This window comes from Antechinus flavipes, chromosome 3, assembly GCF_016432865.1.
Source record: "Antechinus flavipes isolate AdamAnt ecotype Samford, QLD, Australia chromosome 3, AdamAnt_v2, whole genome shotgun sequence".
Lineage (NCBI taxonomy): Eukaryota > Metazoa > Chordata > Mammalia > Dasyuromorphia > Dasyuridae > Antechinus > Antechinus flavipes.
In genome coordinates, this window is record NC_067400.1 from 611,079,075 (window position 1) to 611,149,479 (window position 70,405).

The following is a 70,405-nucleotide window of genomic DNA, read 5'->3' on the forward strand; positions in this document are numbered from 1 at the left end:
ACGTTCCGGCGAAGAGACCTGCCATCATCTGAGGTCAGGACCTTGAAAGCTGAAAGGGCAGGACGGAGCAAGGACCCAATGGGATCCGAATAAACGAAAGCTCTTTCCCTCCCTCCTTGAAGGACTTAATCAAATGGCATGAAACCCAGTGGGGATCAAGGTGGAATCTTTCCCTTGGGTATCAAAGCCCAACTTCACAGCGTAAGATGGGAGAGAAGTGGATAGACGGCCGATAATCCTGAAAAGGATCAGGGGAGTCTAGTCAGCTCCTCGGTGAGGGGCAGCCACAGAGTCCATTCAGTTTTGTTCTCCTCTAAGAGAGATGTCACTTCTGGCAGTGGGGAGGAGAGAGTTCCTCAGCATTCTGGCTTCCTCAGCCCTGGAGTATCCAAGGTTCAGCTCTGAGCACTGTGGGGTTTTTTGTTTGTTTCTTTTTTTTTTTATTAAAGCTTTTTATTTTTTCAAAACATATGCATTGGCAATTCTTCAACATTAACCCTTGCAAAACCTTATGTTCCAATTTTTCTCCCCTTCTCCCATCCCTCTCCCCTAGATGGCAAGTAGTCCAATGTATGTTAACATGGTAGAAATAGGTTGCATCCAATATATGCAGACATATTTATATAATTATTATGCTGCGCAAGAAAAATCAAATCAAACCGGGGCGGGGGGAGGGAGGGGGGGGAAGGAGAGAGACACAAAATAAAATGCAAGCAAATAACAAAAAGAGTAAAAGTGCTATGTTGTGAGCCACACTGAGCCCTGGGGTTTGAGAAAGATGTTGATCCACTGGAGAGTGTCCAGTGAAGGAAGCCTGTCCGAGCTAGCTTGGAGAAAACTCAGGGGTCACATGATTGCCGTCATCAGGAATTTAAAGGAATAGCATATGAAGGAAGGACATTTATGACCTTGTCCCAATTGACCACAAAAGGCAGAATTTGAATCCAAGGGGGTGGGGGAAGCACAAAGAGGCGAATTTAGTTGGTTGAGATCAGAAAGAACTTGCTAACAACTAGAGCTCTCCATAGGTGGGATGGGCTGCCCTGAAGGGGGCTGGGTTCTCCCTCCTTGGAGGGGTCTTTTGGCCAAGGCGGGATGACATACATGCAGACAAATTCTATGTATGTGTTAATTCAGTTCTTCAATTCAGCTCAACCCCACTTATTATGAACAGTTTTTGACGGCGGCCTCGTCTAGCCTTCCATTTTTGTGGCTCACCACTCTGCTTCTTCCTCAAGTCCGGGTGGCAATTGTTGCTGTGAGCCCCCATGCTTCTTTCCTGGTCAAAGGACTCTCCAAAGGCATCTGACATAAGTAAGAGCACTCCTCCTTGAAAGGGTCCCTCAACTGGCAATTCTTTTGAACTTGAGTCTGTCAAATTAAGAGTTTGTTTGTCCTTCTGTTCAAGACCTAGCATGAGACCTCTGATCCGCATAAGGAGGGTGGATGATAGATGGATAATACATGGAGGAATAGATGATAGATAGATAGGTGATAGATAGATAGATATATGGATGGATGGATAGATAGATGGTAGACGGGTAGGGAGAGAGAGAGAAATGAATGAATGGATGGATGGATAGATAGATACACAGGCGGATAGACGGACAGATGGACGGCTGGATGGATGGATGAATAAGTAGATAGATAGATGGTGGATGGATGGATGGGTAGGGAGAGAGAAATGAATGGGGGGATGGATAGATAGATAGATAGACAGAAAGACAGAGGGATGGCTGGTTGGCTGAATAGGTAGATAGATAGATACTTAGATGAATAGGTAGATAGATGATGGATGGATGAATCGACAGAGAAATGAATGGATGGATAGATAGATAATGGACAGGGAGAGAAACGAAGGATGGATGATGATGATGATGATGGATAGATGGATGGATGGATAGCTAGATGATAGATGGATGAATGAATAGATAAATAGATGATAGGTAGATAGGTGGATAAAGATAGATCGATGAATAGATAAATGGATAAATGATAGACAGGTAGAAAGATGATTGATTGTTGTCCTGCATTTTTTATTAATATATTTTATTTTATTTATAATAACTTTATATTGACAGAACCCACGCCAGGATAATTTTTTACAGCATTATCCCTTGCACTCACTTCTGTTCCAATTTTTCCCCTCCCTCCCTCCACCCCCTCCCCCAGATGGCAAGCAGTCCTTTACATGTTAAATAGGTTACAGTATATCCTAGATACAATATATGTGTGCAGAACCGAACAGTTCTCTTGCTGCACAGGGAGAATTGGATTTAGAAGGTAAAAATAACCGGGAAGAAAAACAAAAATGCAAATAGTTCACATTCATTTCCCAGTGTTCTTTCTTTGGGTGTAGCTGCTTCTGTCCATCATTTATCAATTGAAACTCAGTTAGATCTTTTCTTTATCGAAGAGATCCACTTCCATCAGAATACATCCTCAAACAGTATCGTTGTTCAGGTATATAATGATCTCCTGGTTCTGCTCATTTCACTCAGCATCAGTTCATGCAAGTCTCGCCAGTCCTCTCTGTATTCATCCTGCTGGTCATTCCTTACAGAACAATAATATTCCATAACATTCATATGCCACAATTTACCCAACCATTCTCCAATTGATGGGCATCCATTCATTTTCCAGTTTCTAGCCACTACAAGCAGGGCTGCCACAAACATTTTGGCACATACAGGTCCCTTTCCCTTCTTTAGTATCTCTTTGGGGTATAAGCCCAGTAGTGACACTGCTGGATCAAAGGGTATGCACAGTTTGATAACTTTTTGAGCCTAGTTCCAAATTGCTCTCCAGAATGGCTGGATTTCTTCACACTTCCACCAACAATGTATCAGTGTCCCAGCTTTCCCACATCCCCTCCAACATTCATCATTATCCTTTCCTGTCATCTTAGCCAATCTGACAGGTGTGTAGTGGTATCTCAGAGTTGTCTTAATTTGCATTTCTCTGATCAATAATGATTTGGAACACTTTCATATGAGTGGTAATAGTTTCAATTTCATCACCTGAAAATTGTCTGTTCCTATCCTTTGGTTGTCCTGCATTCTTAACAAGGACCAAAATGACATCACTGTTAGATCTGAGTTACAGTGTGTCTAACTGTGACTGATCAGACTAATACAAGCTCAGAATGCTTTACTATTAATCAGACACAAAATATTTCATGTGACTGGGCTACATTCTCTAAATCTGCATACCTCTCATTCTCTCTCTCTCTCTCTCTCTCTCTCTCTCTCTCCTTTCTTTTTTTTTTTTTTTTTTTTTTGGCTGAGGCAATTAGGGTTAAGTGACTTTCCCAGGGTCACACAGTTAGGAAGTGTTAAGGGTCTGAAATCAGATTTGAACTCAGGTCTTCCTGACTTCAGGGCTGGTGCTCTATCTACTGCACCACCCAGCTGCCCCCTCTCATTTCTCTTGAACTACAGTTCTGCTTTACTCCTAGGGCACAGCGCCTTCTCTGATGTGGGCACCCCAGGCTGGGCAGTCCTGTGCCAGTGTCTCCCATGTCTCACAATCAGTTCCAAAGTTATTCAGAGAGACATGGAGAGTGTCCTTGTATCACTTCTTCTGATTTTCATATCCGTGCTTGTCTTGTGTGAGCTTTCCATAAAATAGTCTTTTAGGCAAATGTACATTTGGCATTCAAACAACGTGGCCAGCCCGATGGAGTCGCACCCTCTGCAATATTGTTTAAATGCTTGGCAGTTTTGTTCAAGAAAGGACTTCAGTGTCGGTACCTAATCCTGCCAGGGGATCTTCAGAATCTTCCTATTAGTAGTGTGACCCTGGGGAAGTCACTTAACTCTGCCTCAGTTTCTTCATCTGTAAAATGAACTGAGAAGTAAAAGGTAAAGCATTTAGTATCTCTGCCAAATAAGGTCACAGAGGATCAGACACAAATGGAAGGACTCTAAATAACAAATTTGGAAACCAGGACAGATAACAGAAGATAAATATCACAAATGCCAAAGGCTCACACATGCCAGAAGAATGATGACACTTGTACCAAGACTCGATATAAAAATGATGAGAGGAGATAGCATTGTCAAGTGACTGGCACATCTTCAGGTGCTCTGCAAAGACTCGCTCTCCGTGTTATTACCGTCATCGCCGCCACCATTAAAATAAGCAGAAGGTGGCCATTCAATTCACTTTGGTGAGCATTTCTTCCATCCCAGATGGGGTCACAGAGACCCTGTCAGAACTAAAAAAAGTACCAACAATAATATCTGTCCCTAGAACGTGTCAGGTGCTGGGGAGCCAAAGATAAAATAATCTCTGCCTTCAAGGAACTTACAAAATGAATGATAAAGACAACTCAAAAGAGCATGGAATCGGTGATGAAATAGAGTGGACAAGGACAACAAAGGTGAGAGAGAGGAAAAATTGCTCAAATCTTAATTTGTTTCTTTTTTTTTTCCTACCAAGAAGAATTATCTTTGACCTGATAAACATAGATTATGAAGCTTAAGAGGGATTTGAAATGCAAGATAAATTTTGTTTAGTCATTTTTCAGTCATGTCCTATTCTTCAATCCCATTTGGGACCTTCTTGGCAAAGGTATTGGAGTAGTTTCCCTTTCCAGCTCATTTTACAAATGAGAAAAGTGAGGCAAACAAAGTGAAGTGACTTGCTCAGGGTCACACAACTAGTAAGCGTCTGAGGCCAGATTTGAACTCAGGGACATGAGTTTTCCTAATTGCAGTCCAGGTAGTCCATCCACTGCACCATCTAGCTGCCCCTTCTAAATGAAGAAATGGAAAGAGAACACTTCATTTTCTTCAGTTCAAGCTGGATCTGGAAGGAAGACATCCAAGGACACCAGAAGAACTGGCAAATGTGATTGTTCAAAATCATCAGTGATTTTGTGTACAATTTTACAAAAATCGTAAAGAATGGAAGACACGTGGCTTGACTGAAGTTCAACAAACATCCAAATTTTTTTTTCTTTTCGAGGCAAGTGAGGTTAAGTGACTTGTCCAAGGTCACACAGCTTAGGAAATCTTAAGTGTCTGAGGCCGGATTTGAACTCAGTCCTCCTGACTCCACGACCCTATCCACTGTGCCATTTAGCTATCCCTAAATGTTCTTTTTTTTTTTTTCCAATGGAAGAGAATGAGGTTTCCATATTGTGACAGTGTGACATCATCTTTGATTCTTCATGAAATTCTGGAAGATACGTAGAATTAAGGAGATGCTTTTTTTTTTCTTTTTTATTAAGGAGATCCTTTTTGAGCTTTTGCAAGGGAAGCAGTGACTCCTCAGAGGTAGCATACTCTCCCTGAGAACCAATGTCAGATGAACCTCACTTCCTTTTTTGACAGGGTTATTGGGTTAGAAGTCGAGAAGAACGCTATATTTATAGTGTATCCGCATTTAAACAAAGCATCTGACAGAAGCCCTCATGCTATTCTTCTGGACAAGATGGGGAGGTGTGGGCTAGATTTTAACACAATAAAGTTGATTTGGAACTGTCTGAACGATCGGATTATAAAAAGTAGTTGCCATTATTTTTTTCCAAGGAGTTTTCTAGTGGAGCGTCTCAGGGATCTGTCCTTGGTTCTGTATAATTTAACATTTGTTCAATGAGTCAGATGAAGTTATTGAAGATGACTGTGTCATCCCCGCAGAACTGGGAAGGATAGCGCCCATGTTGGGATGGCAGTCAGAATTCATAAAGATCTCAGCAGGTTCTCACAATGGGCTGAATCTAATGAGATAAATATAATAGGAATAAAGGGAAAATCACAGAACCGTAGAACGGGAAAGGACCTCAGAAATCATCTAATAGAAACTGAGCCTGATAGGAAAAAAAAAAAAAACCCTCTACATCAAGTGATCATTCTGCCTTCCTTCAGTTAAAAACCTCAAGTCAGAGAAAACGCACTATCTGACTCCTAAAGTCCATTTTTGGAGTGCTCTGTCTGAAAGAATTTCCTTACATCGAACCGAAATCTGCCTCTCTGCAATTTCCCCCCACTGTTCCGAGACCAAACAGAACCAACCGAATCTTCTTCCACAAGACAGCCCTTCAAATACTTAGAGACAGCTCTGCTGCTTCATCCCACCCTCCAGAACTTCTGAAGATCAGACATCGCCCCTTCCCTCACTGCACACAAAGCCCAAAGCTTCGGTTCTGGATCACAGATTACATTTTGTGGGCTGTTCCATAAGCAGATTCTCTTTGCTTTTTGCTCCTACCCAAGTCTCCCCTGAGAATTTTAGGATTTTATTGTTCCAGAGATTAATCTGGAGGAAACTCAGATTTGGGCTGTCATTTAGATGCACACAACAAAAAGGCCATCACTTCCTATGAAAGTGCTCTGGCTAACATAACATAAAACATATGACAGACTTTATTTAACCCAACCAAAAATGCCCAGGATTTGCACCTGTACACAGAACCAATGCCTTACTTTCTCAAGTGAGCCTCACCTCCCCAGAATAAGGAAGTTTTCTGATCTTACAGAGATGTCCCTCATTCTCCTGAGGGAAAATCTTCTCCTTTTGGACCCGTATGATGCTTATTTTTCACAGTATCAAAGAACAGTAAGGTTTGTTTTTCGTTTTTTCCCATATTATGTTTTAGTCCTTTGCTGTTTTTAGCTCCAGATCCAGAGAGGCCCAGAAATTTGGAGCATTCTAGACATCCATCCATTCCCCAATCATTTTTTAAGTACCACTAAGTTCTAGGCATTGGGCTAAGAGATAGGTATACTTAAAGCAGAGAAAAGATGGCAGGGTAAAGGCAGAGACTCAACAGAGCTCTCCCCCAAACTCTTCCAAATAGCCTTACATAATGACCTTAAACAAATTCTAGAATGTCAGAACCCAAAACAGACTAAGTGAGGCAATTTTCCAGCTGAAGATAACTTAGAAGGCCACAGGAAAGGTCTATTGCATCGAGATAGGAGTGCAGGCCCCACCAGCACCCACTGGGTCCCAGGAAACCAGAATAAGTCCATGGGGCCTCTGTATCCCAACCCTCTCAGCTCACAAACACCAAAGACAACTTGGAAGGTCGGCAAGAAAGGTTTGTTGCGATAGGATGAGAGGAGAACATAGCCGCAGTCCCAGTAAATCAGGAGCAGGCTGTTGGAGCTACTGAATCGGCAGTGGTGGTGGCAGGAACAGCAACGGCAGCTGCCCAGAAACTAAGGAGCTGGTCAGAAGGAGATCTCTTTACTAGCACTGATGCAGGACTCTGTTGCTCTGCCCATACTCACTTCCAGGACAGTCCTGGCTCATGGTTCCAAAGTGAGGAAGAGTACTAGCACACTAAAACTTATAACCTCTTCACAATTCCAGGGCATAAAGAGGGCCTGTGGTCACTCATAGACCAGAGCACAAACCTAAACACCTCTCTTTAGAACATACCGCCTTGGAAGAACTGAAAACTTACAGGTCCCTAAGAAGATCTCTAAAAACATTTCTAGCTTGCACCTTCTAGAAAGAGAGCACTACTTTAACAAAGAATTAAAAGCCAAGTAATAGGCTGGGGAAATGAGCAAACAACAGAAAAAGATTCTGACCATAGAAAGTTACTATGATGACAAGGAAGATCAAAACATAGAAGATGATAAAGTCAAATCTCCCTACATCCAAAGCCTGTTCAAGAAAAATAAGAATTGGTCTCAGACCATGGAAGAGCTCAAAAGGGATCTGAAAGTCAAGTAAAAGAGGTAGAGAAATGAATGATGCAAAAGGAAGTACAAAAAGCCAGTGAGAAGAATGCCTTAAAAGGCAAAATTAGACAAATGGAAAAGAAGGTACAAAATCTCACTAAGGAAAATAATTCCTTGAAAATTATAATTGAGCAAATGGAAACTAATGCCTTTATGAGGAAGTCAAGAAACAATAAAATAAAACAAAAGAATGAAAAATGAAAAACAATATTAAATATCTCATTGGAAAAACAATTGACCTAGAAAATACATCCAGGAGAGATCATGTAAAAGTTATTGGATTACCTAACAGCCATGATCAAAAAAAAAAAAAAAAAAAAAAAAAAAAAGCCTACACATCATCTTTCAAGAAATTTTCAGGGAAAACTGTCTTGATATTCTAGAGGCGGAAATTGAGATAGAATATTGAGTAGAATTGAGAAAAAAATTGAAAGAATCCACCAAATCACCTCCTAAAAGAGATCCCAAAATGAAAACTCCCAGCAATATTACAGCCAAATTCCAGAACTTCCAGATCAAGAGAAAATATTGCAAACATCCAGAAAGAAGCAATTCAAGTATGATGGAACTACAGTCAAGATAACATAAGATTTAGCAGCTTCTACATTAAAGGATCAGAGGGCTGGGAATATGACATTCTGAAGAGCAAAGGAGCTATAATTATATCAAGAATCATCTTCACAGAAAAAGTGAGTATAATCCTTCTAGAGGGAAAAATAGATATTCAGTGAAATAGATGACTTTCAAGTATTCATGATGAAAAAAACAGAGTTGAATAGAAAATCTGATTTTCAAATACAAGACTCGAGAGAAGCATAAGGAAGTAATCAGGAAAGGGAAATCATAAGGGACTTAATAACGTTAATCTGTTTATTCCTACCTTATGAAGAACTCATAAGAAATTTTTTCATTATAGGGTAATTAGAAGTGTATAAAGACAGAAGGCACAGGTGTGAGTTGAATATGAAGGGATAATATCTTTTAAAAAATAAAATTAAGGGGTGAAAGAATATAAGAGGAGAAAAAGGAAGGGAGAGGTAGAATGGCATAAATTATCTGGCATAAAAAAGGCAAGAAAAAGCTTTACAGTGGAGGGGAAGAAAGAGCATGAAAGGGGAATAAAGGAAATTTACTGTCATCAATATTAGCTTAACGAAGGAATAATATACACACTCAATTGGGCGTAGAACTCTATCTTACCCTGAAGGAAAGTAGGGAAGGGAAGGAGATAGTAGTAGAGGGAGAGTAATGGAAGGGAGGGCATATTGGTGGAGGAGGTTCAGAAGCAAAACACTTTTGAGGAGGGATAGGGAGGGAAAGAATAGAATAAACAGGGAAATAGTTAACAATAGTAATCGTGAAAATAATTTTGAAGCAAGTTTCTCTTTAAAAGGCCTCATTTGTCAAACATATAGGGAACTGAGTCAAATTTATTTTTTATAAAAAGTGCCATTTCCCAAATGATATGTGATCAAAAGATATGAACACTTTTCAGATGAAGTAATAAAAACTATTTATAGCCATATAAAAAATTCTCTAACTCACTGTTGATTGGAGAAATGCAAATCAAAACAATTCTGAGGTACTTCCTCATACTTGTTAGATTAGATAATAGTCCCAAAAAAGAAAATGACAAACATTGGAGAAAATGTAAGAAAAAAAAAAAAATGAGACACGAATGCACTGTTGGTGGAGGTGTAAACTGATTCAACTATGTTGTAGAGCAGTTTGGAACTCTGCCCAAAGGCAGACCTTTTGACCTAGCAATACCATTACATTTCTGTATCCTGAAAGAGAGTTAAAAAAAAAAAAAAAAAGGAAGGAAGAAAGCTTATACATACAAAAATATTTATAGCAGCTCTTTTCTGAGAGAAAAAAAAATTGGAAACTGAGGGGATACCTCAATCAACTGGGGAATGGCTGAATCAATTGTGATATGTGATTGGGACACTATTGTACTATATATAACAAATAAGCAGGATGCTCTCAGAAAAACCCGAGAAGACTTCTATGAATTGATGCAAAGTGAAATGTACTGTGTACAAAGTAACAAGATTATTGTGAGATGATCAGCTGTGAATGACTTAGCTGTTCTCAGCAAGACAATGATCCAAGACAACTGTGAAGGACTTGGGACGAAAAATGTTCCCCATACCCAGAGAAAAAAACTGATGGTGTCTGAATATGGATCAAATATGGATATGTTTTTTCCCTTATTTTATTTTTCTTGAATTTTTTGGGAGGGAAGGTGGAATCTATGTTTTCTTTCCTAACGACTTTTATGGAAATGTTTTGCATGACTTCATGTGCGCCTTCTCAACGAGGAGATAATGGGAACTGAGAGAATCTAGAACTCAAAGTTTTAAAAACAAATGTTAAAATTTGTTTTACATATAACTGGGGGGGAATTTTAAAAACTGTTAAATAAGGGGCAGCTAGGTGGAGCTGATAGAGCATCAGCCCTGAAGTCTGGAGGACCTGAGTTTAAATCTGGTCTCAGACACTGTGTGACCTTTGGCAAGTCACTTAACCCCAATTGCCTCAGCCAAAAATATAAATAAATGAATGAATGAATAAATGAATAAATAAATAAGAAAAGAAATGGAAAAGTAATGGGTATTTTTGTGTCAGTCGGTCATTTCAGTTGTGGCTGATTCTTCGTGACTGCCTTGAGAGTTTTCTTGGCAGAGATGCTACAATGGTTTTCTATTTCCTTTTCCAGTTCATTTTACAGATGGGGAAACTGAGATAAACAGGGCCAAGTGACTTGCCCAGTTTACATAGCTAGGACGTGTGTGAGGTCACATTTGAACTCAGATCCTGCTGACTCCAGTTCTAGTGCACCGTGCACTATGGAACCGCCTAGCTGCCTGCCATGCTGGACTAGAGACAAAGAATTTGAAGTTCTGATTGTCTCTCTTAGTTATGAATACAAAGTGCTGAGGGAGGGAGGGAGTAGACTAAGAAATAAGAAGACCAAGAAAGGTTTGAACCTACAATTATTCATGCTCACAAAGCACTAAACCGTATTGTTTCCACTCGGCTAGAGTGCCATCTGTGCCTTTTAAATGTGGTACCCCGGACAAAACTCCCATTGCCCAGCCCTAGTTAGGGCTCTGTTTGAGGAAGTTAGATTATCCATTATGCTGTTGATCAGCCAAGCCTGGCGGTCAGAATGAATGCTTTCCTCTTTGGACTAAATGCAAAAAGCCTGTTTAAACATTGCCTGGGACTAAGTGCCCCAGAGCCTGGTGCGACCTGCTCCTAAGCTGATATGACAGTCTTTAAGTGGCTCTCCAATCCTATTATCTGGGGGAGGAAAAGGAGAAGGCTTTTAAAATAGAGAGAAGAGGCTCTTCTTTCTTTGGTCATCACTTAGATTGCTGGGGGCCCTGGGTACTTTCACAGCTTTCTCCTGAGAGCCCAGACATCTGGGGGAGCCCAGACAAATGGAAGGTTGTTGCCTTTAGAGGCAGGCCAGTATTTCTGCTGCCTGTTTGTCCAGATAAGACAAACAATGGGAAGGCTGGTGCTGGCCGTAGGAAGGGGAGAGGGGAAGTGGCCTGGGTAGTGTGGGCAGTGGACAAAGGTCTGCCTGTGTGTGTATGTGTGTGTGTGTGTGTGTGTGTGTGTGTGTGTGCAGCTATGCTCCCTGGATGAGCCCCGCTTCTACTGAGAACCCTTCCCCCGACTGGCCCCCTTTTCCAGTCTGATTTTACATCATTCCCCTTTGGCACTGCCCCATTCCGGGCACAGTAGCTTTGCTATTATTCCCGCTCTCTCTCATCCCATCTCCTGTCTCGGTGCCTTTGGACAGGCTGAACCTCTTTCCTGGGGCACATCTTCATTTCATTCTTTCTTTCTTGACAAGGTGACCAGGGTTAAGGGTCACCCAGCTAGTGTCAAGGGGATGAGACTGGATTTGAACTCGGATCCTCTGACTTCAGGACCTGTGCTCTAACTACTGGGCCATCTAGCTACCTGATTTTCATTTCTTTCCTTTAGTCACCACCTCCTCCTTGAGACCTTTCTTGATCCCTCCAACTTGTTAGTGCTTCCTCACCTCCCAAAATTATATGTAATCTTAGTTAGGTAAAGAACCATAATGACTGTTATAGGTACAATAAAGGGAGTCGCTCAAATTTCTATGATGGAAACAATGACCATAGAGAGACCATGTTCTCTGGAGGTAACCATTCCAGAAGAGGAGGGAAGGGAGAAGGAGGTTCCCTCACCAGCCTATTACTGGGACGGAGGACCAGGGCACCCCTGCCTCTAACTTGGAAATTCTTCTGGTCTTTAGTAAGCCCTGTTTAGCAAGGCAGAGGTCCCACAGGAGCATGTTGGTTTTTTGTTTTTTTGTTTTTTAATAATTTTTTATTGATAGAACACATGCCAGGATAATTTTTTTACAGCATTATCCCTTGCATTCATTTCTGTTCCGATTTTTCCCCTCCCTCCCTCCACCCCTTCCCCCAAATGGCAAGAGTCCTTTACATGTTGAATGGGTTGCAGTATATCCTAGATACAATATATGTGTGCAGAACCAAACAGTTCTCTTGTTGCACAGGGAGAATTGAATTCAGAAGGTATAAATAACCCGGGAAGAAAAACAAAAATGCAAGCAGTTTATATTCATTTCCAGTGTTCTTTCTCTGGGCGTAGCTGCTTCTGTCCATCTTTGATCAATTAAGGCTCTCTTTATCAAAGAGCTCCACTTCCATCAGAATACATCCTCAAACAGTATCATTGTTGAGGTATATAATGATCTCCTGGTTCTGCTCATTTCCCTCAGCATCAGTTCATGTAAGTCTCGCCAGTCCTCTCTGTGTTCATCCTGCTGGTCATTCCTTACAGAACAATAATATTCCATAATGTTCATATACCACAATTTATCCAACCATTCTCCAATTGATGGGCATCCATTCATTTTCCAGCTTCTGGCCACTACAAACAGGGCTGCCACAAACATTTTGGCACATACAGGTCCCTTTCCCTTCTTTAGTATCTCTTTGGGATATAAGCCCAGTAGTGACACTGCTGGATCAAAGGCTATGCACAGTTTGACAACTTTTGGGGCATAGTTCCAAATTGCTCTCCAGAATGGTTGGATTCGTTCACAACTCCACCAACAATGTATCCCACTCACATTGTTGTAGTCGTTGTTTATATTGTTCTTTTGGTTCTGCTGACTTCATGCATCAGTTTGTGTTGATCTTTCCATGCTCCTCCATATGCACCCTATTGCTTCTAGGATAGAAATGTTCTATTACATTCAGGTATGGCAATTTGTTTAGTCTTTTCCTAATCGACGAAAATCTATTTTATTTCCATTTCTTTACTATCAGAAAAAATACAGTCAGAAATAAGTTGGTATGTATGGAAACTGTCTTCTTACCCACGGCTTTCTTGGGGTATAAATCCAGTAATGAAGTCTTTAGTTCAAAGACTTGAGTTCAAAGTTCAAAATTCCAAATTGCTTTCCAAAAAATGGTAACATTTCACAGCTCCACCAACAATGTATCAGTGTGCCTAAGATTCCACAACTTCTCTAATACTGTCACCATTTTGTGTCATCTCTGTCGATCTGCAGGGCTTGGAGTAAAACAACAGGATTGCTTTGGTTTTCAGTCCTCTGAAAACCTCTTGTTATTAGTGATCCAGAGCAGAATTTCACGTGGCTACGAATATTTTACAATTCATTTGAGAACTTATTTCTTCATATCCTTTGATTTATTCTACACAGTACAAAGTTTAATATGGATAATAACCCCTTATCACTTTTTCAAGTCTAGACAATCAACCAAACACTAACCAAGCCCTTGCTGATTTCTGAGTGAAAATATAACAATCCACTCCTCAGTCTAACCATTACGAGCTGCCTACGATAGATTCCTGTGTCATTGCCCTACCTCTCCCCCAGTTCTTCCAGCACTCCCTGCCCCTCTCATTCTACCTCTGTGCCCCACCCCAGTTGCTACCTTCTTACTCTTACTTACTTCCAACAGAAATTGATTCATGTTTTTTTTTCCCCTTTTGTTTTGATTCTTCTTTTACAACATGACTAATGTGGAAACGTTTAATACGGTTGTACATCTATCACCTATATCACATAACCTATAACTTTGCCGTCTTGGAGAGCTGAGTGGGAAGGAGGGAGGGAGAAAAAGTGGAAACCAAACTCTTCGAAAAGTAAATACTGATAACTATCTTTACGTGTAATTGGAAAAACGAAGTGAAATACTTAACAGGGTGGGGATGGGGGGTGAAGTTGAGAGCTCTACAAGTCTTATCTCTTCTTAGGAGCCAAGACAAGTCATTAGGGAGTTGGTACTCTACTGAAAAGTCAACAAGAAAGGTTAAGTTCCTTCTCTAAGTTGTCCCTGGTGGAGGAGGAAGTAAGTCAGAATGAGAACAATCCGAACTCTGGCAATCCCACTTCAGGAAACCTACTATGCTGTCCCAGAGCCCATTGCCCCAGCCCCGTCCAGAGGTAGATCCAGAGCCAGATCTGACGGTTTTCCCAGTCGAGTCCTTCCAGTCCACCTAGAATGGGAACAGGAATTTTCTGTATGTGTTCTGTGACGGTCATCTGGCTCTTCGTGAATTCCTCCACTGCGTTCTGATTCTGGCTCTGGCACCTAACTGTGTGACCTTGGACTGACTCTCACTTTTCTCACAAATAAGATGAGGAAATGGGTTCCTATTAGTTCTAAGGCTAGGGTTTCTAAGCGAGAATCCATGCTGGGCAGCTAGGGGGACACCATAGTGTACTGAGCAGGAATCAAGAAGATCTAGATCAAATCCAGACTCAGTCACTGGGTGAGCCTGGGCAAGTCATTTCACAACTACCTGCCTCAGTCTCTTCCACTGTAAAATGGGGATAATAACAGCCCCTAACTCCCAGGATTTGTTGTGAGCATCAGATGGCATAATAGTTGTAAAGCCCTTAGCCCAGGGCCTGACATATAGTAGATAAATGCTTGTTTTCTTTCTTGTTTCATTACTCCCTCCCTACACTTTCCAATTTAGGGAAACTGATCCACTTGCTATTATTCTGCCTGCTGGATGCTGCATCTCCTCCCTCTGTGACTTTGCCCAGGCTGGGATGGCTCCTTTCACGAAATGTTCTCCCTCCTCACGTCCTCTTTCTGGCTTTCTACAGATCAGAGTCGCATGTGCCTTTCCAGCTCCCACACAAGTGACTTTGATTCTCTCATGTGCGTTCCGGCCAAGCGTTTCCTCTCAGTACAGTGGAAACTCCTCCTCGTTCTGGGTTTGTCCTTGCATGCCCAGCATCAAGCTGAGAACTCGGCCCCCAGAAGACCTCAAAAAAAAAAAAAAACTGTTAAAAAGTCTTTCCATCTAGCTCTATGAATCATTAAACTGAAACGAATCGATTTGTACTGGACAGTTTTGTTCTGGTTTCCCTCTGTAACCCTTCTGCCGGCCCCGCTCCATTCAGACAGGAACAAGAGGCCACGACCAAGCGGGCTGGGATGAGCTCACTGAGATTTCCCAAGGAACAAGCAGTTACTCTGTGGGCTGAGGATTCTGGCTCTTTCTGGTGTCTAGAGTTCCAGCTCGGTGGGAGCAAGTCTCTCCGACTGTTCTTAGAACTTTGCCCTCCCTGGGCAGCTGGGAAGTGGGAGAGGTTAGGTGGGTGGCAGGGGAGGAAGAAGGGGAAGTTCCAGGCTGAAAGGACTCTGTACTTTGCTACAATCCTGGATTTCTGCTTATTTCATCCTCCTCTGCCTCCCTGGGCTTCCCGCCTGATCAGATACCCAGACCTGACAGGCCCTGAGCTCAGAAATCACACTCACCTTTCCTATCCCTCCTTCAGGAAGTAATGGTGGAAAGAGGTCAGGAGTGGTACTGGGCAATGGTTCTCCCCAAAGTCAAATGGGGTGGGGAGGGGGGGGCCTACTCACAGAGGTCTCATTGTCTATCTGTGATTCAGAGCGGGTTGGGCTTCCTTCCCAGCCCTGCCCTACCCCTCCTACTAGGGGATGACTTCCAGTCCTTCTGGCACAAAGGTGCCCTGGGCTACGTGGGAGGGGCTGAAATAATGAGAAGACCCCCAGATTGTCAAATGACATTTATTAAGCACCTGCTAAATGCCAGACACTGTGTTAAGCGCCAGGGGTACCATCCCCCAAAAAGGGGAAAAACAATCCCCGCTTTCAAGGAGCTCAGCATCCATGGATAAGACAAGAAGTAACTGTGCAAATGAGCAAGAGGAGATAAGGGGTGGGAGATAGACACGTATTTAACTCTAAAATCAGGGAGGGATAACTCAGAAAAAGATGAAGAAGATGGATTTGAATACAATGGAGCTGCTGAGGCCCCACAGCCTAGCCAAGGAGGCAGAGGGATGCCTCTGTCCAAGCCTCTTTCACTCAGCAGACTTGCTCTTCCTCTCTCTGGCCCCACAGATTCTGCCTCTCCCAGCCCCCAGCCTACATCCCATTCTTTTCCCCACAGGTTTTCCCCGTTAACTTTCCTGAAAGCTTTTCCCACTTCCTTTCTCTCCAGGAGCTAATGGAGATAACTGGCTCTGCTGGGGATAACTGAACCTTTGGAACTTCCCAGGCAGCACCTTCCAGAAAGCATTTCTTCTGGGAATTCCCACTTCTCTCCAGAGGTCAAAGGATCCAGGCTGTGAGCTGGAAGGGACCTGAAACACTTTCTAAACCATTCCCCCCCCCTTTAATTTCTTGTTCTCCTCGTTCCTTCTTTGTTCTCCAAAAGAACCAATGACATCGCTCATATTTTTATAAATGGGGAAACTGAGGCAAACAGGGTTAACTGATTTGCCCAAGGTCACTCAGCTAGGAAGTATTTGAGACTGTATTTAAATTCAGGTCTTCCCTGACTCCTGACTCAACCTTCTCTCTATTGTCTCCTACAAATGTATCTCTTAGAACCTACCTTTAAAATGAATTAGTTCCTCTTCATCATGACATCCCTCCTGTTTTCTCCATTCCCAGAGTGGACTCTCCCACAGCTTCTTGCAGTCCTCATCCTCTTGTCTACTTCATCTGTAAAATGGAGATGATAATAGCACTTACTTCCCAGGGTTGTTCTGAGGCTCAAATGAGATATTTATAGAGCTCTTAGCCCAATGCCCGCTGGCAGAGAAGAAGGGATCTAAATGTGCACTATTATTATTATTATCATCATCCTCATTATCTTGCCCAAGCCCCCACCCAGTGCCCGCTTTAGCCTGCGGCCCCATCCGCACTTCAGCTGAGTGGCTAACGGACACATCTGTTGACCATCTGTATAGACTGAAGCCACTTACCGGCTCTCGGGTTCCTCCTCCAAAAAATGAGAGGGTAGGGCGAGGGCCCTCCCTGGTCCCTTTCAGACTGAAGTCTATGACACAAGTTTTGTTCCGGGAGCCAAGCGTCCCCTCCCCCCCTTCGCCCCAGTTCTCAGGGCCTTTCCTCTCTCCCTTTGGCCCCACTCTCCGTGCCAGTGTTGACCCCAGCTGCACCCACCACCCCCGGGGGCAAGGGCAGCCCCAGCAGCCTGCTTGTGTGTGTTCAGATAAGTATCAGAGCCAGGCCCAGGTTCTTGGCTCTGCCTCCTGACCCAGTGCTGTTCCTAGAGCAGACCAGAAGCTGGCGGCTGAGACCAGCCCGCCCGCCCTGGGCACAGCCCGGCTGCTCCTTCTTCCTGACTGCAGGGTCGCTAACTCAGGAGAGCAGGGGCTGCCCTGAGACCAGGGCCACTGCGGGTCCTGGGCTGGGTGAAAGCCGGCTGTGGAAAGCGGGGAGCACGCAAATTGACTAGACTCGGCCCCAAGCCCTCAGCAGAAGCTGCTGGTGGGTTTCAAGCGGACTATTTAACTCCAAAATTAGAAATCAATTGAATTTCATGGCTCATCTTCAAGCCCTCCTCCCTTCTTCCTCCTCCGTCTCCCGGAGGTGATATCCCTGGATCAAAGAAGATGTTTTATCTCTATATATCTTCTTTTCATCTCTTTCTTTTGATTCTCCTTTTCTTTCCTGGTAGCTGTGACTTCTAAAGATATGCAGTGTTTGAATTGTGTTAGGTTTGATGTAATCCCATTGGGTAAACATTTATGAAGTCCCTTCTTCCTTCAGCAGCGAGGCTCACTGCTGAGATTGGAGGGAGACAATGGTAAAAAAAAAAAAAAAAAAAAAGAAAGAAAGAAAGAAAGAAAGAGCCCACGCCCACCCCTCCCCTGCTACAGCCTTCATTAGGTTGAGTTGGGGCTGGGGCCAACATCAACACAAAGCTGTACACAATAAATACCGGGGATGCGGGGCACAGGGTGTGCAGGGCTGCCCACCGGAGCAAGGACAGAGACAATGTTCAAAGCCATGACTGGCACCGAACACGCGCCGTCCCCAAACGCTCATTCAGCTCTTGCTTTCTCTCCAGGTTCAAAGGCGGTCTAGTGTGTATGCTCTGTAGGATACTCAGGAGCTTCTCAAAAAAGCAAAATGTTCTCCATCTAATTGATTTAAGCCCTCCTCCTTTCCCCCACGAGCTCCCTTCGATCTCAACCACTTTAAGTCCCAAGATTTGATCATTCATCTTTAAAAATCATGTAATTTATTAGCAGGATCAAGTAACATCATGGAACAGACATTAAAAAATCAGGGCTCCTAATTGGAGCCTCAGAGGGTTCGAACGTCGCTTCCCTCCCTTCTCTTCCTTCCAGCGGCTCTGAGAGAATGAAGGAAAGGGGATTTAGAACCTGGCTGGAAATTTACCCAACGCTGGGTTCTGGGAGAAGGTGGAGAAGACAGAGAAGGCTAGATTTCACTCACTCTCACCAAGCACGGGCGGCCATAGTTTGTCTCGCTCTGATCTCTTCCCCCTAGCTCCGGTCCCTTCCCCTCAAGCTTCCACCTTTGGCTCTTGTGATATTCCTGGATTAAATACTTCATAAAGAGACGTTCATTCATTCCTTCATGTTTTATGTTCCACGGAGACCAAGTCAGCTTCCCCTTCTCTGTCTCTCCTCCTCTTCCTTGTCCACTCCTCCTCAAGACTCGGAAGAAATTTCTTCAGAAAACCAGAAAGCTGGGGGCTCTCTAGCCATGACGTCTCTCTCCATGGCTTTCAGCTCTTCTGTATCTTTGCAATATTTCTGGTGGATGGTGTGGGGGTTTTCTCTGAAATTATCCGAGAAGTAACAATTGAAGAGATCACGGAAGGCTTAGTGGAAGAGGCGGCAGCCACGCTGATCCATGAAACAGGAAACTTCTGAGGGGCAGTGGTAAAGAAGGCACCTTCCCTCCATTCCGGTCACGGCCAACAGCCCGGGCAAATGCCCGGAGATAGGAAATGGAATATCAAGCTCCGTGTCATTGCCCAGTCTAGCTGAGTAAGAGTGACAAAAATGTGACGTCGGTTTGGAAAGTTAGCATGGGGACAGATTATGAGAAGCCTTGACCATCCTGCCGAGTTGTATTTTATCCTAGAGGCAATCGTGAGCCACCCAAAGTTTGGGGGTGTATGTAGAAAATCCACTGAAAAATCATTTCTGGAAAGTGTGCACTAGCCATTGGAGTATGGGAAAGGACATTAAGTAGGTTTTCTGCAGGGGATGGGATCTGAACTGAGCCTTGAAGGAAACTTGGGATTCTCCGAAGCTGCCATGATAAGAAGGGCCATTTCAGGCATTTCAGACTTGATTCTTCGGATGTCATGAGTTTGTTGTTTATCATTTGAGATCGTTTAGCATCCACAAGAAAATGCTTCTGGAGAATGCCGTGACCTTTCCTCAGTTAATTTCTGGCTTCTCGGCTCCTAAACCTACTCATTACCCATCCCAGATGTTTCTTTACTAAGTGAAATCCAATGCCTGCCAATCCAAAGGAAAGACACCAGATAAGAGTAGAATCAATAACAGGGAATTAAGTCAGGCATTAAATTTTCTCCCCCTTCATCCTGAGCCCTCTGCACACATCTCTTAGAGAAGCACTAGTCTCTCGCTTAATTTTTCACAGCCAGTGCATTGGAAGGGTTGAATCAGTGACTCTTCAGGCGACACTCCCTGAAGCTCTGGATGCTTATTTATTTGTCCACTTCCTGGACCAGAGCCACCCCCTCCGTCCGACCTCCAGTCTCCTCCACCATTGTCTCTTTGATCCTGTTGCTCCTATAACACAATCTCAGGTCACTTTGCCCCAAGGTTATCAAATACTTGCTCCCAGGCTGATAACTGGACACTTGATTCTCCTTTTGTTCCTCCCGTTCCCTCCCCTTCAGTGAAACAGATATCATCCTTCAAAGAAAGTCAATAACAACTATAAAACTTGGACTACTAAAACCTGCTCAGCCAGTTCACAGGCTTCTGGAGAATGTCATTCCCCAAATACAATATGGGCCCTTGGTCTTTTTCATTCGCCTCTTGTGTAGAGGACCTCAGATATTGGGGAACCTGAGAAAAGTATACTTAAAGCAAGGATACTTACAACAGGGGGTTAACTCAGTGTGAATGATGAGCTCATGCTTCTCTGGTTCACATGGATACTTAGTGTGGTGATATAATGGGCTCAGTGTGCTGTAGTGACATAATTGTACAAAGGTATATAAGGGCTAGGAGGACTTGAAATGAGCAGACTCAAGGGAGAGTGGGCTCGAGCTCGATCTCAGACTCCAGAGAGATCCTCAAGAAAGTTACTCAATGTTTAATTCAGCCTGTCCATTTTCTCTCAGTCTCTAAAACCTCTGTCCCTTTTCTCCCACAGATACTTTTTGGGGAATCTATCCAATGGGCTAGGGGCTTTTCCTAAGGTATTCTGGCAGCTCCGGGGGTTGCCTTTCTCTCAATCCTCACTATTGATATGGAAGCAGCCCACCTACTTTTCAACTCACAAATTTTCCAAATTTGTAGGGAACACTCTAATAAATTTGGAAGAAAAAAAATAGATTCGAACTCTAAGCCTAATATTTTACAGCTATATGGACAAGCTTATTTAATCTGTCAGGTTCAATCTGCTCATCTATAAATGCGGGGTGTTTAAAAATATCTGTGATTCCTACTTTGCGGTTGTTATAAGGCTTGAATGAATGAATGAAAGTATTATGGGTTCACTATATGCAAAGCTAAAGACACGAATCGAAAAGTAAGACGGGTCCTGCCCTCAAGGAGCTTATATTCTGAAGGAAAAGATGACATTTGTGAGTCTTTGGCTACAAGTCAGATGGAAAGGTGCCCTGGTCCTTAGTGAGCAGCCTCAAATCGGATGATAATACCTCCTCTCTCTTGTCATTGTTAACAATAAACCACTGAGGCCTAACCATCTTTCAGGATCAAAGGTTTTAGCAGCAAGAACTTTCTTTTCAAGTTGCCCAGTAGCTGTGACTGCAGTGTCTGCAGGAAAAGTGGCCAGGGTACATCTGACTCTTCTTGGGGTGCTTCCTGGGATGATGGCTGAAGGTCCTGGGCTGGATGTCTTGCTGTTCCAAAGCTCTTGGAGTTTAGGGACCTGGGATTTCTCCCACATGATCTGAGGGGAGGGAGGTCAAAGTGATGCTGAGGGTTTGGAGAGTTCTGCCTTTCTGATTGGGCTTCTGATTGGAGGAGAGGGTATGGGCTCCAGGGCCTACACCTTGAGAGTTCCTAAGTATGGAACATCTCACTGGTGATCAGACTCACATGATGTTATTTCTTGGTGAGTTTTGTTGAATTGCTTTTGCTCCTTATTCTTTGTTAGAAAAGATAGCTCAATGGGTAGGGGGAAAGAGTGGGTAGCAGCCCCTCTGAGGTACTCCCTCCAACCCACATTTATGCTCAATATTTAAGTATTCCTTAGAACCTAGGTTCCAGGATATCCTGTGGATTTGCCCTCCTAAAATTCACTCCCACCATAGGGTGCTTCCTATTAACAGTCAGTCAATAGATACAATTATCTCAAAGCAAAGGCATTTATTAAGAAATATACCCCATGTTTCTTGCCTGGGATATCCTCTCCACAAATATATATAGCATCCATGGGAAAAATGATTACAACTTAGAATATCTATCTATCCATCCATCCATCTATTATTTATGTCTGCATATTTATCCATCCATCCAACTATTTATTCACCTATTTTCTATCCAGCTATCTATCCGTTCATCTATCGATCCAACAATTGATTTACCCAGCTATTTATTCATCTATTAGTCTACCAATTTATCCATCTACCTATTTATTCACCTATCTATCTGTCTAACTATCCATCCATCTATCTATATCTATTTATCATTATCTATCTATCCATCTATCCACCAATCCATCCAGCCAGACATCTATTCATCTATCTGTCTATCACCTGCTCCCTATTTTCTATGATTATATTCTGGGCTTCAATTTCTTTTTTTGTTTGTTTTTATATTTTTTTATTTACAAAGCATATGCACGCGTAATTTTTCAGCATTGACCCTTGCAAAACCTTCTGTTCCAACTTTTCACCTCCTTCCCCCCACCCCCTCTCCCAGATGGCAGGTAGTCCCATACATGTTAAATATGTTAAATGCAACATATGTATATGTATTTATACAGTTATCTTGCTGCACAAGAAAAACTGGATTTACAAAGAAGGTTAAAATAACCCTAGGAAAACAAAAATGCAAGCGGACAAAAGCAGGAGTAGAAATGCTATGTTGTGGTCCACACTCATTTCCCAGAATTCTTTCACTGGGTGTAGCTGGTTCTCTTCATTATTAAACAAATGGGATTGATTTGACTCCTCTCATTTTGAAGAGAGCCACGTTCATCAGAATTGATTCTCATACAATATTGCTATTGAAGTATATAATGATCTGGTTCTGCTCATTTCACTCAGCATCAGTTCATGTAAGTCTCTCCAGGTCTTTCTGTATTCATCCTGCTGGTTGTTTCTTACAGAACAATAATATTCCATAACATTCATATTCTATAACTTATTCAGCCATTCCCCAGCTGATGGGCATCCACTCAGCTTCCAGTTTCTGGCCATTACAAAGAGGGCCGCCACAAACATTTTGCACAAAAAGTTATCAAACTGTGCATACCCCTTGATCCAGCAGTGTTTCTACTGGCTTATATCCCCAAAGAGACACTAAAGAAGGGAAAGGGACCTGTATGTGCCAAAATGTTTGTGGCAGCCCTGTTTGTAGTGGCTAGAAGCTGGAAAATGAATGGATGCCCATCAATCGGAGAATGGCTGGGTAAATTGTGGTCTATGAATGTTATGGAATATTATTGTTCTGTAAGGAACGACCAGCAGGATGAATACAGAGAGGACTGGCGAGACTTACATGAACTGATGCTAAGTGAAATGAGCAGAACCAGGAGATTATTATATACTTCAACAACGATATTGTATGAGGATGTATTCTGATGGAAGTGGATTTCTTTGACAAAGAGACCTAACTCAGTTTCAATTGATCAAGGATGGACAGAAGCAGCTACACCCAAAGAAAGAACACTGGGAAACGAATGTGAACTATTTGCATTTTTGTTTTTCTTTCCAAGTTGTTTTTACCTTCTGAATCCAATTCTCCCTGTGCAACAAGAGAACTGTTCGGTTCTGCAAACATATATTGTATCTAAGATATACTGCAACATATCTAACATATATAGGACTGATTGCCATCTAGGGGAGGGGGTAGAGGGAGGGAGGGGAAAAATCGGAACAGAAGCGAATGCAAGGGATAATGTTATAAAAAAAATTACCCTGGCATGGGTTCTGTCAATATAAAGTTATTATAAAATAAAATAAAATATATAATTAAAAAAAACATTTTGGCACATACGGGTCTCTTTCTCTTCTTTAAGATCTCTTTGGGATATGTGGGCTTCATTTTCTATGATTATATCCTGGGTTTAGAGACTAATTCTAATTGTCTTAGAAATGAAGGTGACATTTAAAAAAAGTATTAATAATTTTTTACAAATACGTGCCAGTGAAATAGAATGGACCATGGAAGCAGGAACATCTTGGGTTCCACATCAAGAGGGAAGCCATCTTCCATTGGGATTCCTCCTGGACTTACCCCTGCCATGACACTGTGGCCCCCTTGCCGAGTGGCTGCCTCCCTCTCTTATGCTTCAGTGGACAGTGGTTCTGAGACACCGCTCCCAGGCCGACTGAGAAGGAGGACTGGGGGACTGAAGATCACCTTGTCCAAATCTTCCTCCAGGAGTCCCGCCCAAGATGCCTGAATCCCAAGGTTTTCTTGCAGACTACATCAGATCATGGCTCTCCTTCCCCCTGAAGGCTGCTGACTTCCCCTTCCGATAAGACTGAGGGACAGGGAAGGTCAGTCTGGGATGTGGAGAACACATCCATGTGTGTCTATGCAGGAGCTTTATCAGTGGTTGTGGGCTTCTGGCTAGCTCTCTTTACCTCCCTCATCCATGATTCTTCAATTCTAGTCCTTAAATTAGAATGGGAGGAGGACGCTATCAGGTCTTGGAGATCCCACCTCCACAACATCTCCTATAACTACCTTTCTCTCCATTTCCATGTTACATGGAAGAAGGATCAGGCTTGACTCTTTCTGGCTAGAAATGGAAGAAATAGAGAATCAGTATAAATTTAACAATAGGGCCAACTGTCCTGCCCATTAGAGCTGCCTTGAGAAGTAATGAGTTCCCCATCCTTGGAGTCTCCAAGAAAAGGCCGGATGATCTTGTTGAGTATTTTTATCCATCCATCCAACTATCTATTCACCTATTTTCTATCCAGCTATCTATCTGTTCATCTATCCATCCAACAATTGATTTATCCAGCTATCTATTCATCTATTAGTCTACCAATTTATCCATCTATTTATTTATCTATCTATCTAACTATCCATCCATCTATCTATATCTATTTATCATTATCTATCTATCCATCGATCTACCAATCCATCTAGCCAGACATCTATTCATCTATCTGTCTATCACCTGCTCCCTATTTTCTATGATTATATTCTGGGCTTCAATTTCTTTTTTTGCTTGTTTTTATATTTTTTTATTTTAGTTTTTTATTTACAAAGCTTACAAAGTGTTAGCATGAGACTTCCTTTCCAATATCAGTTGGACTAAGTGGTCAGAGATCCCTTACAACTCTGTGATCTTGAGATATTATTAGTTCACTCTAGTTCCACTGCAGAAACAAAACAAAACAAACAAACAAAAAAACCCAATCAGGGTTAAGTGACTTGTCTAGAGTCACACAACTAACAAGTGTCTGAGGCAGGATTTGAACTTGGTGCTTTATTCACTGTGCCACCTAACTGTTCATCCCTTCCCAATAAGACCAATCACTTTCTATCCTGCAGAGAAAAGCCATATTGTCATTCCTAAAAGCATAGATCTGATTCTGTTAACACCCCCTGGGCCCTTACTTCAAAACCTCCTGTGGCTCCCTATTACTTCTAAGTACTAGAACACAAAATCCTTAGGTTGACATCAAAAGCCCTCCACAATCCGGCTCCCACTGATCTTCCGGAGCCTTTTTATTTCTTTCACATAATTTCCTCTTCTAGACAAATTGGCCAGCAAGCTGTCTGCTCCCCATAGTGACACGCCACTTCCCACTTTTATACATTTGTCCAAGGGCTCTCTCACGGCTGGACAGCTCTCCCTCTCTGCCCCCATCTCCTTATCTTTCTTGTTTTGTTTGAAAAAAATTATTGGGTATTTTCTACATTATGTCCTTTTTGATACCTGCCCCCTACCCTTATTCCCCATCCTACCCCCCATTTCAGTTCTCTTTTCCTCTTGAAATTGTTTTGTATTTGGTGCTTAATAAGTATTAGATGGATTCAGCTGAATTGAATTCAAGGGAAATCCCTGCCCACCACAGTGAGGTCTTAGTGCCCCTTAGCCAATCACCATAGCCCTTGGGCCAACCCAACCACACTGGCCTCAGCTCCCAAGGCTTACATCAATAAGTAAATATTTATTAAGCACCTTTTGGATGCTAGACACACAGTCCTGTGGGCGCTGGGGATCCAAAGACAAAACCAGAACAGATACTGCCCTTAAGGAGCAAAGCGGGTATGTGTACCCAGCACATGTACCAGCTTTCCTGCTACTCCCATCCCCAACCATCAACAAGATGATTTCCCATTATACACTTCAACAATGATACTGTATGAGGATGTATTCTGATGGAAGTGGATTTCTGTCACAAAGAGACCTAACTCAGTTTCAACTGATCAAGGATGGACAGAAGCAGCTACACCCAAAGAACACTGGGAAATGAATGTAAACTGTTTGCATTTTTGTTTTTCTTCCCGGGTTATTTTTACCTTCTGAATCCAATTCTCCCTGTGCAACAAGAGAACTGTTTGGTTCTGTACATATATATTGTATCTAGGATATACTGTGACATATTTAACATATATAGGACTGCTTGCCATCTGGGGGAGGGGGTGGAGGGAGGGAAGGGAAAAATTGGAACAGAAGTGAGTGCAAGGGATAATGCTGTAAACAATTACCCTGGCATGAGTTCTGTCAATAAAAAGTTATTATAATCAAAAAAATAAATAAATAAATAAATGAAAAATAAAAATAAATAAATAAACAAGATGGTTTCCTTGTCAGCTTTGGACATAAGTAGGCCCAAAAGTATGATGAGGGGAACATGGCTAATCCACCATCTCTGAAAGTGCCAGACCTACCCCTATGTACAAACGTAACCTCAAGTGAATTGTTTATTTACCCCTACCTATGAGATAGGGGGAAAGGCATTTTCTTCCCCTGGTTCTCAGTTTCTTTATCTGGAAAATGATGAGCTACATCAGTTGGAGAATGGCTGAGTAAGTATATGAATGTTGTGGAATATTATTGTTCCATAAGAAATGATCAGCAGGATGATTTCTGAGAGGCTTGAAGAGACTTACATGAACTGATGCTGAGTGAAATGAGCAGGACCAGGAGATTATTGTTCACAGCAACAGCAAGATTATTAGATGATCAATTCGGATGGGTGTGGCCATCTTCAACAATGAGGTGATTCAGGCCAGTACCAATGATCGTGTGATGGAGAGAGCCGTCTACACCCAGAGAGAGGCCTGTGGGAACAGAGCATTCTCACTCTTTTTGTTGTTGTTCGCTTGCATTTTGTTTTCTTTCTCATTTTTTTCCTTTTTGATCTGATTTTTCTTGTGCAGCAAGAGAATTATATGAATATGTATACATATATTGGATTTAACATATATTTTAACTTGTTTAACATTAAAAAAAGAAAAGAAAATGATGGGCTAGACTAGATGACCCTTGAGGTCCCTTTCAGTTCTAGATCTATAGCTTCTACCCTCTGCTGGCACAACACTGGAAAAGATTGAGTTTGTATTTTATCAGGTCTTAGAGTGGGCCCTTGGGTGGGCTTCTTACCTAGTCTGTGCAAATTATTCCACACTCACTCCCCGACTCAAGGCTACCCTGTGCCTGATGATGCTGAGGGAATGGTCACCAGTAGACTCCCTGAGAGATAACACTCAGGCCTCTTGCTTTCCAACTCAGACACTCTTCTTGCCTTTTCACCCACAGAGAACACCAATTTGGCCCCAACTTCCCTGTCCCTGAAGAAATCAGGGTGCCCTCCCCATTTCCAATGGCCATTTTTGCCTCCTGCTCATGACACATCCCTGGTCTCACACCCAGTTCCTATCCAGTGCCTTGAATATTCTCCACGGAGCAGAACCAAAGCTGGCTGCCCAGGGAATACCGGACATGGAGATAGAGACAGCGCACAGAGTCATGGAAGGGACAGAATCTCAAGGGAACAGAACCATGGATGATTAGGTCAGAGGTGTGGGGCGCGGCAGGGTCACTGGTTGACAGAATAATGGGGGAGAAGCTAGGAAAGGACAGAGCTATGAGAAGATGGGAGTTATGAAGGGACAAAGCCATTGGGAAACAATAGAAAGACAAATACACAAGGAAGGGACAAATGCGTGAAGAGAGAGTTGTAGAGAAACAGGATCCGAGGATTAGGTCTTTTCCTTTCACCCTTTGATCTCAGCTATTACGCCCTTCCTCTACTTACAGGTGTTGGTTCATGCTTCAATCTGGGGCCAAGATTGGTGAGACCCCTTAGAGCCAGAAGATACTTTCAGATGAGGAGATGGGGCATCCCTGACAGTTGTCAAGAGACACTGGTCCACGTGGCACTTCTCCCCTAGAAAAGAATGAGTCGAAATTTAAGTGGAGCTAAGGCTAGAGCCCAAGATTGCCAAGGAGAAAAAGGAGATCAGTTCATTAGTTAACTACTGAACCCCATGGCTAGGGCAGCTAGGTGGCACAGGGGGTCAGGAGAACTCAAATCCAGTCTCGGGCATTGACTAACTGGGAGATCCTGGGCAAGTCACTTAATCCTGCGTGCCTTAATTTCCTCCTCTGTAAAGTGAGTTGGAGAAGGAAAGGGTTAATCACTAGCTGTGAGCCCCCAAACAAGTCACTTAATTCTGTTTGCCTTAGTTTCCTCATCTGTAAAATGAGCTGGAGAAGGAAACAGCCAAATCACTCCAATGTCTTTGCCGAGAAAACCCAAAATGGGGTCACCAAGAGTTGGATACCACTGAAATGACTGAACAACAATGAACAAAAAATGAGCTTCAAAACCTATATTTACAGGTAATTGAAAAAATAAAATACTATTAAAGAAAAAAAGTCAAAGGGTGAGAGACTCCTTAGAATAGAATAGCAGAATCAAGACAGATCTCAGGACAGAGAAGAACTTTCTCTGACTAAGAGAGCCCTTAGCAATAACCTAGTTTAAACTTTTCATCCCACAATCAAGAAAATTGAAACCGAGAGAGAAAAAAAAATTATTAGGGTCCCACAGATCAGAGCCCTTTAGTGAGACTGTAAATGTTTAATCTTGATTGGATTGTTTGTTGTCTTGGGAAGAGGGGAGGTAAAGGAAGGAGGGAGAAAAAACTGGGAACACAAAAATCTTACAAAAATGAATGTTGAAAGTTGAAACCAACTTGCTCATATCCCAAGACTCCTTCTGTCGGAGTGGACGAGAGAGCCAGTGACTACTTCCTCCTGGGAACGGACCCAGATTATACATCCTCAGAGAAGGAAGGGCTGAGCAGGTGAGTTGCCCCCCATCCATCATTCTCTAACCTGAAGCCAGGGAACCAGGCTAACTTCCATTAAGGGAGAGAACATGAGAAGTGACAGCTCGGAGCTCTTCCCTTCTTTTTCGCTTCCCTGGGTACCCCCTTCACCTGAGCTGCCTCTGTCTCCGACCTCTCCGGAGTTGTTTTCTCAAGATCACAGAATCCTGGCTTTTCTCTCTGGAAAGGACTTCAGAGATCTCTACGCGGTGTCCTCAAAAGCTCCCATGGGCTTAATTACCGTCTCAATGTAGCCGACTCCAGATCGATTTACCCAGCCCCAGTGTCTCTCTAAAGTTGCAGTCTCACATCACTAAATGTTTATTGGACATTTCAAGCTGTGGGTCCATGGGCCTCTCACGCTCCACAAGTCTAAAGCTAAACTCATTATCTTTTTCCCAGTCCTCCCTTCTTCCAAACTTGCCGATTTCTATTCAAGGTATCTCCACCCTTCCAATTACCCTCAATGCCTTATTCTCTATCACTTTTCATAAATCCCATGAGTTGCCAAATCTTGCCATTCACAACCTCATCACCTGAACTACTGCACTCGCCTCCTACCCCACTTCCCTGCCTCCCCTACTTACTCCTTTGACTCTCTACAATCTCTAGGATCAAATAAAAACTCCCCAATTTGCTTATGAAAGCTTCTGCAACCTGGTTCCAACGTTTCTTTCCCATCCTCTAGAACCTATCTTCTTTTCTTTCTCCTCAATAATATTTTATTTTCCCCAATACAAGTAAAGATAGTTTTCAACATTCATTTTTGTAAGATTTGGCGTTCCAAATTTTTTTCTCCCTCCTTCCTTTACCTCCTCTCTCCCCAAAATAGCAAGCAATCCAATATAGATTATTAGATTTAAAAATCTTTTAAAACGTTTCCATATTTTGTCATGTTGCTCGAGAAAAATCGGAACAAAAGGGGGAAAACAAAAGAAAGAAAAAGCAAACAAAGAGGTGAAAATACTATGCTTTTATCCACATTTGGTCTTCATGGTTCTCTTTCTGACATCCATGCAGATATCATTTTCCATCACCAGTCTACTGGAATTATTTTGGCCTAAGTCTTATCACAGTTGATTATCACACAACGTTGCTGGGAGTAATTTAAACTTATCTCCACATAATTATACTATGCAAGATGATTCAAGGAAAATCAGATCAAAAGGGGAAAAATGAGAAAGGAAAAAAAAACTATGCAAAGCAACAACAAAAGAAAGTGATTGCTGTGATTCACATTCAGTCTCCACAGTCCCTGGTCTGCACGCCTCTGGCTGTTTCCATTACAATGTTGCTGTTTTGGCTACAATGTTCTCCTGGTTCTGCTCATTTCACTCAGCATCACTTCATGGAAGTCTTTCTAGGCTTTTCTGAAATCAGCCTGCCGATCAGTTGTTAAAGAACAGTAATTATGGGGCAGCTAGGTAGTGCAAAGGAGAACCTGAGTGTCTTCAGACACTTAACACTTCCTGGCTGTGTGATCCAAGGCAAATCACTTAATCCCAATTGCCTCAGCAAAAGGAAAAAGAAAAGAAAAGAAAAGAGAAAAGAAAAAAAAAAAAAGAGAGAGAGAGAAAAGAAAAGAAAAGGAAAGGAAAGGAAAAAAAAAAAAGAATGAACAGTAATATTCCATTACCTCATGTACAACTTATTCAGCCCTTTCCTACTTGATAGGCATCCAATCATTTTCCAGTTCCCTCCCACCACAAAAGGAACTACTGCAAACATGTTTGCATTTTGCAGAATCTGGGTCCTTTTCCTTCTTTTAGGATTAGAGTACAGCTTCTTAAACTGTGGTTTTCAACTCCATATGGAATCCTATCACTGAATTCGGGGTGGCAAAATTAGGATTTATTATCAGTAAATATACCTGTTTATAATACACATAAAACTTCTTCGGGCATATAGGGTCATGCGTGGGAAAAGTTTAAGAAGTCCTGCTCTAGAGTTCAGTCAGCAGTCTCTCTCCCCCTCACACGCGAGCTTTCATTCCCACCTCCCTGCCATCTTCTGCGCTTGGAATACTTTCCCTCCTTCCCTTTGCCCCAGTGTCCTTCTCTTCCTGAAACACCATATTCTGCTTGAGGCCTTTCCTGCTATCCCCCAACTGCCAGGCCTCCCTCCCAAATGACTTAGGCTATAAACAATTTTGTATTTATTCTACAAACAAATTTGTGGTTGTTTTTTAAAGCAGGTCTCTCTACTTCATCCATTCTAGAACTACACTTAGCAATCCTACCACAGAGCAGCTTTGACAGACTGTTTCTGACCTAGGTCACTTTGCCTTTTCTTAGGCACCCAGTGGGTGCTTTAAAATGCTTGTCAATGGATTAATCGTTGGGTCCAAGCTCCTCATCGGACAGTCGAGGAAACACGAAGGCTGCCTTCCCCAAAGTAACATGGGTAATAAATGGCAAAGTAGATTCTGGACTTGGTCGTGGCTTCGGAAGTGCTTCTGAATATTGATGAGGGCTCCCCATGTGGAGTGCACTGGGGCTGGGACATCAGAACGCACAGGACCCAGCCCCAGTGACCACCTCCTAAGTGACATCATGGCTCTGGATAATCAGAAGGGATCTTAGTGCACATCTAATCCAACAATCCTAGAAAGACAACATCTCCAAAAATTCCTCGAGATCTAGATAGGATCTCTGAATTAGAAAGGATTTCCTCCTATAGAACCACCCTTTTTTCAGATTCTGCTCTCCATTCCAAGCAGAATAATGTAATCCTTTTTTGACACAATAGCCCTCCAGATACTTAGAGGAGCTGATAAACCCTGGTCAGCCCTCTCCCCCCAAGCCAGTTCGATCCTACTTAAATCCAATTCACAGCCAACTCATCACCCCCCTGTCGTCATCGGTCCCCTTATCTATCAACATCTCTATTGTACATATCTGTTTATTGGATTTGGGGTTCTAAATTGGATCTTGAGGTTCTAAAGGATTCTATTTTGCCTTTTTTTTTTGTAGTCCCAAGGCCTGGTTTAAGAAATGTTTATCGACTGACTCACTTGGGAAAGAGATTATTCCATGATCTCCTCGTTTTAAAAATCCCTCTCGAGAAGAAAGATCACTTCTAATGGACTCCAGAAGAGAAGTTCTACTTAAAGAATGGAAATCGACACCAGCTCCCACGCCAGGGAAACCAAGGAGGTAGAACACCTCCCCCTTAACATGTCAGGAAAGAAGGTCTCAGTCAGAGAGGATCCTTCCAGAGAGTCAGAGAAAAAAGTCCCATACATCTCCGGGTTGTGAAAGAGGTCAGTAACCATACACATGTTCCCACACGTGCTCACCCGCACATACACACACACACCATGGGCCAGGGAGAGAGATTCCTGCTAAGAAATCATCCCATGACCTCCCAGAGAGTTCACACTCAGATCCAAGAGACTTTGGGCACCACCTCCTGGCCTCCCTGCCTTCTCTAAAAAGGTTAGTCTAAATTCTCAGGAGGAGGAGATTTCCTCCAGCTCTAGAACATAGCACCAAGGAAAAGTCTTCCCTAGATCCCTGTAAGAGAAGACTTTCCCGGGCAGAGATCCTCAAAAAGAAATCATACCCAGGGAGAGGTGCCCCCTGTGCCCCAGAAGAGCTTTCTCCAGGCCTTCAGAGACAACTGGAAAAGGTTACTCTTTGTGACCTGGAGCCAGATCAACTTCCTGATCCACCCCACCTTCCCACCCCTCCCGTCCCATCCCCACCAACCTAGTCCTAAAGGTCAGAGATGAGGTCACGGAGGCTGCTCTGAAATTCTCCCAGATAAGTCACTCTCCTCCCAGGCCTCTAGGAAAGAAGGCACACCTCCCACACACCCATTCTCCACTCTTGGAAAGTAAAGAAGAAAATCTATTCTCTTCTCCCAAAACCAGAAAAGGAAACTGAGAACAAGCCCTAGCCCATCCCCTAGCCTCAAGCAATTAAAAGTTGTGTAGAGACGCTCCCGTTCCCTCCCTATAACCAGGGGGAAAGCAACTGGCCCTACGGGCAGAAAGTGAGCGTGGGTCCCGGCGGAGGAGGAGCAGAGATGCGGCCCCTTACCAAGGTGAGGATCCCCACTGTGGGGGCTCTGCTGTTCCCCACCCCCAGCTGGGAGAGGCGGAAGGACTGCTGACCCGGGAAGAGCCTGGGCCCTCTGGGGACGACCCCTCCCGGAAATGACCCAGGCAGACAGCCCTTCCAGCCCAGCCCTGGGGCACCTACCTGGAAGTGGCCAGTTCTTTGTTTCGGGCAGGCTCGTCCCACTGGGATCGCCTCGCAGCCAGGAAATTTGCTTCTCCCCAGGAGAGATTCCTTCTTGAAAAAGGGCGGGAGTGGCCCGAGATCCCGGGGGGGGGGAGGGACTCGGCCGCGCGGGGCGGAGGGAGAATCCCCCAGAACTCACATGGCTGGCTTCGGAAGTGGTTCCTCCCGGCTGGCAGAGGTTCTGGGCACACACCTGCGGGCCTGGCAGCCAATCAGAGCCCGCCCTCCCGGCTGAGCAGGGAGGCGGGGCCACCCGCCCAGAGACCATAAATAGCACCTAACCCGGGAATGAGTGCTATAGGGAGAGAGCGCACCTTCCCACTTGGTCAGCGGGGCCAGTCGGACGCTCCGTCCCGAACCGAGCGCCGTAAACTTTGGCACTACCAGGTGTCCCTGACAGCGGAAGGCAGAAGGCGTCTGGGTTGCCCGGGTCGGCGAGAAGAGGGACCTGCCACGCATCTGGCAACTCCTGAAGGAGCCGCGAAAACTCCCACGGGAAGACTCGGGAGCCCAGCCAAGTGGCCAGCCCACCCTTTGGCCTGCGGGGCCAGGCCGGGCCCCAGCCGCCGGAGCCGGAAGCCCAGGTAAGTCTGCCCACCCGAGCCGGAGTGCGGGGCCTGGGGCCGCCGTGTGACCCCGGCCGGAGGAGGGACTTGGGGCACGGGGCGCCCAGGGGTGTCCTTCCCCTTCCAGCCCCGGCAGAATAGCCCGGGAACGTCTCCCGTGGGTGAGCGAGCGAGGGAGGGAGTGACCTCCAGTCAGGAGTGTAGTTAATGAAACTCCCTTATTAACGAGCTATCAGACAGTGACAAGATAGGGTGGGAAAGCCGAGATTTCTCCCTCTCCTCCACCCTGGGCTGGCCGTGCCCTCCAGGACATCTCTAACTAATCAGGAATCCCTGTCACCCCGAAGTCACCCGGTGACGTCAAGTCACGTGCCGGGGAGCCTCACCTCCCCTCACCCCTTTCCTCATCCTTCCCTGGGGACAATTTTGGCAGGTGCCGGGGCCCCCTGGAATGCCAGGCATCCTGGACATGAGCGGCTTGGAAGAAACCAGGCTTTTGCTTCAGGCCATTCAGTGTCCAAAGTACCAGGGACCCCCATGGCCCTTTTCTTTCTTTCTATTTCTATTTTATTTTATTTGTTTGTTTTTGCTGAGGCGATTGGGGTTAAATGTCATGGACCTCTGGGACTATCTGATGAAACCTCGGGACCCCTTCTCAGGAAGAAGCTTTTATTTTATTTATTTATTTTTGCTGAGGCGATTGGGATTAAGTGACTTGCCCAGGGTCACCCAGACAGGAAGTGTTAAGTATCTGAGGGCAGATTTGAACTCAGATCCTCCTGACTTCAGGGCTGGTGCTCTGTCCACTGCGCCCCACCCCCACCCCCAAAGGCCTTTTCTTTGGAGTCTGTGGCAAATGTGATGGACCAAAAACAGCTACCATTTGGGGACCTGCTGTTAAGCAGATTGTGATTTTATTGCTCAGAGATGTCTGAGGGCACGGAACATGATTTCATGGCAGGAATGATGTATCTAGAACCCGGGTTTAAGCTTTGCCCAGGTATTTGCCAGCTGTGTGATCACACTTCCTGGGAATGAGGTACCCACAGTCACAGCATGAGCTGGCTGGGGCAGGGGGAAAAGGGGAACTATTTAAAGGAAAATATTTAAGGCTTTCCGGACATGTGGGGGTAGATTTTTAGGGGGTTGGGAATCATGGACAGGAAAAACTACTCAATTTCTTTAGATCGGCTTTCTTTGGCATATTATGTGTTTTATTTTATTCATTTAAAAGCACCTTCCTGGGGGCAGCTGGGTGGTGCAGTGGATAGAGCACCAGCCCTCAAGTCAAGAGGACCCGAGTTCAAATCTGTTCTCAGAAACTTACCGCTTCCTAGATGGGTGATCCTAGGCAAGTCACTTAACCCCAATTCCCTCAGCAAAAAAAAATAAAATAAAATAGGAGCTTCTTCCTGAGAAAGGGTCCCAAGGCTTCATCAGATTGTCCCAGAGAGCCATGACATTTTTTTTTTAAGTGGAGGACTTCTGAACTAGAAAAATGGCTGTCCTTCCTGTTTAAGAACCATAATAACTGGGTTTACAAGCGACTTTCATCATGTTATCTCGTTTGAGCCCTGAGGGCTGCCATGTCTGCTCTCTAGTCACTGTTCATTTTGCTCGTTTTCTGGTCAAACGTGTGGAATCATGGGACCACCGGCTTAGAGCTGAGATAGATTTTATAATCCCTCTTATTTTATAGATGAGAAAACAGACAGAGGGGGTAGTTGACTTGTTCAGGAGCACACGGCATCTGAGGCAGGAGTGGAAGCTCCAGGTGCTCATTCATCGTTGCCTGAGGTCCCTTTGGCCCTCTCCCACAGGCCTTTGGGTGACTACTTGTTGGGAAGGCTGTCGTGGGGGACACTTTCCTGGGTGGTTTGCTGATCTCAGCTGCCCTTTCTGAGAGACTTATTTGGCCCATGTTCTGGGAAACCCAGAACATATCCAGGAATGGGGCTGGAACCCTTGACTCTTGGTAGGGTTGGAGACCGGGTGACCTTTAGAAGCCCGGGGGCCTGGATGCCCCCCAAGTGTGACTTGTGTCGCCAGTCCACGTGTCAGGGAGTCACCGTGTTGGCAGCAGGCAGGTGACACTGTGACCATCTCAGACAGCCGGAATCCTGACTTAACTAGCTGCTACTCTAACCTGTAGCTCACTTGGTTTCTTAGGTAGAGATGGGGTGGAGAGGGGGAAGGGCTGGGGCCGGGAGAATCCTCCCCGAGGGGCCCCAACCATCCTTACCCACCCACCCCTCAAACCAGCCGCCCGCTTCTGGGGAAACTTGTTTAACCAGAATAATTAGGGCTGGGCTAGCTTGGTAATGGCCACATGGTGGCTGCCCATAAAGCTGGGAGGGGACCGGACGAGCCCCTCTTGAGGTGGGGAGAGCCGCTGGGGCACCCACCCTCATCCCCAGAGTTGCCATGGAGACCAGAGAGAGTATGATCCCACGAGTGGCGCCCTCTGCTTTGGGATAGCAAGGAAACTGAGGGACTGAGCCTGAGGCAGAGGGGAATGGGAGAGGGTAAAGGTGAAGCTAGATTTTATCCCAAAGCAGACCGGATATCTGCCTGGAGGGTGATTCCAGAGGATCCTGTTAGGAATTCTTCCCACTCCTCCCTCCCTAACTAAAAGGACTCCAACACACCCTTTCTCTATCTAGGCAGGTCCCAAATGTCATTCAAGGCCCCGCGTTATGCAAGGAATCAGGTTTAGACTAGAGGAAGTGACATTTTCCTGAGCAAAAGTTTGGGAAGAGAGGAGGACAGAATCAAGAACACTGAGTATCTGGCTGGCTGAACCACAGGGGGATGAAGGGGCAGGGGGCACAAGAAGAGCTGTGCTAGGGCTGTCCCACTGACTTCCTAAGCTTTGCAGAGCCACCCTTACCCTCCCCACTTGGCATATCAGGGTCGTGCCCGCAGCCCCACAAGCCCCTGCTACATCCATCATGGCCCCGATCGGGTCATCACACGTCAGGAGGGCAGAGGGCAGAGTCCAGGCCACCAGGCTAGAGAAAGGATGCTCTCCAGAGACTGCGTCTCCATCTGGGGCCGGGCTCTATGGGCCAGTGGCCATCTAACTGGCCTTCTGGGACAAGACAGCATTTCCCAGGCTGGGGTGCAATTCCCACAGGTAGTTTTTCTTGATTCTGAGGCGCCGCCGGGGTGTCTTCCTGACCCTATCTGGGGTTTTTGTGGCAGAGACTGTCAAATAGTCTGCCATTTCTTTCTCTAGCTCATTTTACAGATGAGGAAACCGAGGCAGAGTTAATAAGAAAACTGAGACCCAGGGAGATTGGGAACCATCCATACAGGCTGCCTGTGGTAGAGATGGGCTTTGAACATAAAGCCTTTTTCCTACTGTCCCCGGCTGCCTTTCAGTCCAGAGGAGTTGGGCTATTTTAGAAATGGCAATGCCGTGTGACTCTGGGCACAGAAACGAGACCACAGGCAGCAAGTAAATGGCACCGTGGACTGAGCACCTATATTCGGGAAGCTTGGACAAGGGACTTAATTTCTCCCTGCCTCAGTTTCCTCATCTGTAAAATAGGACTAATAACACCTTCCTCCCAAGGCCGTGAGGGTCAAATGAATTAACATGTGTGAAGTGCTTTGGAAACCTAAAAGCGCTCCATAAATGCTAGCTATTTTGCTTATTCAGCTTTCTGTGCCTCAGTTTCCCTATTTGTAAAATGGGAATAATTCTACCCATAGTCACTCCCTCACAAGGTATTGTGAAAAAACCCTTTGCACAGTTGTGAGCTGTTGTGCCTGCGTGAGTGTGCACACCTGCCTATTCATGTTTGCTTGACTCCAGGGACAAGAGAGAGACGAGGGAGGCTCCTGCCCCTGGAACTCCTGTAGAGCGGAACATCTGGCAGGCAAGGAAGGAAGCAGGGATGTTAGGTCTTAGGACCGGGAGGGAGGCCTCCCCAAATCCTCCAGGTGGAAGAGATGATTTCCTGCCCCGAGAGAGTCAGTCTGTTATTACAAAGGTTGGCTTTGAGATCTGAGCACTCGGTGTCAGACCAGAACATCAGGCTGGGCCAGTTCCTTTGCCAGGAGACAGGAAATGCTCCTTTCAGAAAAGCCTAGACCTTGTAAAACCTGCCCTTAGCCTGCCCAAAGCCCTCACCCGCACCCCAGTGCACAGAGGCAAGAGCCGGCCCAGGGGCTGATGGAAGTGGCAGAGGAAGGGAGGCCACGGGAGCAGCTTTGAGGTCTTGCCCTCAGATGTACGTACCTTTCCCGTCCAAGAGCGGGCTCACGGCTATTTTTAATATTCCCAACTGCCCTTCCAAAATGCTCCGAGTCCATTTTTCAGATGGGGGAAACTGAGGCTCAGCTTTGAATCCAGCCCTCTCCTTCCTGCAAGGAAGTGCTTTTTCTCTACAGAAGCTTCATCCCCATAAATAGCGTCATTTATTACATTACAGTTACTTCTTAGTGGTGGACACATAGAAAAAAATATTTAAAATAATTAGCATTTATAGAACAGGGCAGCGTGGATAGAGCACTGGGCTAGAATAAGGATCTGAGTTCAAATCCCGCCTCAGATGCTTATTGTGTGACCCCAGGCAGGCCACTTTACTCAATTTGCCTCAGTTTCCTCATCTGTAAAATGAGCTGGAAAAGGAAATGGCAAACCACTGCAGCATCTCTGCCAAGAAAACCTCAAATGGGGTCATGGCGAATCGGACAGAACTGAAACGATTGAAATACAATTTTATATAACTCTTTATAAATATTATCTTGTGTAATCTGCACCACAACCCTAGGAGTGAAGTGCTATTATTATCCCCATTATACATATGGGGAAACTGAGAAAAAAACCTGTATAATGGGGAAACTGAGTCAGACAGAAGCAAAGTAACTAGTAAGTTCATGAAGCTGAACTTGAATTTAGGTCCAGGTCTGTGTGTACCGTGGCACCTTCTAGCCACTGCCCCAGGTAGCTAAGCCTCGATTCTGGCTCTATTGAAGTGGATAGCTCGGTTCAGTTTAATATAATCCACAGAGGATTTACTCTGTATTTATTATACCTACTATGTTACTACTATATCTACTATATGAAGTGTTTAAGTCCCTACTATGTGCCAGAGACAAAAACAAAGCGACTCCTACCCTCAAAGATCACAAAAATCACAGAGTGAGAGCTGGAAGGGAACTAGATGGCATTCTTGCACAATCCCCTCACTTGACAGGTGAGGAAATTAAGGTTCAGAGAAATTAAATGACTGCCTAATTAGCACAGATGGAGAGAAAGGTCAAATTTGAACCCAGATGCAGCCTTTCCCAGAAGGTAATTTAGGAGCTGGGAGAGAGAGATGAGGGACATCAGGAAGGAGGAAGTCCCTGAGCTGGACTTGGAAGGAACCCAGGGGTCCCTAAAGGAGCCCTTGAAGGGGGAGTGCACCCTCGGCCTTGGGGACAGTCTGCGCAAATACTGGGGAGGGAGAATGCTGTAGAGAGAGCAGCAGACAGAATGGCGGGCCTGGAATTGTGTAAAATCGGCCCTCCGATCGGCAGCAGCTAAATAAAGGTTCCCTTCTCCCGCCCCCGAGAACAAGGGCTGTGCTTGGAGATCTCCCCTTCTCCAGTCCAATCCCTTTGTCGCTTTTAGTTCATTTCATAGAAAGAAACCTGACAAGATCACAGGGCGCTAAGTCAGGCCCTCTGAGACCTCTGAAGCCAACATTCTCAATTTACAATTAAAGAAACTGAGATCCAGAGACCTGAACTGATTCCACCAAGGGCCCATGGGTAACAAATACAAAAAACTCAGTTCAGTTTCATGTAATGCAGAGGATTTACTCTATTTATTATATCTACTTTATCACTACTATACCTACTATAGAAGTATTTAAGTACCTACTATGTGCCAGAGACCAAAACAAAGCAACTCCCACCCTCAAAGATCACAGGGCGCTAAGTCAGGCCCTCTGAGACCGTTGAAGCCAACACACTCAATTTACAGTTAAAGAAACTGAGACCCAGAGACTTGAACTGATTCCACCAAGGGCCCATGGGTAACAAATAGAAAAAACTCAGTTCAGTTTAATAATGTAATCCAGGGGATTTACTCTGTATTTATCATACCTACTATATCACTACTAGACCTACTATAGAAGTATTTAAGTCCCTACTATGTGCCAGAGACAAAAAAACAAAGCGACTCCTGCCCTCAGAGATGGCAGAAATCACAGAGTGAGAGCTGGATAGAACTTGATGGCTTTCTTGCTCAATCCCCTCGCTTCATGGTAAGGAAATTCAGAAATTAAGAAAAGGGGAATTCTAAACCCGGATCCTCAGATGCTAACCTGGAGGTGACAGGGGCCCATTTGTTCTTGAGCCAAACAGACGCTGGGATTTTCCCAAGACTGTTTGCAGTGGGTAGAAGTCCTGACTTCAAACGAAGTAAAAGAAATACTTGTATTTTCAGTCAGATTTCTCCATTGGCTCCAAGCTTCATTTGGAGGCACGTGCTGCCCCCCCCCAAAAAAAAAAAACACACACACACACACACACACACCTATTGCCCTCAGTGTGTGAACAAATCCCGAGCAAGATCAACAGGCAGAGTTCTCTAAGCACTTACTGAGCGCCGGAGAAAGATAACAGATTGCAAGTTTCCAGTCTGATGGGGAAGGCGGCACGCACACAGATAAATACAAAACAGCCCTGAAAGGGATAAGGAGGAAATAATACAAGGAAGGCCCTGGAAGGAAGAGGGGTGGGGAAGGTTTTCTGCCGCAGGTGGGATCACATTGTTCAGTCTAGGGCAACAATCCGTGACGCCGTTTGAGGTTTTCTTGACAAAGACACCGGAGTGGTTCGCCATTTCCTTCTCCTGCTTATTTTACAGATGAGGAAACCGAGGCAGACTGGGTTAAGGGACTGGCTTAGGGTCACACAGCCAGTAAGTGACCTTGGCCAAGATGAAGTTTCCTGGGGCGCTTTAGATTTAAGGAAAACCAGGGCAGGGTGATGGTCAAAGAGGAGGAGGGAGAAAGAGCTCGGGGGAAGCAAGAGATGGAGCGGGTCCAGTTGAGAATCCCATTGATGACTTCCAACTCTGTGTGAGCCTTCCTTTGACTCGGGGGAGACTTGGAGAAATGCTGGGGAGGGGGCTCAGGGACCTCCCCTCGTTACGGAGAGGGCCACGGGCTTGTGCAAGAGGACGCTGAGTCAGGACGTGGCCCTCTACGTGAGACACAGTTAGTCAAATGACAGGTCACATGCAGTCATTACCAGATCTTGTGTTCCAGAGTCACAGGCCTGCAATTCTCTGGCCTTCTGATGACCCAACTCTTCAGGCACGGAGCCTGCCCTATTCTTGCCGGGTTCCCACAGGCACAGCAGCCACAGGTGTGACTGTCCCTTTCTGGAACCCGCCCCGGTGAGGAATAAATATTTGCTGGCCCTGGTGACTCTGTCACTAAGTGAGCTTCAAACAGGTTCTGACCTGAGGGGAAGGGACTGGCGACGGGCACAGCCCGGGGACTCGCTAGAGCCTTGGCAGGCTCACTAGGAGCTGTCGGGTCAGTAAACACTTATTAAGCTCCAACTGCATACTTGGAACTGCATCCCTAGAACTCTGCCAATTTGTTGGGGATACAAAGAGGGAAAATCCAATCTCTGGCCCCAGGGAGCCTGGTAGGACAATTTGTAAACAACCGTGGTCGAATGATATAACAGGATAAACTGGAGATAAATCATCGGGCTGGAAGGCACTTAAATTGAGGCAGGTTGGGAAAGGCAGGCAGAGGCAAATCAACGAGCATTTATTAAGTAGTTACTGTGTGCCGTGCATTGGCTCAGAGCTGAGGCTATACAGAGAAGCAAGGACAGAGTCCCTGGAGATATCTCGGGAAGGCACTAACATGGAGGGATTGGGAAAGGCTTTTGTAGAAGGGAGTCAGGGAGGCTCGGTAGGGGAGGTGAGGGACCTTTGGGCTCATTTAATCTAACCCCTTTGTCTTATTTTAGATAGAGCACTGAGCCCGGAGGCAGCAAGAACTGAGTTCAAGTGTGGCCTCAGACACTAACTGTGAGCCTGGGCAAGTCACTTCACTCTGTTTGCCTCAGTTTCCTAATCCGTAAAATGAGCTGAAAAAGCTGAACAACAACTCGGTTGTATTTCATTTTACAGATAGAGAAACTGAGGTCCAGAGAAAAGTGACTTGTCCAAAGTCACAGAGTAACAAGGATTGTTTGATTTCATTTTACAGATAGAGAAACTGAGGTCCAGAGAAAAGTGACTTGTCCAAAGTCACAGAGTAACAAGGATTGTTTGATTTCATTTTACAGATAGAGAAACTGAGGTCCAGAGAAAAGTGACTTGTCCAAAGTCACAGAGTAACAAGGATTGTTTGATTTCATTTTACAGATAGAGAAACTGAGGTCCAGAGAAAAATGACTTGTCCAAAGTCACAGAATAACAAGGGTTGTTTTATTTCATTTTACAGTTAGAGAAACTGAGGTCCAGAGAAAAGTGACTTGTCCAAGTCACAGAGTGACACAGATTGTCTTATTTCATTTTACAGATAGGGAAACTGAGGTCCAGAGAAAAGTGACTTGTCCAAAGTCACAGAGTAACAAGGATTGTTTGATTTCATTTTACAGATAGAGAAACTGAGGTCCAGAGAAAAATGACTTGTCCAAAGTCACAGAATAACAAGGGTTGTTTTATTTCATTTTATAGATAGAGAAACTGAGGTCCAGAGAAAAATGACTTGTCCAAAGTCACAGAATAACAAGGGTTGTTTTATTTCATTTTACAGATAGAAAAACTGAGGTCCAGAGAAAAGTGACTTGTCTGAAGTCACAGAGTGACACAGATTGTTTTATTTCATTTTACAGATAGGGAAACTGAGGTCCAGAGAAAAGTGACTTGTCTGAAGTCACAGAGTAACAAGGATTGTTTTATTTCATTTTACAGATAGGGAAACTGAGGTCCAGAGAAAAGCAACTTGTCCAAAGTCATAGAATAACAAGGATTGTTTTATTTCATTTTACAGATAGAGAAACTGAGGTCCAGAGAAAAGCAACTTGTCCAAAGTCACAGAATAACAAGGGTTGTTTTATTTCATTTTACAGATAGAAAAACTGAGATCCAGAGAAAAGCGATCTGTCCAAAGTCACAGAGTAACGAGCATTGTTTTATTTCGTTTTACAGATAGGGAAACTGAGGTCCAGAGAAAAGCGACTTGTCCGAAGTCACAGAGTAACAAGGATTGTTTGATTTCATTTTACAGATAGAGAAACTGAGGTCCAGAGAAAAGTGACTTGTCCAAGTCACAGAGTGACACAGATTGTCTTATTTCATTTTACAGATAGGGAAACTGAGGTCCAGAGAAAACTGACTTGTCCAAAGTCACAGAATAACAAGGGTTGTTTTATTTCATTTTACAGTTAGAGAAACTGAGGTCCAGAGAAAAGTGACTTGTCCAAGTCACAGAGTGATACAAATTGTTTTATTTCATTTTACAGATAGGGGAACTGAGGTCCAGAGAAAACTGACTTGTCCGAAGTCACAGAGTAATGAGGATTTCAGCCAGGATGATCTGACACCCATCATAGGATCTCATTATGTTAGAGCTGGAAGAGATCTCTGTAGCCATCCCGTCCAATCCTCACCCGCCTAATAAAAAATCCTTCCTACTAATGATAGCTAAATAGAGCGATTTGCTCATGTTCTCTCACTGCGGTAAATCCTCAACAAGAAGGTCATCCAGCCTCTCCCTGAAGACCTCAGGGGGTCAAGTGTTGGAGTCAGATCAGCAGAAGGGAAGGGGTGCAATGTCCTGGATTCAAATCCAAACACTGTGAATTGTAGGAGCCTGGGCAAGTCACTTCCTGTGGCTGGCCCTCCGTTTTCTCAGCTTTAAACTCGTAACGGTGGTCCCTGGTGAAGCGTTTTGCAAACCCCACGTCCTCTTGCCTCTAGTCCCTCAGCGCCCTCTCATTACCTCCAGGGCACCTGCTCTGTTCTAGCCCAAGCCAAACAGGATAAAGAGTCCCATAATCCCCCAAGGTAGGGCTATAGAAGAGTCCAAAAGGGAGGGAGGGGGACCTGGGGAGAAGAATCCAAGCGCTCGGGACAGATGGAGGGGGAGAGGTTTTTGGACAAGTAGAGGAAGGAGGAGAGAGCTAAGAGACCGTGGGGAGAGTTCGTGGAGGAGTCATCGTCATTATCCCATTGGCACAAAACTAATTTCTCAAGCACTTCTAATTTATGCTCTCACTTTGAGGCTGCCAAGCACCCGCTGACTTGGGCGTGACTGGGATAGCGAGCCCTCTTTACAGATGGGGAAACTGAGGCTGAGAATAGTGAGCATCAGAGGTGGGATTGATACGGGTCTTCGTCAGGAGGTTGGGAGTCGTCCAGTACAGGACAATGAAGACGTTTTTTGCTTCTAAGCACATGGGAGCCAGGGAAGTTTTTTGAGCTAAGGAAGTTCCGGCTTTTGGACTCTGACCCGGATTTCCCTCTCTCCTCGCACCAACCAGCCACTCTCAGGCAGCCCCTCACAACTGATGGAGATGGAACCCCAGTAGCTGCTTGGGACGGAGAAGGGGTGTTTCTGCCCCTCTCCTCCCCCCTTCCCAAACCCACACCTAGAGTGCTTAGTCATTGGAAAACCGAAGCTCAGGCTTGGGAGAGGAAGGGGAGGAGAACTGAGGTTTCTAGGGCCTCTAAGCTTGTCCCGGCACTTTGCATATGCTAATGAATCTGATGTTCTCTGCTGTGGGAAGGAGGTGCTATTAGGGCTAGGGAGTGGACTTCTACTTTCATTGACCGGGGAAACTCCCTCTGGCCTCGGAGATCTGCGCCCTTCTTGCCTCTGAGAATTGCCCAGGGCGCCCAGACCAGTGTTAGGATCATAGGGGAGAGCCCAGGCCTGCCCCTCTGTCTCCCTTAGCGGCCAGGAGACAGTCTGGAGGACTTGCCCAGAGTCGCTCTCGGTGATTAGTTTGGGAGCCGAGGGGGTGGGACAGGGGTGGAGGAGCAGGGAAGGTCCGTATGGCTCCAGCGCCCGCTTTGCGCAGGGGACGGTGACCCCGTCTGCGGGATGGAATAGTCCCAGCGGGGGATGATGAGATTGGCAGCCGTGCTGAGGCGGGAATGAAGCGACAAGATGGGACCGAGGCCGGGAGCGGAGGGAGCTCCAGGTTAGTCCCGGCTACGAGACTCACGGCAGCACATGCGCAGAGCAGGGAGTTTGGCAGGATGGGAGGGAGGGCTTCAGGTTGGGGCGGGTGCCACGTGTCCTTCAGGTTTGGGCCGAATTCCCATCTCCCAGCTCAGACCAGGGGCTCCGAGAACCCGCTCTCCTCCTCGGCCAAGGTCACCCTGTAGCCTGGGCAGGGCTCCCAGCCGTAAATGAGGAGGTGACGAAGGAGAGATGGAAATCCCCCCCTCACCATCACACTCACACACACGGAAACAAGGACTTCTTGTCTCTCCATTCAATGCCTTCCAAACCTCCCCAGAAAAATCTCCTGGCAATTTCTTAACTGTGACCCCCTCCCTCCCCAGCTCCCCTCCCCTTTGTCAGAGTATCCCAAAATACAGCAGGGAAACCAGGCCTTGGGTCCTGACCGGGCTTCCCCTCCCTCCCTCACCGCACCAGCTGAAACTCCGGGAGCTGCTTGGGAGGGATCGGCGGATCCGTAGTGACCACACACACACACTACTTTTGGAGACTGACAGCTCTGGCTTGCTAAAGGGGAAGGGAGTGAGGATGCTTAGCAAGAGCTATAGACTCCTTCCCTTTCACCTCCTCGTGGCTAGAAAATGGGGGGCAACGAGATGGTGCAATAGCTAGAATGTCGCCGTGTGATCCTGGTCATGTGACTTAACCCAGCTTGCCTCAGTTTCCTCATCTGTAAAATGAGTTGGAAAAGGGAATAACACAGAGTCAGGTGTGACTTAAACAATTCGACAACAGACGGAGAATTTCAGTTAAAGGGAGTCATTCCCGTTGGACTTGGCAGGGAGGAGACAGGCTTGAGTGGAGCCGGAAGTCCAGTCCTTGGAGGCTCAGCTTATAACATGTTAGTCCCGGACTCCAGCGGTGGGTTCAGATCCTGACACTGACACTAGCTTAACGCTGAGGTCTCCAAGTTATTGGTGTAGAATGGGGTGATAGAGAGGATCCTCGTCACACGGGGCTGCTGCTCAGAGAGCCTCAGGATGTGATCCTGGAGACGTCCGAGGGAGCTTCCCAGGGGTCCGGCGCCACTCCCTCACCTGCACCGAAGGGAGGGCGGCACTCCTTCAGGGCAGAAATACCTTGGGTATAAGGCAGGACCGCACAGGGAGTAGGAGGGGGGCATCCAGCCTCCTTCCCTCCCGAGGACTCGGGACGAGAGTGGGGGGAGAGGGGGACATGCCCTCCAGTCTGACGCCGTCTCTGCTTTGTCCCCCCAGATCGGAACCATGTCGTCCACCCAGCAAGTGTGGCACACGGCGGTGCCCCCGCCGGCCCTGAGCAGCCCCTCGGCGATGGTGCCCATGGTGCCCACGTCCCCTCCCCCGGGCTCCCCCGAGGACAAATTGGAAAAGGTGTCGTCCCCGCTGGAGTGCTCCATCTGCTTCTCGGGCTACGACAACATCTTCAAGACCCCCAAGGTCCTCACTTGCACTCACGTTTTCTGCCTGGAGTGCCTGGCCCGGCTCATGGCGGCCCAGCCCGTCGGGCAGTCGGAGGACACCATCCCCTGCCCCCTCTGCCGCCAGCCCACGGCCGTGCCTCTGTCCGGCGCCCCCGCCCTGCGCACCAACAAGGAGCTACTGGCCTCCCTGGCCCCCCACCTGCGCAAGGAGGAGCCGGTCTGGATGGACGGCAGCAAACTCTGCTACAGGCCCCCCCTGCCTTCCAGCACGGCCGAGCCCCCCGCCTGCATCTGCCTGGATGTGTCCCTGAGCAAGCCGGAGGCCGTCCACCTGCCATCGCCCGTCCCGCCCCGCCGCAGGGGCTTCCTGGCCAGGTGTTCCTACTGCAGCGACTGGAAGAGGATCCTGCTCATCACCGTGCTGCTGGTCATCCTCTTCTGCATCGTCCTGTGGCCGGTTCAGTGCGCCCTCAAGACTGGCAACCTCCGCTGCTTCACCCGGCCCCCTTCCAGTGTGGCTCACCGGCCCAGTCCCTCCAGCTTTCCTCTGAACGATGATTAAGCCGGCCCCCAGCCCCCATGAGTGCAACGGTCAGAGCTGGCGCCCCGGCCGGCCGGGCCACACGTGGCCTCCTTCGCCCCCCGCGGTCATTGCCCGGCCTCCACAATGGGACCGACTCTCGAGGACCCGATGTCTGGGAGCCGGTGGGAGGGACACGGAGCGAGGAGATAACCCTTAGCCGGGCTCTCCCCAGAAACAGCAGCGCTGGGAGGGACCTTGCCGGTCCCCCAGTCCGACTCCTTCATGAAGAAAGTGACCCGGCCAGTGTCACTCAGGGGGCCAGGACGGAGCTGGGGTTTGTCCCCAAGCCTGCAGGTCCCTGGCCCTGAACTCTTAACGGATCCTTCTTTAAAATGTGAAAAGAACTAAGTGGGGAGGGCGGAGGGCTAGGAAGGGGACAGACAGGCGCCCCCTCCCCCCCCACCTCAGGACATTGATTTGTAATTTTCTACAACTCGTATTTTATTTGTATTTGTATGGAACATTTCACCTCTGAGGCTCCGGTGTCTTCCGGACCATCCTCTCCCCCGGGGTTGCCCCAGGCTGGGCAGGGCTGGTCCCTCTCCTGGACCCCATCCTGCTCTCCCTCAACATGCAATGCCCCACTCCGGGACCCCCATTTCCACTTCCCTGGTCTGGCTGACTCCGCCCTTCAGCCCTCCCCCTCTTCCACCAGGGGGGGCCTGAGCCAGATTTTACTGACCTCCCTTACACCCCCCCCCCTCCATCATTGCACTTGTCTGAGCACATCCTGGGCATTAAACCCTTCCCATCCCCCAGTCCTCCTCCCCATGATCCCTCCCGATCAGGGGAGCGGGAATGAGGGTCCATTATCTGTCCCCTCCGTTTGGTAATTGCTGTTTGTTTGTTAAATAAATAATTTTGTATCTGTGCCTGTGGAGGAAAGTACAACCTTGATTTCAACCTGGGGGGGAGGGGGGCTTCTAGACCCAGCCCAAGTAGGGAGGAGTGAGAACCCTGTGCCCAAGGGTTAGGGCCCAAGCAGCCCGGTGCTCCTTGGGGGTTTGCCCTGGGTTTAGGTCTAACAAGCCCTTATTGAGTGAGAGGGCAGACTGGACCATGGACAGAGCTGGCTTCCGGGGAGGAGAGAGGGGAGGGGAGGAATCTCCGTCCCAGCCGAGCCTCCGACACATTCGGGTCCGGGTCTATGGCACATTCACTCGGAGGCCCGCAAGACATTTTACGTGCATCACCTCGTTTGATTCTCCCAACGGGCCTGGGGGAGAAATCCTGGCCGTTTCCCCCATTTCCCAGCTAAGAGAACTGGGGCAGAGGGTGGGTGACTTGCCCAGAGTCACACAGCTGGGAAATGTTTTGAGATAATCTGTGAAATCCGATCTCCTTGAATCCAAGTCCCAGAGTAGCGCCCACTTGAGCTGATAAAGGGGAGGGGAGCTCTTCACAGGTCCCATTCACACACACTCGCTTACACTCGCACACGCTCACCCACCCCAGGTGCAGACACTGTGACTGAACGGACTGAGCCCAGGACCAGTCTCCGAGACAGGCAGCGGCAGTCCCATTATCATGGCCAGATAGAGCATCGTTTTTACCTGTACTTCTAGTGTTAAGTATAGGGCTCGGTAGACAGGAAGTCCTTATTAAATGTGTTAAATGAATTAACGGAAAAAAGGAGAACTGTCTCAGAGACATCTTCAGATGCAGACGCTGGCCGATGGTCCAGGGGATTGTGTCCCGCAGGCAGTGGTGGCCTAGAGAGCCGGGAGCTTTCTGCACGGAGGTGATGATGAAAGCAGGTGCTGGGGCGGGGGGTGGGGATAGATGAAATCGGGCAAATCCAACAAGCTTTTATTTAGGTGAATGGCACAGAGAGGAGAGTCCGTGACAATAACGGAGGAGAGAGACACATACACACGAGCACTTAGAAGTGAGAGGAAGGGGAACAGGAGAGGACGACGGGAGGAGCGAGAGGCAGGAAGGTGCCATTATTTGTCCGTCCTTTTGAAAAGGACCCGTGACGGCACGAGTGATGTCTGGACTTGTGTTAAGTGAGGCTGTTTTTCCTGAATCCTCCAAGTCCAGGGGCAGGGCAACCGGCGATGGCCCAGGGTGCCGGGTTTGGTGTCTGTGATGTCTGACCAAGCTCTAAGCTTCCCACGATGCCCGTTTCAGCCGCCGTCAGGGCCGCTGGAACAAACCGTCCTCATCCGCCCATTCCTCCAGAGGAAATCTCTTACCTGGGTTAGATGCCCCCCCCCAAGTCCCGATGGATTTGCGAAGCCCCTCAGTTAACCTCAGCTGGCTTAGTCTACAATGCAAGTTGAATAGGGAGGGAAGAAATGAGTTCGTAAGGATGGACAAGCTTGAATAATGCATCCAGAATTCCCCTGAGCTAGGACGGCCCCATTTCAAGGGGCTTGGAGGACAGACTCCCATCTGAATAGACTAAAAACAACTCTTGCTGGGGAAAATAAGCACGAGAAGAGCATGGGGGTGTGAAGTGGGCTGTGGGCTTCCTCCTACCCTTCCCGAGGCCAGAGCCCTCGGGTATCCCCTCCCCCACCTATCCCACACCCCTCAAATGGAGCTACCCCCATCCCCTGCAAGACGGACTTGATGGCTGTCCGGAGAAGATGCGCTCAGCATCCTCGGGAGCTGGTGGGGGAGGAGGAGGTTGATGCGGTCCCAGGCAGACTAGGGAGGGGCAGGCTCCCGACATCCATCTTACTTCTCAGAATCAGCTTCCTCCGTGAACCCGTCCGATGCTGGGGAAGGGGACAGGGCGCCAGGGCACCTCATACCCCTTCCCCATACCCGGACACCGGCAAAAAGAAACACCCAAAACTTCTTTGACAAAGAGACCTAACTGAGTTTCAATTGATAAATGACGGACAGAAGCAGCTACACCCAGAGAAAGAACACTGGGAGATGAATATAAACTGCTTGCATTTATGTTTTTCCTCCCGGGTTATTTCTACCTTCTGAATCCAATTCTCCCTGTGTAACAAGAAAACTGTTTAGTTCTGCACACATATATTGTATCTAGGATATACTGTGACATATTTAACATGTAAAGGACTGCCTGCTATCTGGGGGAGGGGGAGGAGGGAAGATGGGAAGGGAAAAATCGGAACAGAAGTGAATGCAAGGGATAATGCTGTAAAAAATTACCCTGGCATGGGTTCTGTCAATATAAAGTTATTATTAAATAAAATAAAATTTAAAAAAATAAATAAACGCCCAAAGCCGATACTCTGAGAAGGTCCAACATTTATTAGAAACAGTTAGAAGGGAGCGATTGTACGCTGGGGCAGGGTGAGACCACTGTGGGTGACCCTCTGGGGAGCCGGAGGTACCTGAGGAGGGGGGGACAGAAGCAAGGCCCCTCACCCAAATTCATCCACACACTTGCCATGCAGAGTCACACGGACAGTCACACGTTCGAATTCAGCCGCACAGAGTTCTGCAGGCTGCCCCCCTCACACTGAGCGCTTTGATCGCTGAGATCAATTTTAATCTTTCTCTCTATTGCCGGGGCCTGGCTCACAGTAAGCACTTAATAAATGCTTGCTAAGTGACTCGCACACGCGCACTCCCCACACGCAGTCAGACACACGTCATCAAACACGAAGCCCACGTCCAAAGGCTCGGCGTCGCACACATTCAGTCACACGCACACTGCAGAAGACCCCGAGAGACCCCGCCCCGTACACTCCTGTCAGTCGGGAGGAGCCGTGGCCGCTCCTTTCAGGCGCGGGGTCCAGAAACCCGGAGAAGACGGGCTGGCCCTTCCCTCCCTGGGCCCCAGCCCCAGGTCAATCTCACAAGGAAAGGGGGAGGGTGCGGCCTAAGAAAGGGGGACCCCGGCCCCTCCAGAATACATCCTCTTGAAAAGGGCTAGTCCCTAGAAGTCACTCAAGCATTTTTTTTTCTTTTTATAAAACACCCCCCCAAAATTCCTTTTTTCAAAGCCCCCAACCAAGAAAAGCCCACAGGCAGCCCGATGTCGCCGGGCGGGGGGAGCCCAGTCAGCCCCCAGACCGCGGCTCTCCCCGGACGTCCAGGAGGCTTTCTGCCGCAGGCCCCGGTCACCACTCAGGGGACTCTGCTCCAGCGGGAGAGGACGGACGGACGGACGGAGTGGACGCGACCAGCCCTGGGGACGGAGGAGGCTGTGAGGTCTCTCCCCGGGGCCGGCCCCCGCCGTGCCCACCCCAGCTCCCCCGCGGTACCTGGGAGGCCCAGCCTTATCTTCCTACGTTGCTCAGCCCAGACACGGAGGGAGCCCTAACGTTCAAGTTCTCGTAGATGCAGGCGGAGTCCTCGCTCATCCTGGCGGGGGGAGCTGGCTCTCAGACCCAAGCAGGGAAGGGATTTCTGGGTACCCCCTCCCAGCCCCACCCCCCGCATGTCCCCCACCCGCCCCAGCAAGTCTCCCCAGGAGACACTTGGCTTTGGGGGGGGGGGGTTCACTCAGGAGCCCGGGGCCACCCAGCAAGGCCCATGGTCATCTGCTGCCCCCTGGTGGGAACCCCGGCTACTGTTGGGGGAGGTGCCCGAGGGTGGGTCTCTGGGCTCCCTCTCCCCCCCACAGACCCACCAGCCGCCGCTCACGTCCCCCCCATCCCCCACCTCGTCTCACCCCTGCGTTCCCCGCAGGCCCCCCACTCACACAGACTGTGCCCTGGAGGGCGAGAGCCCTTTGCTTCTGGAGGGGTCCGAGGGTGGGGAGCGAATGTTGAGATATTCCCGCTCCTTCCGCCTATTGCGCTGCAAGATGGGGGGCAGAGGGCAGAGGTCAGCAGGGGACTGACAGGGCAGGGAAGGATGGGGAGAAGGGGAAGGGGAGGGGAGGGGGAGGGGAGGGCAGTGGGGAGGAGGGGAGGGGGAGAGGAGGGCAGTGGGAGGCAAGTTTCCTGGGTGGGACCGGAAGGGCCCAGGAGGGGGCCCCAGGAAGGGCTGAGGGGGCGGGGCCGGTCACCTGCTCCTCCTGCAACCGCCACTGCTCCCCCTCGATGTGCCTCTGCACGGCCATGTAGACAAACTTATACTGGGCTTCCGTCTGCACCATCCCCGAGCGCTGCTGCCGGACCCGCTGGATGGTCCTGGGGATGTCGATGTCGCAGTCCAGCCCTGGGGGAGCGGAGGGGCAAAGGGGACGTCACCTTCCGGGGCGCGGGGGCAGAAAGCGGCGCTCAGGGCGGCGAGCCCCCGGGAGTCGTGGCGGGCGAAGGGAGGGGACCATCCACCAGAGCCCCCTCTGTCATTTCTCAGCATCCGGGGCCAGCCGTCCCACCGTCCAACAAGCCTCCTCTCCCAGCCCCCGAGACGCCCGATCCCCACTCTCCTCCGTCCTGGCCCCCCTCGTCTCGCCACAAACATCCCCCCGTCTCCCCAGGGCTCCTGGCAGACAGTAAGCGTTCGTAGAAGATTTAGGACTGGAATCCGCAGCCCGTCCATTCCAAGGCCTTCTCTCCCCTCCCCATACACCAAGCCGGAAAAAGCTGTTCCCACCGCTTTCCCACCGCCCTCTCTGTGCCCCCCCCCAGTCAGAGGACCCCCGGGCGGCCAGTGACCTCCGACACCCCACCCAGCAGCCCTCTCGCCTTGGTAACCCGGCCTTCCCCAGCGACCGACACAACGGAGCCGACCTCTCAGGCAGCGGGGGAAGACTTGGCCTCCAGCCTCAGACACTTCCTGGCCGGGTGACCCTGGCCAACACCCCCCGCTTGCCTCAGTTTCCCATCCCTGCAGCGCCTCCACCAGGGGCCCCAAAGGGGGTCGAGAGAGTTTGCATCATCCCCAGTGCCCGCCAACGAGGCTCCGATTCCTTAGCCCGGCATTCAAGCCCCCGATTCTTGGTTCCCCCTTCCTCACTCTACATGTACAGGGCCTCCTATTCTCTAAAGCCCAATGGCACCTTCTCCGGGGAGCCCCCCGTGATTTCCTTGCACTTTGCCCTTGACCCGCTCAGTCCGGGGCACTTCTCTGTGCCCGGGGCGCGGCTCCCATCGGACACAGTCACGGGGCGGCAGGGTCTGGTCTGTCTAATGCGTGTCTCCCCCCGAACCCGGCTTGGTGCACTCTGACGGCCCGCCGTGGGGCTGGGGACGGGGGTGGGACGTGGGGCTGGGGACCCGGGGGAGGGACCCGGGGTTTAGGACCTGGGGGTGCTGGGGACTGGGGGCAGCCCTACCCTGCCTGCGGATGGTGTCCACCAGGATGTCGATCACGATGATGGTGCCCGTGCGTCCGATGCCGGCGCTAGGAACAGAAGCGGGTCACTCGGGAGGGGCCTCCCCCTGCGCCCTCCCCCTCCCCCCGTCCCGGCAGGGCCCGGGGCGCAGGTACCTGCAGTGCACCACGATGGGGCCGGAGCCCGGCACGCTGCTCTGGGCCTGATTCACCTGGTCCAGGAAGCTGAGAACGCCGCCGGGCTCCGTGGGGACCCCGTGGTCCGGCCAGCTGAAGTACTGGTAATGGGTCACCTTTCTCAGCTGCTCCTCCTGGCCGGGGCGAGGGGAAGAGAGGGCCCTTCTCAGACCCCGACTGCCTCATTTTGGATAAACTGCCATTATTTTAGCCCAAACTCCCCACTTTTTGGTCCGAGAAACTATCGCCAAAAGTAACCGGCTCATCCAAGACCGTTTGTCTTCCCCAGGAAGAAACCCTTAACAAACGCTCCTTGACTCGCTGACGGACTGACAGAGGCAGAGTCGGATCCGGGGTTCGGCCCCCCTGAGCTATCAGAACTCCTCCCGGAGTGTGAGCTTCCTGCGGGCAAGAACTGCCCTGTCCCTGTCCCCCCACCGCTCCCTGGCACAGCCCCTGAGTTGAGAATTGGGAGGATGGAGAGGTGAGATGCTCCTTCCCCCACCCCTTCCACAGCGAGGCTGCCCTTCTCCTGCCTCCCCACTGGTCACCCCCCTTCCACTCTGCTAGGGGCACCGCCAGCTTTCTGGCTGGCTCCTGGGCCCCAGAGCCCCCTCCCCACTCTTAGCCCCTCCCCCATCCCTCCCGCGGCCTCACCCTGTCCGTGCGCCCCATCTCCAGCTCCCGGACGTAGTATCCCTGGGCCTCCCTCTCCGACACGTGGCGCACGCGCACGCAGCCGAAGTCCTTGGTGCAGTGCTGATCGGGCCAGTAGCGGAAACACTTGTTCTGCGGGGGGGGGGGGAGACCTCCTGGGTCTGTGGGGGAGCACAACTCACCCCCCCTCACCCCCCTCCCCGTGCCAGAGCCCGCCCCCTCACCCCCCCCAGAACCTGCCCTCTCACCCCCCCACCAGAGCCCGCCCCCTCACCCGCCCTCGCTCCATCTCCTTGGTCGTCATGACGATGACATGCGTGTTCTCCTGGTACACCATGGCCCAGAAGTCATTGACTGTGGTCTGCAGGCAGCCCTGGGTCGCTATGTACACCTTGGCCGGCTCCTGGCTCTGCCCGTCCTCAGGGACGCTCTGAAAGGGGGGTCACGGTCACAGTCGGGACCTGGGCCCCCGGCCCCGAAATAGGCAAGCGGAGCCCGGGCGCAGGGAAGGCCCGGGAGGGGCCCAGGGCACAGCGGCTGCTGGAGGTGGGAGGTCGGCCTTGGGAGACAGAGGAGGAGTGGGGGGCCCGGACAGACCGGCAGCCTCGGCAAAGCCCCTGGGTTGGGGAGGCTAACGGGGCCCGAGAGGGAACCCCGAGCCCAGAAGGAGGAAGGCGCCCGACCCTCGCTCTAACACTGCGGGGAAAGCAGGCCGCCCCCCGAGCCCCCCGAGATCCCCCAGGGTCCCTAGACTTGGAGCTGGGCGGTGCCTTCGAGGCCATCTATTTTACAGAAAGGGAAACTGAGGCACGGAGGCGGTCACAGCCAGCTAGCTGCAGAGCTGGAATTCCTCCACACTCCTACCCACAGAGTCCTTTGTACAAACAAGGTCACAAAGCCCCGTGGAGAGATTTTCCAGCCCGGCTCTCCCACACGTGCTCCCCTTTAACAGATGAGAAAACTGATAGCCAGAGAGGGCCAGGGGAGGAGGCAGCCCGCCAGGCTTTACTACTCTTCTCCCCAGACCTGGGGGCCGCCCCCTGAGCTCTGTCCGCGGCAGCAGCGGCTGCAAACCCTCACACACCTTAATGTAGTTGGCGTTGATGTAGTCGGCCCCTGGCACGCTCCCGTCCACGTCGCGAAGGGTCACCCGGGTGGTGTCGACTGCGGGAGGAGAGAAGAGGGAGAGGGAGCGGGGGAGGTTGGGAGCTGGGAGGTCCCCGGCTGGACGCGGATGCAGGTGCCCGAGTCCCCTCTGCCCGGGTCTGACCAGCCTGAGGCCGAAGGGCCGCCATGGCGGGGGGCGGGGGGTGAATGTCTGAGGAAGGCGTGTGTGCATCCAGACATGTCTGTGTGGGAAAGTGGGCGCAGATCGGGGGGAGGAGGGGGATGGTGGGATCAATTAGCAGCGGGCGGGAAGGCCCAGAGAACCAGCCACCAGAGGGCAGGGAGAGGGGAAGGAGTCCTGGAGCAGAGGGGCAGGTCTGTGGCCTCCCAGCCCCCTCCCCCCCCCCCGTCCCGCCCCAAGGTCCTCACAGGGAAGAATGTTCTTGTAGCGGTTCTTGGCTTTGTTCTCGGGGCGCTGGCCCTCCTTGCGGGGGTACAGAAGCTTACATTCCTGCTGCTGCAGCATCTGGGGAGATGAGACCCTCTGCGGCTCAGCCCCGCGCCCGCCTGCCCCGGGCCCCGCGCCCGCCTGCCCCAGGCCCCGCGCCCTCCTCTCCGCTCTCACACAGAACGAGATCCGCCCTCTCCCTTCCTCTCCAAGGCCTGGACGGTCATAACGCCAAACAAGGAGCCGGTGAGGGTGCAAGCCCGGGACTGCTGGGTCTGGGGGCTTCGGGGGCCCTTACCTCAAACTCCTCCCAGAATCCCTGCTTGGCCTTCTCGCTCTGGTCCGCCATCTTGTTGAGCTCTCGGACCCGGTTCTCAATGTTGGCTGCATTTATCCTGGTGGCGTTGAAAGGCTGCAGGAAGAGTGGGCTCAGGCTCAGCTGGGCTGGCCTTCCGGTTCCCCCCGGCCCGAGTTCTTCCGATCCGCTCCTCCCAGTGCCAGGCACGTGCGGGCTGAATTAAGGACTCTGAGGAACATCCTCCAAGTATATTCCTAAAGTACAGATCTACCCACATCCCTGTACAATCCCAAAGCCTTCCGTGACTCCCTGTTGCCTCCATCATGAAAAGAAAGTCTGACCCGGAAAGCCCTCCACCACGTGTTCACCACCCACTCCCTAGGCTCACTTCCCAGAGCTCCCTTTCACACACTCTAGGTTCCAAATATCTCTTAGCCTAGAGCCTCATTTCCCACTCTGAAAAGTCCTCAATTCCTTCAGGACTCAGGGGCCACCACCTACAGGAAGCCTTCCTGGATTTCTCCCAGTTTTAGTATTCTTTCCCTCTTCAGATTGCCTCATTTTTATTTACCATCCATCCCTAGGAGAATGTAAGCTCCTTGAGAGCGAACATTGTTCCTTTTTTGTCTTTCTAGCCCTAGCACCCAGCATGATGTTATACGGTACACAGTAGTCACATAGTAAATGCTTGTTAAAAGAAATGAGATCAATGGCAGATCTCTATCAATTCTGTGATTTAGCCATCCAAACTCCCTAGGACTTCCTGAGCCTCTTCCAAGAGTTTTTTTTTTTTTTTTTAATTTGAATGTAAGCACCTTAAAGGCAGGGGATGAATGGGTTCTGTCTTGTATTTGCAATGCTTCGCATATAGTAGGCGCCTAATAAATGCTTACTGGTTTCTGTAGCTCCAATCCTTTTGAATCCCAGAACTCAAAAGCCAGCTACTCTACTCTATAACAGATAAAGAAGTTACCATCACCCCATACATCCCTAGCACACAGTGATCTGGGCTCTGGACAGAGTTCTCCAAGAGAGGGAGCCCGCTACCTCCCCAGAATCCCCCGGGACACGGGACAACCCGCATCTGCCTCTCTGGGGCTCCCACGGCTCCCAGCTCTGCTTGCCGAGACCAAGAAGAAGGGAGCTAATCCACCTTTTACACGATAGAAAAGGCCAGGTGACCATTCAATGGGTGTGTTGTAATGGGGATGAATGGCTTGGACTACGTGACCTCAGAGGTCCCTGCCGTGCTGACATTCCGAGATTCTGGGACAGGCAAAGGCTCCTGGGGTTGTTCAGTCATTTCTGTCACGTCCGACTTCACAGCCCTGTTTGGTATTTCCTTGCAGAGAAACCAGAATGGTTTCCCACTTCCTTCTCTAGCTCATGTTACAGAGGAGGAAACTGAGGCAGACAGGGTGAAGTGACTTGTCTAGGATCAGGCAGCTAGTGCCATTTCCTTCTCCAGCTCATGTTACAGAGGAGGAAACTGAGGCAGGAAGGGTGAAGTGACTTGCCCAGGCTCACACAGCTAGGAAGTGGCTGAGGTCACATTTGAGCTCAGTTCTCCCCAACTCCAGCCTGGCACTCCATCTACCAGGTCATGCCGCTGCTACAGCCAAACGCTAGAACAACTGCAATCCTTCTTGCCCCCAAATTAATTTTTTCTTCTTTATCTAAATACAAGGACCATCTTTAAGCTAGAAAGGACATTGAGAGTGACCTAGCCCGACCCCTCCCTTGACAGAGGGAAGAAAATGAGACCCTAGTGTTGCAGGGACCCTTCCTCATCCTGGTTGTGGGAAGTGAGACCCCCTTCTCTTGGACGGGGCAATGACCTCTAACCCCTGAAGGTCCTGAGACGTCGCGGGACTAGCAGGTACCTGTTTGAGGTGCACAACGGCCCCAGACTTCTCCACCATGGGGTTCTTCTTGTAGTGTTCCACAAGGTCCGTCAGGGTGTCAAACCGCTCCCCTCCACCCACGTCGTACTTGCCGTCAGCCTGGAGAGGAGATACATGAGTGGGAGCCCCCACTTCCCTCCCCCTCCCCTGCTGCCCGCCCCTGCTCCCGCTTCCCCTGCCACAGCCAGAGGCCACACCTGGAAGCGGATCATGACGTGGGTGACCCGGGGCCGGCGGTCGCCGCCATCGAGTTTGTCCAGCTCCTGGGTGAGGACCGAGAGCACAAAGTCCCCGGGCTTGCTCTGACTCTCGCGTACCAAGAAGCTTCCAGGTTTTCCCTTCTCTATCAGCAGCTTCTCGGCCTCCTTGCCGAAGAGGTGTCCGTGGTACCACCTGGGAGGGGACGGAGAGGGTTATGTTCAGCCCAGGAAATGATGGGATTCATCTGGGCCAGCTCAGATCAAGGGCTGCCCCCAGACCCACATGCCACGATCCGGGGTCAATCCGGGCATCAGCTTCAGAACCCCATCTCCTCCTCGTAACCAAAATCCAAGAAGCTGAGGGACGTCCCCTAGTCCGGCCCGTCCCCACGAAAGAATCCTTTCTCCAACATCCTTGACAAGTGCTCGTCCAGCCTTAGCTTGAAGCCCTCCAAGGCAGGAGAGCTCACCGCCTCTGGGGGCAGCCCGCTCCACTTTGGGACAATCCAAACGCAAGGGAATTTCCTCTGACCACGGACCCTTCCCTGCACTTCTCTGAGGTCGAATAGAAGAAGCCCTTCGGATGCTCAAACTCAGCAATAGCGTCCTTCCTGCCGGGCACCTTACTTCCTTCCACTGAATGGGAACAAACTCGCCTCGTTCAGAACATCTCATGAGCTCCAGGCCACACTCTGGGCCTCTCTCCCTCAGACACCTTGTCCTCTGCCCTATTTTTCATTCATAACCCCCCCCCCATTTATATTTCAGTAATCAAATCAATACTTCCACCCACTGGCCCATCGATGGGGGAATGGCTGAACAAGTCGTGGTACGTGAAGGTGATGGAATATTACCGTTCTATAAATTTTAGCTGATTTTTAGTAAGGCTCGAATGATTTACATGAACCGATGGGGGGGAAACGAGCAGAACCAGGAAGACACTGTACACAGTAGCGGCACGGATGTGCGATGACCGACTGTGAAAGACTTGGTTGTTCTCAGTGGTTCAGGGATCCAAGGCAATCCTGATAAACTTTGGACAGAAAATGAATCTGCATCCAGAGAAAGAACCAAGGAGCCTGAATGTTAACCGACACAGGCTAAAATAAAAATATGCGATGATCCACTAGGAAAGACTTGGTTCTTCTCAATGGTTCAGGGATCCCAAGCAATCCCCATAGACTTTGAACAGAAAATGCCATCTACATCCAGAGAAAGAACTAAGGAGATTGAATGTAAATCAACACAGGTTATGTTCACGTCTTTTTCTGTTTTTCTCTCTCTCCCATGGTTTTTCCCATTTGCTCTGATTTTTCTCTCCCAACATGATCCATAAAACAATATGTATTTAAAATAAAAATAAAAAAAGAAAAGAAAAAGAAAGAAAGAAATACTTCCATCCACTCTGGAAAGGGTTTGATAGCCAACTGTCTGATGGATCAGCTCCCCAGACCTGGGATTCCTCAGACCAAAGCTCCCCTCCCTGGCCACCCTTCTCTTGTGCAGATTGTCTCATCTTATTAGGTGGCAGAACTCTCTCCCTTTTCCTATTTTACAGAACCAGAAGTAAGAGCTGGAAGGGAAGTCAGAGGATGAGGAAACAGCCCCAGAATGATTAAGTGGCTTGTCTGGGGTCACACGGATAACAAGGGTCAGAAGTGAGATGGAAACACAAGCCCTCTGTACTCCAGAATCACTCTGGGGAGGGGCCTTGTATTCCCCAGTGATTGGAACATAACACTTTCATCCATCTGTCTGGCAAGGACCCAAGGCCTTGTACTACCAGACACTTTCCACTTTTTCAATCTCTTTTCTTTTTTGTTTTATAATTCTTTTTTGAGAGGTGGGTGGGTGGAGAAAATCAGGGTTAAATGACTTGCCCGGAGTCACACAACTAGTCAGTGTCTGAGCCAGATTTGAACACAGGAAGCTGAATCTACCTGACCTGGTAGTGCTCTGCCCACTGGGCCACTCGGATGCCCCTTCAGTCCCTTCTAGACCGTGGCATCCAGACCCAAACCCACCAGAGAAGAGAACAATAAAACACGTCACCTGCTTGAAACAGGAAAAACCATGGAATTAAAAAAAAAAAACAACAGAAAAAAGAAGTGAACTTAGCATGTATTGATTTACATTCAGTCTCCTTAGTTCTTTCTCTGGATGCAAATGACATTTTCTGTCCAAAATCTACTGGGATTGCTTTGGATCATTGAACCACTGAGAATTTGACCCAAATTCAAATCCCCCCTTCTTCACTTTCAAGTCTGCAACGCTCCCCCTCCTTCCCTCTCCCTCCTAAGTGCCTTCCCGGGCCCGATTATTGCCCATTTAGCTCGTCTTTTAGTTTGTTTGTAGTTAAATAAGCACAAGTTGTCTCTCGGTTGGATTGTGAGCTTCCTGAGGGCAGGAACTATCTTTTTGTATCCTCAGAAGCCAGCACAGTGCCTGATACCCAGCAGGCACTTAACGAACATTTATCGGCTAACTGAACCACCTGGGTGACCTTGGGCAAGCCCCTTGTAAGCCGGAACCGTATTATTTTTACATTTCATAGGCTGGCAGTATAAGACCCAGAAAGGTTGTCTCTGGGCCTACCTCACCTGTAAGGTAAGGGAGTTTAAGTAGCCGACCTCTCCATCTGTGACCCAACGATCTAATGAGGTTGGGCTCCTAACAGGGGCAGAGCCGGGCTGGGGGCCACTGACATAGTGTGGGGTGGGCTCAGGAGACTGCAAGCCCCTCCTTGACCACCAGGTGGCGGCCTCTCTCTATTCTGCAGACATGGGGCAGAGCTGGGATGAGGAGGGCAATTAGGAACTTTGGGGGTTCTCCAGAGATAAGTGGGAACAGTTTGTCCCTGAGACAGACGCTGCCCAGCCCGAACACCCCCAGTCCCTCATTCCCACCACTCCCACCAACCTGGGCCACCCTGTCTCCACTTCTCAGCCCCACCCCCAGGACTGCTGGCGATCTGGATGGAGAGCCAGCTAGTCCGGCCTCCCCCTCACTTCCTCAAAGTCACAAAGTCAATAATTATGATTTGGTGATAGGGCTAATAATAGCTCCAGCCCTGCTAAATATCAGCTCGTCATCTCCTGACAACCCTGTGAAGTAGGCACTATGATTATTCCTATTTTACAGGTGAGGAAACTGAGGCCCTGAGAAGCTAAGTGGCTTTGCCCAGATTCCCACAGCTACTAAGCGTGATCGTGTGGGAGAGGCAGCCTCCCTGCCTCCTGAGTCTGGCAACCCATCTGCTGGGCCCACGGCCCCCACAGCCAGCGAGTGAGTGAGCCAGGCCTTCTTACTCCAGGCCCAGCCGCCCCCTTCCTGCTGCTTCTCCACAGCTCCAGGCTCTTTCCTTTGGTTCTGGCTCAGAGGGGCTCGCAAGGCCTCCTGGTCCATCCTGGCCCAGACTGCTGGGTGTCAGGAATAGTGAAGAGCCCAGCCCGGCAGGGAGCATGAAGAGGGGTAAAGAGCTAGGGAAAGGTTGGCTGGGGCCAGGCTGTGGTGGGCTGCCCAGGGCCTGGCCAAGAAGTCTGTTTTATCTCAGAGGCTGCCCTTGAAGGCTGGGGACTGGGGACTGGGGAGGAAGATGATTCTAACAGCTGGGCAGATGCATCGGGGCAGGGAGAGAGAGAGAGGAGGGAGAAAAAGAGAGAGAAAGGAGGGAGAAAAAGAGAAAAGAGAAAGAGAGAAAAAAAGGAGGGAGAGGGAGAAAGAAGGGAGAGAAAGGAGGAAGAAAAAGAGAAAAGAGAAAGAGGAGAGAGAAAAAAAGGAGGGAGAGGGAAAAAGGAGGGAGAGAAAGAAAAAAAAGAAACGAGGAGAAAGTGTGGGCAAATGTGGAGCAAAGTGGGGGGACTGGAAGAGGGGCTGAGCTAGGACATCAGCTGTGGGAGCGGTGAGAAGGTCGGGTGCCAGATGTGGAGGGATCACGCTGACCTCAAAGGCTTGGGGAGAGGAGTCAGGGACAAGGGGCAGTGAGCTCAGTGAGACAGGCCAGTGTGGCTCAGGAGAAGGCAAGTCCTGTTGGGACAGAAGCCGGCACGTCATGCAGGTGGATGTGCCCAGGGGGTGGTCAGGGACGTCAGAATGGAGCTCAGAAATGACTCAAAGGCAAGATAAGGATTAAAGCCCAGGAGTGGATGAAATCATCGAGAGGTTACGGAGAGAGCAGGAGAGAAGGGGCCCAGGACGTACCCTAGGGAGACCCCGCAGATAGAGGCTGGACCCAAGCCGGGCGTCCAGCCTGAGAAGCTCCACAGTCAGGAGGAAAACCAGTTCCACAAAAGCCAGCGGAGGCAGGAGGACATGGGGAAAAGGTCACACACGTCAAAAGCGGCAGAGGAAATCGTCGGGTGGAGGCTAAAAAAAGGGTACGAGATGTTGTGGTCAAGAGACTGTCGGCAGAGTGGGAGAGAACAGTTAAGTTGAGTGGTCGGGACAGAAGCCAGATTCCAAGGGCTGCGGAGGGAGAGAAAGGGAAGGAAATCAATCGGCTTGATCCAGTTTGGCTGAGAAGTGCAGGAGCCACATAGAATGGGGGGCTGAGGGCACGGCAGGGGAATAGTGACAGGGGCTGTTCTGAGGAAGCAGGAGACCTGGGCCTATTTGTAAGCAGCAGTGGGGAAGGAGAGATTAATGGAGGAGGAACTATGGACTAGGTAAAAACTGCCAGAAGATATGGAAGGGACAGAGACCAAGGGAACAAGTGAAGGAGACAGCCTGGCAAGGAGAAGGCTGCTGCTCTGTCAGGAACAGCTGAGGATGAGACAGAGGGCTTGGGAAGCACAGAACTAAGGAGAAGGTCGGGGGGTCAGCCTTGATTTCTCAGGAAAGTGAAAAGGCAAAGTCTTCTCTCTGCTGAAGAAAATAGATGATGTAAGAAGCTTGAGAAGAGAAGGCTTGAAACAGCTACTACTGTGAGGAGAGACAGAGAGAAGGAAGAGAAGGAAGAGGAGGAGGAGGAAGAAGAGGAAGAGGAGGAGGAGGAAAGGGAGGAAGAGGAAGAGGAGGAGGAGGAAAGGGAGAAAGAGGAGGAGGAGGAGGAGGAAGGAGGAACAAAGGAAAGAAGGAGGCAGAGACACAGATATAAGAGACACAGAGACAGAAAGATAGAGACAGAGGCGCAGAGACTGAAAAGGGAAACTAAAAGTATGAGCCCAGTGAAAGTTAGGTAACATGCGTTTGTAGTGGGTCTGGGCAGCTCACTAAGTTGGACATGATTCACCACCATGTGAGCAGGAGCGCAGAGAGTGGGTGGTAGGGGTAACCCAGGGCTGGATCAGAAACGCAGTTTAAAGCCTTCCAGTTTCAGGGAGCACCTCCCATGGCAGCCCATTTTCATACACACACACACACACACACACACACACACACATCCCTCTTCACTCCAACTTATCAATGTCCTTCCCAACATGCCTTGCCTTCCAAGACTAAACCGGATCCTCCCCAAGACGTCGTCCACCCATGGCGAAGACGGTGAACCTCTCCCCTCCCTTCTGGATGCCGTCCCTCCCTGAATGGCCACATTAAGAAAGGCAGTGTCTCCAGAAGGAGGCAGGGAGACACTTTAACAGGGATATGCTGGAAATAACCGATAATCACTCTATAAACAGGTTGGAATCGAGGCAACTAATGTTGCCCGTCCCCATGGAGAGAGTGGACCAAGAGAAGAACGTGGCCGCTCAATCCTCTCCCTCCCATCCCTGGCTGAGGCTACCTAGAATCACAGACTGAAGAGCTGGCCAGAACCTTGAGACCCAAAGACAAAGGGTCTTGCCCAAGAATCCTCAGAAATGGGTAGAATTGGGACTAAACTCCCCATCTTCCTCTTCTTCATCTCCCCTCCCCACTGTGACTCCAGAAAAGAGAAACTGGGCCAGAACTCAATATTCTTGATGAGATTGAGCCCCGGGAAGACTATGAAGGCTCTAGAAAGAACACTAGACCCCAAAAAATCAAGACTTGAATTAAAAACTCAATGATACTTCCTAGTTGTTTGACAGCGGGGGAGTCGCTTGGTCTCTGAATCTGTTTCTTCATGTGTAAAATGGGGATGAGAGGGAGTATGGTATAATGGACAGAGTAGTGTGCTTAAGTCAAAATTTGGGTTCACATCTCCTACTCTGATACTTGCTGGCTGACTCTGGCCAAATCCCTCAGCCCCTCAAAGCATGAGCCCACTCCCTATACTTTTACTTAGACACGGGAGTCCATCTGGGTGAGGTTCCCTCATCCACAAGATCATGTATGGATGTAAAAATAATAATAATGCTACTGATATTGGATTGCTTGTTGTCTACGGGAGGGGGTGGGAGAGAGGGAGAAAATTTTGGGACACAAGGTCTGGCAAAGGTGAGTTTGAAAATGATTTTTGTATGTATTTGGGAAAATTTTTTTAAAACTATAAAAAAAAAAAAGAACAGGGCGTGAGGAACCAACCTTATTTTCTTTCTTGACTGAGCAATTACAATGATAGGTCACAAAATATTATGAATCACGTTTACCAAGTTTCTTAAGTATTTAAAAAATAACAATATTAATGCTATTTACCTTATCTACCTCACAGGGCTACAAACTGGAAACTATTAGAAAAACATGAACTTGTATTTATAACTGGTCACCACAGCATTAGGGGGAGGCCCTGGCCGGGGAGAGGGGGAAGGGAGTTCAGCTGGAGGAAGTGAGATTTGGCTAGGGAGCCTCTTTGTTTCTGCCCATCTGTCTCTATCTCTCTCTCTCTCTGTATATGTGTCTCTCTCTGTCTCTGTCTCCCTTTCTGTCTCTCTGTTTCTGCCTATCTCTCTATGTGTGCATGTGTCTCTGTCTCTGTCACTGTCTCTCTGTCTCTCTATGTCTGTATGTTTCTCTCTGGGAGTGTGTTTCTCTTTGTATGTCTCTGTCTCTGTGTGTGCCTGTGTCTCTTTTTGTCTCTGTCTCACTGTCTCTGTGTATCTCTCTCTGGGTGTGTGTTTCTCTTTGTATGTGTCTCTGTATGTGCATGTGTCTCTTTTTGTCTCTGTCTCACTGTCTCTGGGTGTCTCTGGGAGTGTGTGTGTCTCTGTCTCTCCATCTCATTCACCCATTTCCCTTGTTTGGGCCTCCCCTTCTGATCGACACGTGTATGTGTCTGGGTGGGGAGGACTGAGAACGAGACCAGTCCAAAGAGTCCCAGAGTGGGGGAGGGAAGGGTCACTGATGGTCGTAGCCAATTAGAAGGAGGAACTGGAAAGGAGTGACCCCCTCCCCTCCCAGTTCCTCACTCCTTCAGTGACTGATTAAAGAAGTCTTTCCATCTGTCCATCCTTGCAGACTCCAGCCGGGGCATCAAACTAAATCTCCAACTGTGGGTGGGTGGGTGGGGAGAGAGCCCAGTGCCAAGGAGTCTGAACTCCCCATCACTGAGACGGAGGCCCACTATGGGGGGGGGGGGGAATGGGGGGGCAGACACCTGGCTCTCCTTCTTGAGATCTAACCTCGGCCTTTCTTGTTGCACAACCATGGACAGCTACCCAGCCAAAAGAGCTGAACTTGGAGGCAGAAGAGATCTGAGTTCCGATCCTGCCCTAAACAAGCTCAAGTCTCTGAGCCTTAGCTTACTCATCTGTACAATAACCTACGGTACTTCCCTCCCAGAGTCCTTGGGAGCAGTACACAAGAATAGCCTGTGACCCAAAAGCACCACACAAGAGTGGCCTTTTTGGGAATGGTCGTTTTGAGGGAAGGTCTGGACCTCTGATACCCATTACAGAATAGGGAGAGCTCTCAGTGTGGAAATTTCCTTCACTGACTGATATATGTATAACTTAGAGTAGTTATTGAAGCCGCCATCATCATCATCATCATCATCATCATCATCATCATCATCCCTGAGATATGTTGCAAAGCAGCCCTGCCCAGCCCCTGCTCGAGACTATAAGGCTTGGGAGGCAGAGGGGCCTTGACCGCCACACCAGGCACGTGGAGCTCACCTCTCGGATGTTGGGTCCTGGCAGTTGAGTGGGTATCTGAGCTCAATGACGTCCCCATTTTTCTCCCTCAGGAGGCCGTGCTGCTCTGTGTAGTACTGCACCAGCTCAGCCAGCGTGGCAAACTTCTCGCCCCCATAGAGATCGTAGTAGTCACCGGAGTTCTGGATTTTAATGTGGGTCACCTCCTCATTTCGCCTGCAGGAAGAGAGATCCAAGTCAAGGCCTGCTGGGGGAAAGCCTGGGGGGAAAGGCCCTATCCCTAGCATAGAATGGGAGCCCAATGGACATCCTCCAATCCCAGAAAGTCTCCCTCAATCCCTCTCCATCCTGGTGCCTCCCCCCAGTTAATTATCTCCTACTCATCTAGTAGATAACCTACATCGTGGTTCTCATGTAGTCTCCTCTATTAGACTGTAAGCTTCCTGAGGCTAGGGGACTGGCTTTTGGCTTTTATTATATCCTTAACATGGTATTAGGTACATAGTCGGAGCTTAATAAATGTTTACTTGATTGATTTTGTCTTTCTTCCTATCCCAAATGGAGGGCACACAGAAGGCACTTAATAAATGTTTATTTACTGATTAACTACAGAAAAGGATTCTTGTTTAATAGTAGAGGGATCATGGCCTGATCCCCCTGCCTCAGGATAAGAATCCAAACATCCATGCCCAAGCTTTTTAGAGAGATTTCCTTCAGAAAATGTCATAGGATCTTAGATTCAGAACTAGAATCAACAAGATCATCATCTTTTTAGAGATACTGAAAGAGCAAGATAGAGAATTTCAATTTCTTTCCCAGGATCACGCAGCAAATAAGAATCTGGGGCAGGACTTGAATACAGGTCTTCCTGACTTCTAGTCCAATGCTCCATCCACTTTGCCACCTACAGAGCCCCATTTCCCTTAGCTGTCTGATGTCCCAAGGAGGAGGTTCTGAGGGTCTTCCCCTGTTTATTCCTCTGGGGGGCTGTCAGGATAGAAGGCTGGACTTGGAGACGGGAAGGGAACCTGAATTCAAATCTTGCTTCAGGACTTTGCTAGCTGTGGGGTCTTGCATAAGTCACTTTCTCTGATCTTTAGGCTCCCAGCTGGAAAATGGGGATTAAAACCAGCCACTTTCTCATGGGGCTACTATGATCACCAAAGAAGATGGTATGTATAAGATGCTTTGTATCAACGTCAGCCATCATTTCCAAGTCTCAAAGCCTAGGCTGGGCAAAGCTCGTTTTGCTGTCTACTTTCTCCCTACCCTGTCTTCAATGGAGATTGTTCTCATGCCTCATTCCACTCCCCCTCACCCCAAACGCCTCCCGCTGTGTCCCGGTCCAGCTTGTGAGACTCAGGTAACTCCCGCTCTCTGGTGGGAAATCCCAGGGTGCTCCTCTCTAATTTCCCCTCCCCCTCCCCCCACACAATGCCCTTGTTCAAGAAGACCACTCCTCCCCCAAACTTCAACCCCCTCCCAATGGGTGCCTCAGTCAGACAATTGAGGCCATTGATACACCAGAGCCCCGAGGGAGGCCGGGCTGGACCAGGCTTTCCCCCTTCACCCCCCTTTCCAATCCAGCTCACAGACACACAAAGAACATGGGCCATTGGGGGAGGGGATACAGAGAAAATGGAGATGAGGAAGGGGGAAGGGCCCCCCTCACCTCCTGCTATCAGCCTAAACTCCCCATTGGGACTGGCTCTAGGGATGGGGCTGGAAGCCAGAACTCTAGATATCCTAGTGTACTCCCTCCAGGAAAAAAAAAAAACTAGGAGAGGGGGATTGTCTGAGCTGGGGGAGGGGCCTCAAAGGAGGAGGCCATAGGAAAGAAGAGATGTTTGTGGCTGAGGAGGCAAACTAGAAGGGTCTAGAAACCTCCATCCCCTCCCCTCAGTCTAAAAGGAAGAGGATGTTCCCTGTATCTCAAGAGTAATTGCTTCTCCCAACTCCCAGCACACAAACACTGCCCATGTCCAGAGGGAGGTAAGGAAGGGACATGGGACTCTGGAGAGAGGGAGTGCCAGAGACCCCTCCACATACACTCTTCCTTCTCTATAAGGAGCCAGGTGGTGGCAGATGGGGAAGGGCCCCCCCTTCGGCCCCCAAAGACCCCAGAACAACTTTGCTTCTGGAAGAATCTCAGGAGGCCTCATGGCTCCATGTGGCCTTCACGTCTAAGGCTGTTGGTCCTCTCCAGTGACCTTGATACAGAGAAGCATCTTCCCCTCCCACGCACCCCTGCTCCAAGGCTCTGGCTACATATCCTGGACATAATTATAAATATTTGGATACTCCAGGAGCCACAGGCCTCTATCAGCACGAACATCTGTCTACGGCTGAAGAAGAGGGGGGAGGAGTGGGTAATCTGTCATTCACCTTGATTTTGACCTTTCCCAGATGGAAAGGAGAGACTCTCCACATGGCCCCTGGACTGAATGAGTCTCACCCTTAATATGGACTCAGTCATTCTTTCACCTTTGAATCCTTGCCCTTCCCCAAGTGAGAAAAGGAAACCAGCCTCCCCTCCCCATTTCCACTTCCCACTCCCAGAGGGTCCCAAGCATCCCTACCTGACCGAGAGGGTAAAGTCACCAGGGTTGCTTTTGCTTGGCCGGGCCAGAAAGCTGCCATGGACACCTCGGGTGAGAAGGAGCTTCTCGGCTTCCAGCCCACTGATGTTGGGGTGAAACCACCTGAGGAAGTAAGAGACGGAGCACACAGTCAGTCAGCCTTGCCAGACTTGGACTCCGCCAGAGCAATGGGGTCCTTGATCTTCTAGCTAATAGGATGGCCATGAACCACATGTCCAACGTCTGGGGATCTGGTCCTGACTGGCCTCCCATTACAATCCCCAACACACACAAGGAACTGAGTGAGTCCCCCAAGTCCCCCACACACACCTGGATACTCAGTGACTTCCTCATTGCTCCCCAAATATCTTGGGGATTAAAACCATTTTTCAACACCCACCTGGATCTTCAATATCTCACTGCTCCCAAAATACATTGGGAATTATAAATGTCCCCATATATTCTCCCCCTACACATCAGTATACTTTTTGACTTTCTCATTGACCCTAGTATCATTTGGGAATTGAAGATCCCCTTACATATTCCAACATACACCTGGATACTCAGTGACCTCATTGCTCCCAAAATACATTGGGAATTAAAGCCCCCCCCCATATTACCCAACATACACCTGGATACTCAGTGACCTCATTGCTCCCAAAATACATTGGGAATTAAAGCCCCCCACACACATTACCCAACACACACCTGGATACTCAATGCTCTCACTGTTTCCAATACATTGGGAATTATAAAGTCCCCCACATATTCCCCCAATATGCATCTGAAAGTATTCACTTTCTGATCCCAACATACATTGGGAATTGAAGTTCCCCTTATATACTCCAACACACACCTGGATACTTGGTGGCCTCCTTATTGCTCCCAAAACACATTTGGAATTAAAGGTCTCCATATACCCCCAAATACATCTAGATACTCAGTAACCCCCTTATTTGCCCCTAGCATACATTGGGAATTAAAGCCCTACCATATCTTCCAACACACACCTGGATATAGCCTTCCCCATACCCAAATACACGTTAGGGTCTGAGAATTCCATGCTCCTCCCAACCCCCATAAGCACCTGGATGCTGACCTCCTTTTCCATTACCATAACCTTCAGTAAATACATCTGGAGAAGGAGGTCCCACCCTCCTCCCAATGTTCCAGTGGGAGACTTGGGGTGGAGCTAAAGTAGCCCTTTGGCCCACAGGCTACAGGCAAAGGGATTTGCTTTCAACCTGGCAGTCCCCAGAACAGAGTCTCTTTTGGACCAGAATTCTTAAATTTCGTGGTACCATGGATCCCAGGGAGAAATCTGTGGAATCCTCAGGATCGTATTTTTAAATCTATCATATACTTAGGCTTGCAGAGGATGTCAATCATATTAAAATAGAATTATCAAAATATTTTCCAGAAAAAGTTCACTGGTACCAATTTAAGAACCCCTGCTTTTGGAAAGCTTTCCTTGAGCCTTTCGGGACGTGACTTGGTAAGGAGCAGAAAGTGAAGAATGTGGGAGAAACCCTGCTGGGGAAAGCCCCTACTACTCGGTACTGAGCTCCCAACTTTCTCAGAAAAAGCTAAACTCTGACAGCTGGCTAGAGAAAGTTCAACGACTTGTGAATTCCATCCCTAACACCTAGGAAACGGGAATGGGGAAGCCACACAGGCTTTTGCAACAGCCTTCTCATGGATGATCTTGCTTCCAGGCAATCTCCAGTCCAATTCATCCTCCATTTTCATGGGTCCAAGGGCTCATTCCTGACGCTCCTAGTCAATAAAGGATGAAATACAAACACCTCTCTTCTCTATCACAACTGACCCAACCTCCGTTTCCAGCTTTATTTACATCATTCCATTTCAAATTCAGCCTTCTTCCAGATTCTTTCACATGTGACCCTTTCATCTCCTACTTCCATGCACTGCAGAATCCCTTCCGGGAACAACCTCCTTGGAAGCTTTAGCTCCTCGCTCCAACATCGCCTCAAACACCAAGCCATCCTTCCTCGTCTCCCTACTCGTCACTAACCCTTCCGGGGAAAGGTATAATGTAACTGTTTTTAATATACTATGTTGCCTGCCTCAAAGACGTGTAAGATGCCTGAAGGCAAGTTTGTTACTT

At 48.4% G+C, this 70,405-nt stretch overlaps 2 protein-coding genes and 1 long non-coding RNA gene across 5 annotated transcripts in view; 1 reads left to right on the forward strand and 2 right to left on the reverse strand.

Annotated features, from left to right (window-relative positions):
* Positions 1-14,928: 14,928 nt before the first annotated feature.
* Positions 14,929-27,828, reverse strand: LOC127556033 (uncharacterized). Its single transcript, XR_007952345.1, has 4 exons — positions 27,702-27,828; positions 26,554-26,724; positions 16,632-16,741; positions 14,929-15,027 (listed from the first exon to the last, which is right to left on the reverse strand). It is a non-coding gene; the product is annotated as an uncharacterized LOC127556033 (long non-coding RNA).
* A 5,481-nt stretch (positions 27,829-33,309) lies between these two features.
* On the forward strand, positions 33,310-47,671 carry RNF223 (ring finger protein 223). 2 transcript variants are annotated; one of them, XM_051988864.1, is made up of 2 exons: positions 33,310-33,610; positions 46,032-47,671. In XM_051988864.1, the coding sequence occupies exon 2, from the start codon at positions 46,041-46,043 to the stop codon at positions 46,776-46,778; it is 738 nt and encodes a 245-aa protein (XP_051844824.1). In that variant the 5' UTR covers positions 33,310-33,610; positions 46,032-46,040; the 3' UTR covers positions 46,779-47,671. The 2 variants fall into 2 exon arrangements, with proteins under 2 accessions (XP_051844824.1, XP_051844825.1); XM_051988865.1 differs by lacking the exon at positions 33,310-33,610 and adding an exon at positions 44,721-44,770.
* Positions 47,672-50,012: 2,341 nt separating this feature from the next.
* The window catches only part of LOC127556035 (tyrosine-protein phosphatase non-receptor type 11-like), a 35,634-nt gene continuing 15,241 nt past the window's right edge, over positions 50,013-70,405 (reverse strand). For both annotated transcript variants that reach the window (XM_051988866.1, XM_051988867.1), the window contains exons 2-16: positions 68,278-68,400; positions 65,720-65,914; positions 57,744-57,939; positions 57,526-57,645; positions 55,643-55,756; positions 55,326-55,422; positions 54,874-54,953; positions 54,064-54,219; positions 53,790-53,921; positions 53,112-53,266; positions 52,957-53,024; positions 51,742-51,893; positions 51,433-51,530; positions 50,993-51,092; positions 50,013-50,916 (exon numbers count right to left, since the gene is read on the reverse strand). In XM_051988866.1, coding sequence (XP_051844826.1) covers positions 51,008-51,092; positions 51,433-51,530; positions 51,742-51,893; positions 52,957-53,024; positions 53,112-53,266; positions 53,790-53,921; positions 54,064-54,219; positions 54,874-54,953; positions 55,326-55,422; positions 55,643-55,756; positions 57,526-57,645; positions 57,744-57,939; positions 65,720-65,914; positions 68,278-68,400 — 1,771 coding nt within the window. In that variant the 3' untranslated portion in view covers positions 50,013-50,916; positions 50,993-51,007. The remainder of the gene's footprint in view (positions 50,917-50,992; positions 51,093-51,432; positions 51,531-51,741; positions 51,894-52,956; positions 53,025-53,111; positions 53,267-53,789; positions 53,922-54,063; positions 54,220-54,873; positions 54,954-55,325; positions 55,423-55,642; positions 55,757-57,525; positions 57,646-57,743; positions 57,940-65,719; positions 65,915-68,277; positions 68,401-70,405) is intronic.

Coding starts and splice junctions, on each gene's coding strand:
- RNF223 (XM_051988864.1), top strand. CDS start 46,041: ATGTCGTCCACCCAGCAAGTGTGGCACACGGCGGTGCCCCCGCCGGCC.